Source organism: Bos taurus, chromosome 9, assembly GCF_002263795.3.
Source record: "Bos taurus isolate L1 Dominette 01449 registration number 42190680 breed Hereford chromosome 9, ARS-UCD2.0, whole genome shotgun sequence".
Taxonomy (NCBI): Eukaryota; Metazoa; Chordata; class Mammalia; order Artiodactyla; family Bovidae; genus Bos; species Bos taurus.
In genome coordinates this window covers 72,452,984-72,525,072 of record NC_037336.1, presented here as the reverse complement: position 1 = coordinate 72,525,072, position 72,089 = coordinate 72,452,984, and the positions used below count along the sequence as shown (strand labels likewise).

Here is a 72,089-nt window from a genome sequence, read left to right as displayed (position 1 = left end):
GGCTTCCCAGGTGGCTTAGAGGTAAAGAATCTTCCTGCCAATACAGGAGACTTCAGTTTCATCCCTGGGTAAGGAAGATCCCTTGGAGGAGAGCATGGCAATACACTCCAGTATTCTTGCCTGGAAAATCCCATGGACGGAGAAGCCTGGAGGGCTATAGTCCATAGGGTTGCAAAAGAGTCAGACATGATTTAGCACCTAAATAACAACAAAAAAGCTTTCTACTGTCTACACACAAAGGCATTCTTGTTTCCAGTTTGACTGCTGACCCCTGAATTTTGTGTCAAAGCATATAGCGTTGATGGGTTAGAATTTCCTTCCATAAAATGAGGGTTTTCACACATCTTAAGAATTCTCAAACAGGGGCTCTGTAACAACCTAGAGAGGTGGGAAGAGGAGGGAGATGGCAGGGAGGTTCAAGAGGGAGGGGACATAGGTACACCTATGACTGATTCATATTGATGTTTGGCAGAAAATAACAAAATTCTGTAAAGCAATTATCCTTCAATTAAAAAGTAAATCCATTTAAAAAAATTCTCTGAATGATTCATTCAATATTGCTCTAGCAATAAAATACAATGTGGCATTTTAAGTTTCCTTCTCAGTGCTTATAATGCACTAATCTTTATAACAGTCTTCTCCCTAAGATTACTGCCATATTATTTTATCTTTTACAATTCTTAGCATCAGAAGAAGGAAAAGAAGGTAAAATTACCCTCCAAAATATTAGCTGAACACAGGCTTCTGTAACCAACAGTGAAAAATTAAATTCAACAAGTTATTTTCTCCTGAAAAATAAAATTTTTTATAAAATTCATTCATTCAACAAATATTTGTTGAATGCTTACTACCTGCTACTGTTTTTCTAGGCTCCTGGAATACAGCAGGGAACAAGACACCATGATCCCAGCCCAAAGGAGTTGATAATCTCATGCAGAAAATAGAAAATAATTGGTACATAAAAACCTCAGATGATGATCTGAAAATAGTGAATGTTGTGAGGAAATGAGAATATAGAAAGGTGATCTGACAAAAGGGGTCAGGAAGATACACCCTCCTTGAGTGTTGTGTGGCTAAGATTCACTTGACTGCATTATAACAGTATTAATCTCATCTTGCCCAAGTTTTTGTTGATTCAGTTCAGTTCAGTCACTCAGTCGTGTCCGACTCTTTGCGACCCCATGAATCACAGCACGCCAGGCCTCCCTGTCCATCATCAACTCCCGGAGTTCGCCCAGACTCACGTCCATCGAGTCAGTGATGCCATTCAGCCATCTCATCCTCTGTCGTCCCCTTCTCCTCCTGCCCCCAATCCCTCCCAGCATCAGTCTTTTCCAATGAGTCAACCCTTCGCATGAGGTGGTCAAAGTACTGGAGTTTCAGCTTTAGCATCATTCCTTCCAAAGAAATCCCAGGGCTGATCTCCTTCAGAGTGGACTGGTTGGATCTCCTTGCAGTCCAAGGGACTCTCAAGAGTCTTCTCCAACACCACAGTTCAAAAGCATCGATTCTTCGGCGCTCAGCCTTCTTCACAGTCCAACTCTCACATCCATACATGACTACTGGAAAAACCATAGCCTTGACTAGACGAACCTTTGTTGGCAAAGTAATGTCTCTGCTTTTGAATATGCTATCTAGGTTGGTCATAACTTTCCTTCCAAGGAGTACGCATCTCTTAATTTCATGGCTGTAGTCACCATCTGCAGTGATTTTGGAGCCCAAAAAAATAAAGTCTGACACTGTTTCCACTGTTTCCCCATCTATCTCCCATGAAGTGATGGGACCAGATGCCATGATCTTCATTTTCTGAATGTTGAGCTTTAAGCCAACTTTTTCACTCTCCACTTTCACATTCATCAAGAGGCTTTTGAGTTCCTCTTCACTTTCATTTGCATATCTAGGGTTATTGATATTTCTCCCAGCAATCTTGATTCCAGCTTGTGCTTCTTCCAGTCCAGCGTTTCTCATGATCAATGCAAAGAAATAGAGGAAAACAACAGAATGGGAAAGACTAGCAATCTCATCAAGAAAATTAGAGATACCAGGGGAACATTTCATGCAAAGATGGGCTCAATAAAGGACAGAAATGGTATGGACCTAACAGAAGCAGAAGATATTAAGAAGAGATGGCAAGAATACACAGAAGAACTGTACAAAAAAGATCTTCACGACCCAGATAATCACGATGGTGTGATCACTGACCTAGAGCCAGACATCCTGGAATGTGAAGTCAAGTGGGCCTTAAAAAGCATCACTACAAACAAAGCTAGTGGAGGTGATGGAATTCCAGTTGAGCTATTTCAAATCCTGAAAGATGATGCTGTGAAAGGGCTGCACTCAATATGCCAGCAAATTTGGAAAACTCAGCAGTGGCCACAGGACTGGAAAAGGTCCATTTTCATTCCAATCCCAAAGAAAGGCAATGCCAAAGAATGCTCAAACTACCATACAATTGCACTCATCTCACACGCTAGTAAAGTAATGCTCAAAATTCTCCAAGCCAGGCTTCAGCAATATGTGAACTGTGAACTTCCTGATGTTCAAGCTGGTTTTAGAAAAGGCAGAGGAACCAGAGATCAAATGGCCAACATCCACTGGATCATGGAAAAAGCAAGAGAGTTCCAGAAAAACATGTATTTCTGCTTTATTGACTATGCCAAAGCCTTTGACTGTGTGCATCACAATAAACTGTGGAAAATTCTGAAAGAGATGGGAATACCAGACCACCTGACCTGCCTCTTGAGAAACCTGTATGCAGGTCAGGAAGCAACAGTTAGAACTGGACATGGAACAACAGACTGGTTCCAGATAGGAAAAGAAGTATGTCAAGGCTGTATATTGTCACCCTGCTTATTTAACTTATATGCTTATTTATTTGTTGATTGAGTAGTCATTTAATGAAAATTATAACTCTTCTACTCTTGCTGTTCCCTTGTTTCTTAGTTACATTATTTACTGTTTCTATTCTTTTTCAGTCACCTTTATGACCACATAAATGATTGGCAGAGGAAGAAAGCTCAGAAATATTTGGTGAAGATAATCTGTTCAGTTTTTCTTGGTTTAATCCCTTGACGCAAAAGTCATTTGATGGAAAGAGAAAGGAACATGAAGTCAGAAACTTGGCTTTGAACCTCTTCTTTTCTACTTATTAGCACTTATTTAACCTGAGTCATAGTTTTCTTGTCTCTGAATATGGGCAGGGGGAAAATGACATGATGCCACTGTGAGATGTTAATTAAGAAGTAATACGTGGAGGGCACCTGCCGAGTACTGACTTTCCAACAGGCAGCTGGTAACTCTGCCAAAAATGCAAGACCCACTCTGTTCTTTAAAAGATTATGACAAAATTCCTATTAATATAAACATTCAAGTTCTAGAGACAACACAAACATCATGCTTCACTGAAGCAATAACTCAGGAATAAAAAGTAAGCATTTAGATATGTGAGGTCTGTTCTTGTTCCATTGGCAAGAAGGGAAATGAAGAACAAATGCAAGTATAGGAAAAAAAAGAACCACCTTGACTCACTGGGATCTGGGAGTTACCCTTGACTTCTCTTACCTCTCATATCCTATGGATTACCAAATCTCATCAGTACTGCCTCCTTAATATCTCTTCTCTATTTCCATACTGTGCTTTCAGCTCACACTGGCAGCAGCATCTCACCTGGGCTACATAAGAGCTTCTTCCCTTTTCACCTACATCTTGCCTAACCCTTATAATATCTTTTGTGCTTGTGCTATGCTCAGTTTTGCTTCTGTCATGTCTGACTCTGCGACTCCGTGAACTGTAGCCTGCCAGGCTCCCTGTCCGTGGGATTTTTCAGGCAAGAATACAGAAGTGGGTTGCCATGCGCTCCTCCAGGGGATCTTCCCAACCCAGGGATTGAACCTGCAAGTCCTTTGTCTCCTGCAACACAGGTAGATTCTTTACTGCTGAGCCACCAGGGAAGCCCTTATAATGACTCTTGAAGTATCCATATTTCTATGACTTCCTTCCCATAGATAAGCAAACTGAAGCCCAGAGTGGTTACATTATTAGTAAGAAGTGAGTCTCAGATTCAAATTTGCCTGGGCTGTCTCCCAAGTCCATGCTCAAACCCCAGGACTCACCAGTTTGGATAATATTAATTCTATATATGTGAGTCCTCACTCTCTGAACTTCTGTTTCTGTTTTTGTTTTTTTAAATCTCTTTGTGTATCTTTTCTTTTTTGATGCTAGGTGATTTTCCTCAAATACTAGAATTATTTTTAAACATATCTTCCTTCCTAGACTTTGAAATAACTCATGATTTGCCCTGGATTTGATTCATCTTGAAGTCTGAAAAGTTCAGAATTGTGACTTATATATATCAGGACTTAAATAATCTTTTTGCATAAAAGGATGAATATAAGTAAATAAATAAAATAGTGGATTTCCCTGGTGGTCCAGTGGCTAAGATTCCATTTTCCCAATGCAGGGGTCCTGAGTTCAATCCCTGGTCAGAGAACTAGATTTCACAGGCCACAACTAAGACCTATTACAGCCAAATAAACAAATATTTTTTAAAAACTGGATAGCAAGTTCTAAACAGTCCATTTAAAAAGAGTATCACCACTTGGTGAGCTGGGAACTGTCTGTATTCATATTTAGTCAACAATATCTCACAAATCATTCGTCACAGATCAACTTCGCTCAAACCTGTCAGTATCTAAAATGTTGCCTCTTAAGAATTCCTTCTTGGATAAAACTATATTAGGAAATATTGTCAATATATTAACCATAGTAGAAGAAAAATTCCTCAAATTTTCATTTGGCAGACTCTTCAAACACATAAACAACTGGTGCCTATAACAATTGTCAGATTCATTTTCCTCATTCTACTTTGCAGTTTAATAAAAATAGTCATTTCATTCTGCAAAAGTTGTCTTCCGTGTCATCCCTCTTTCCCTTTGGGGATATTAAACATCAAATATTCATTCTTCATGACTTTTGCTCACACACTTGCCTACTCTTTCACCTGTATTTTATAGTCAGAAGAGGAGAGAACTTTAAATGAAGGAACAAGAGGACACAACCCAGCCCATCCCTTCCCCACCCACATCCACCAGCATCTCCCCTATCTTCTCTTCCTCAGACATGGCCATAAACCTGTCTAACCACTTTTTCTCATTTCCTTTTTCCTGGAGCCTCTCAATATTAAAGGTGGCCACTCTACCAGAAAAATGTCAACCCCGTTTCCATCTGAGAGGTTGGTGCAGACAACTAGGCAACCACCTTCCTGACTGACTCATATCACAGGTCACTCACTGACTCATGACCTTCATCGTCATGAAAGTCTAATCTAATTTACAGACCATGAAACATTCTGTACATCTGGTCAGAGAGCCAGAGAGGTGATTAATATGGGTTGTTGCTGTTGGTAGTGCTTTTTTTTTTTTTCCCCCACAAAAACAAGCACTCCATCTCTTTCATTTTGCAATGGAATGTGAGACCTCGGTTGCTGAGAACTTTCCCTACTGTGATTGAGGAATTTTCCATCTGGTAGGAAATTCAGGACGTGATGAAGAAGTGTTTAGTAATAGTTATTTTTGCTTCTTTTTATTTGACAGTACTTGGAGATTATACTGCCTCAGGGTTTATCTGTATTGAATTTTAAGCATAATTGGGAAATGATCTTAAACTCTCAAGTTCAGATCTGATTTTTCTTTGACCTATAAGGCAATGGAATGAGAAGGTGGAAGACAGAGGTGGAAAGAGAGTGGAAATACATTTTCCCTATGAAAAGTAGCTCTCTGATTCTATTAAAGTTTCAGAACAAATCTGATATGTTAAAAGTAGCCTGAGATGTTTCTTTAATCACAATGATATTGGACAAACTACTGTAACAATTCCCTTTGCTTTAGTGAAGAGCATTATCACACCAGTTTAATAAGTCAACTGCTCTATTTTCTCTGGGTTGAGTACTTGGATGTCTTTTAGACTGCTAATAGATAGGAAAAATGTATGTCTGCATCATACTATTATTTTCCTTCTTTCCAGATCCTTTTATTTATTTAAGAGAAGATAACTTGAATCTTGATGCATACAAGAATTTGAAGCACCATCATAAAAAATATATATCCCCACTTCATTGTCCAAGGGTTGTACTAGGTACACTGGAGGATAGAAAGATCCTGTCTTTTGAGACTACAAGGTAGTGTCAGTGACAGAACAGACACATGGAAAAAAAAAAAAAAACTGTAGATGAAAGATTGATGGTCTTCATTCCCATGACACACCCACTCATTAAGATGAGAGATGGCACAGGTGACATGAAGTCTGACTCTTCTACTTCATCCTCAAGTCTGTTTATTTACTGACTCTAGGAAAGATCAACTAAGATATCATTGTCATATCTATGCAATTCTCACTGCCAAAAGCAGATCCTGAGCCAAGAGGAAGATAAAAAATAGTTTTCTTCTTGAGAATTGAATCCTTCTGTCTTCACAGTTCTGCAAGTTTTTCCTGCTAAGGATGAAAAGATCAGGCCTGAGGATAGCTGATAGAAGAAAGTGTGGTGGTTTTAGTGGAGAGAGTGATGGAAAGTGAGGTTGAATCCAGATTCTTATGTCGGGCAGAGTCTGGGTCATCCCAAAAGTCAAGGAGAGCCATACATCTCTGAGCAGGTAAACTTTTGAGCTTGGAGACTAGTATACATGGGGAGGAACTCACTAGCTCTAACCTTAACTCAGTGACATTGTCTTAAATGAGTTGTTATGACCTGGCCTGGTCTGGAGATGTCTTCATCATTTACAGCATTGTTTCTATTGAAAAATATTTTAAAAATTTCAAACAGCCAGCAGGCAAACAAACTTTTGGAAAACAATTCGTTCATAAAATGAGGTATGAGGTTCTCTGGTAGCATATGGGGTCATGAGGCACTGGGGGAAAAAAGCCACAACAACATAATCTCTGAAGTATTGAGAAGAACAAATAAAGCAGCACTGTCTTATTTCTGAGGCGCTCAAAAGATCAATCAGAAACCTTGCCCTGAAGTCTTCTGTTATTTAGGTTCATTTCCATATGTCATCCTCAAACGATGAAATTAGCATGATACTGTCATTCATTCTGAGAGCTGTTCAGCCAACATATATAGATGAAGCTATGTGCCAAGCACTATGCTAAATTCTTAATGCATATTATTGAATTTAGCTTACAACCCTAAAAAATATGTATTACCATCTCCCTTTTCAGAGGAGGAAATTCTAGCTCAGAGTGTTAGCTGATTTTACCAGGGACACACAATTAGCAAGTAAGCAGAACCAGATGTGAACCCAAAACCAGGGCATTCAACACCTTCCCTGTATGCCTGTGTGGATCAATCTACCCTTAAAACATTTTTACTTGATCTCTAAAAACTTGGTCTCTTTAAAGCCTTTTAAAAACAAGTCCCTTTTAATAGAACAACTGGCTTGGCTAACAGGTGCATTTTTAAATCTGTGTTATTTATCCAAACTGTTCCCACCCCTTCCACTCAAACCCTATTGAAGTACTCAAACATAACAATATTGTCTGCTTGCTTCTTAAGTGTATTATTTTACATGTTCAAAAATCTCACAATACCATTCAGCAAGAAGTGAACATTAATGTCTATCCATCAAAGATTGGTCAGCTGAGCTAGGCAATGAAGGCAGATCCTGGGACATAGCAGAGGTGGAAGATGTCTCAGCAAACCAACAAAGTTCAGTGGACTCATGAAAACCCAGGAAGAAATCTCCTATCTGCAGGACGTGGAGACCTCAGGGTGCTTGTTTGGCTAATGAACTTGACTCCTCCTCCCTCCTTTTAAAACCAAATCATAAACACACAAATTATCTCGTTCATGAGCCAGCAGCTTTGAAATAACTGATTCACAATCTTTTCCTGGGACTCCTTTGGTAACACATACCAGAATCACCACCATCAAATGTGTTTTCTAGATCAGAACAATGCCCATATATCCAATTGGCCCCAGTTTGGTTCATTCTCTCAGTTGTGCCCAACTCTTTGTGACCTCCTGGACTGCAGCATGACAGTCATCCCTGTCCTTCACTATCAACTGGAGTTGACTCAAACTCATGTCCATTGAGTCAGTCATGTCACCCAGCCACCTCATCCTCTGTTGCCCCCTTCTCCTCTTGCTTTCAATCTTTCCCAGCACTGGGGTCTTTTCCAATGAGTTGGCTCTTTGCATCAGATGACCAAAGTATTGGAGCTTCAGTTTCAGCATCAGTCCTTCCAATGAATATTCAGGATTGATTTCCTTTAGAATTGACTGGTTTGATCTCCTTGCTGTCCAAGGGACTCTCAAGAGTCTTCTCCAACACCACAGTTCAAAAGCATCAATTCATTGGTACTTGGCCTTCTTTATGGGCCAACTCTCACATCTGTACATGACTACTGGAAAAACCAGACCTTTGACTAGATGGACCTTTGTTGGCAAAGTAATGTCTCTGCTTTTTAATATGCTATCTAGGTTTGTCATAGCTTTTCTTCCAAGGAGCAAACATCTTTTACTTTCATGGCTGCAGTCACTGTCCACAGTGATTTGGGAGCCCCAGTTGGAATTCCAACTCAGGACCATGCAGTGTAGCTACCCAGGCAAGTAGGGAGATTGCAGATAGAACAAATTAATGAGGTAGATATACTGAGTACTGGGTGCTTGCCTAGGTCCCTCTTCTGAAGTGCGGGTAAAAGGCAGCCCTTTTAGCAAATCTACATGAGGGCCCCAGGCTCTGGAGACTTCTGTCTTGAGGTGTTTTTGCTCTATTACAAGAAACAGCCTGTAAAATGCATAAAGAAACAACTAAATTCCATTGAACCAGAGATGCCTTGCTCTGTCGCATTTTTTACATGCATTTTAATACTTCAGTGACCTTGTGAACATTCCCTAGAGCAGCAGACTCCAACCTTTTTGGAGTCTGCTGGAGTTTGGTCCCTTTTTGGCACCAGGGACCGGTTTTGTGGAGGACAGTTTTTCCACAGACTGGGGAGAGGTGGATAGTTTCAAGATGATTCTAGTGCATTATATTTATTGTGTACTTTTCTCTGTTATTACTACATCATCTCCACCTCAGCTCATTAGGCATTAGATCCCAAACGTTAGGGGCTCCTGCTCTCAATGGCTTCAGATTGATGTTTAATTACAGAATCAACTTAAAAATGCACACATGTAAGTACATAAGTATAATGTGTACAAACATGGATTTCTTTATTTGTAGAATAATGGGTTTCTAGGCAATGGCAACCCACTCCAGTACTCTTATCTGGAAAATCCCATGGACGGAGGAGCCTGGGGGGCTGCAGTCCATGGGGTTGCTATGAGTCGGACACGACTGAGCGACTTCACTTTCATTTTTCACTTTCCTGCATTGGAGAAAGAAATGGCAACCCACTCCAGTGTTCTTGCCTGGAGAATCCCAGGGACGGGGGAGCCTGATGGGCTGCCATCTATGGGGTCGCACAGGGTCGGACACGACTGAAGTGACTTAGCAGCAGCAGCAGCAACATAGCATTTATCACTTGCCAGATGTTGTGCTAACTGCCATAAATGTGTTACTCTAGTTAAACCTCACAACACACTAGGATATAGGTGGTGTCCTTATTCCCATTTTGCACATAAGATAACTGAGGTAGAGGTGAGTTGTCAAGTGCAGCTCAGAACTACCAGGGTTTTAGTCTGACTCATTCTTAATCATCACACTCTACTGATAGCAGTCACTGTGAAGATGACTAACTCTTTGATAAAAATCTCTGTCACACACACAAAAAAAATGACCTGATTTCAGCTTTCTTACTAACCAAATTAGATTGCTTCTTTAGCTGATCTACTTGATCTTCCATGAGGAGCCTCATAAGGAGTGAAAGGTGAAAGCAAGGTAAGTGATTCCTGGAAAAGCACCCTTGACCAAATTATCTTCAATACATATCTCAGACTGATGTCCAGAATTCCACCTTTATAACCTGAGTTCTGTGTGATAATTCTTCTTCTTTCCTTTTTATTATTCCTTAACAATACAAAAGAACAAATACAATAAAACTGATGTCCAAGTAAGAGTTAACGAGTGATCACATGAAAAAGCAAAAGTATATTTCAACTATAATATTCATACTGATAATAATTGCATCTGATTAATGCCCAGGGTAAGCTTACACTTCAGTGGCAATAAGCATTTTTATTTTTGTATAATTCTTTCTCCTCCCCTTTCTACTGAAGATTCCACAACTATTTGTAATTCCTAACTCCCCCTGCTCCCCTCCTGCCTGTTCCTCTTCCAGTCCTCCAAGTAGACATAAAATTCTAAGGCCTCAGAGAGGAGCAGGCTTTGCTGTAGTCTTCCATGTTCTCGAAAGATCCACTGATGTGGAACTTGTTTTGGGGTTTTTTTCCCTGCACAGAATCTAAGAGAAAGAGGAACGAGAGAAGCAAGTAAGAAAGAAGCTTTTAGAATCCCTTTTCTATTCCCTTCTAGTGGCAGATATTAGACTTGTATGCGTGTGTGTGTGTGTATGTGTGTGTGTGTGTGTGTGTGTTACTCAGTTGTGTCTAACTCTTTGTGACCCCATGGTCTGTAGCCCACGAGGCCCCACTGTCCATGGGATTCTCCAGGCAAGAATGTTAGAGTGGGTAACCATTCGCTTCTCCAAAGGATCTTCCCAACCCAGGGGTGGAACCTGGGTCTCCTGCATTCTAGGCAGATTCTTTACTGTCTGAGCCATCAGGTAAACCCAGATAATAGTTTTAGAAGGGTTAAAATCACAGCTCCATCTCTTTCCAACTCTGTGTCCTTCATTTATCTCAGCCTGTGTGTTCTATGTTCAAAACAAAAAACAGTTCATCAAGCTGCATTCACTGAAATAATACATGTGAGTGCTTAATTCGTTATGTTTCTAGAAATGCCAACACTTCAAATGGATTGAACACTTGCTCAAAGGAAAGTCTTCGCTCAGAGAAGTTAAGCAAGAAGTTGAGGTTGGGTTCTCTCTGCAGACAAGAAGTAAAGACAGTGCTCCTAGTTGGACACAGTAGAGAGGAGAGAGAGTTCTACCACCAGGAAATACTGCACTTGACATGTTGTATCTAATGCTGTCTGATCTTTGAGTAGAGAATGACTGGCTTGAAGGTATTCACAGGTGAGCATTCACCTGGTGAGGAATCTGCCTTTCCCTCTGAGCTGGAAAAGGTAAGCAAAATGGGGTCAGATGCCCATATTTAATTACGAAGGAGACTCCATCCCAGATTGCCTCATTCTCTAGCAGTTAGTGGCTGAGCCAGCCCAGCAGGGAGATTCCTGATTCAGCTTAGCACAGGGACTTTGCTCCACATCACGGTGCAAGGCCCTGGGAAGCAGAGGTGGGATGAAAAATGGGGTCACAGCAAGCTGTATCCATCTGCTGTCTCCATGCAGCAGCAACCTTGCCAGGCAGCGGCAATATGAGGCTAAAGGTTATACCGGTAGCATCCTAGAAAATACAAACCTTACAGAGACAGCAGAAAGCAGGTGACAGCAGGTGCAGGGAAATCAAAGGCACTGCACAACCCCTGAACACATAATGATCATGTAGGCATCAGCTCTGTCTTTGCTATGGAACATTTTGATAAATTATTAATGAATGGTTTGTGCAAGTGGTGAGGAAAAGGGAGCTATTTTTGCCTAACAAACTTAAGAAAGTGGGAGGTAAGGGGCTTTTCAGTCTGAACTTTAAAAATACATTAAAAGCCAATGTGTAAGTGGTGTCTGTGCTCTTCACAAATAAAATGAGGGGAAGAACAAAGGTTAGATCTAAGCAAACATCTCTGAGTAAAGTAAGCTTAGAAGGGTGATGTTCTTAATATACATCCTATAAACCTATATCCCCAATAAACTGTAGCCCCAGTTGACTTCATTTCTGGAAGATAAATGTTACATTTTAAGACTAGAAATAGTTCATTCAATGCATCTATTTAGTTTTAGAATAATGGACTTTCAGTCTTAAGATTCCCTGACCTGGACTCACAGAGACAGATGATATTATATTTATTATAGTCAGTGATCTTTTAAGTGTTTTTATTTCATGTTATTTTATTTCAACTGTGTTTTATTTGGTCCTTTATTTTTTAATGATGAACAATGAAAAATTAAATTTTAGATCCTCAATTTTTTTATTAATTTATTTTTTATGGAAGGATAACTGCTTTACAGAATTTTGCTCTTTTCTGCCAAACCTCAACATGACTCAGCCATAGGTATATATATATATACCCCCTCTCTTTTGAACCTCCCTCCCATCTCCCTCCCCATCCCACCTCTCTAGGTTGATACAGAGCCCCTGTTTGAGTTTCCTGAGCCATACAGCAAATTCCCATTGGCTATCTATTTTACATATTATAGTGTAAGTTTCCATGTTACTTTTTCCATACATCTCACCTTCTCCTCCCCTCTCCCCATGTCCATAAGTCTATTCTCTATGTCTGTTTCTCCATTGTTTCCCTGTAAATAAATTCTTCAGAGTATGATATTTATCTTTCTCTTTCTGACTCACTTCACTCTGTATGATAGGTTCTAGGTTCATCCACCTCATTAGGACTGACTCAAATGTGTTCCTTTTTATGGCTGAGTAATATTCCATTGTGTATATGTACCACGGCTTCTTTATCCATTCATCTCTCAATGGACATCTAAGTTGCTGCCATCTTCTAGCTATTGCAAATAGTGCTGCAATGAACAATGGGATACATGTCTCTCTTCCAATTTTGGTTTCCTCAGTGTATATGCCTAGGAATGGGATAGCTGGGTCATATGGTGGTTTTAGTCCTAGTTTTTTAAGGAATCTCCATACCGTCTTCCATAGCAGCTATATTAATTTATATTCCCACCAACAGTGCAAGAGCATTCCCTCTTCTCCAGACCCTCTCCAGGATTTATTGTTTGTAGACTTTTTGATGATGGCCATTCTGACTGGTGTGAGGTAATATCTCATTGTAGTTTTGTTTTGCATTTTTCTAATAATGAGCAATGTTGGGCATCTTTTCATGTGTTTCTTAGCCATCTGTGTGTCTTCTTTGGAGAAATGTCTGTTTAGATCTTTTTCCCACTTTTTGATTGGGTTGTTTGTTTTTCTGGTCTTGAGTTGTATGAGCTGCTTGTATATTTCAGAAATTAATCCTTTGTCAGTTGTTTCATTTGCTAATATTTTCTCCCATTCTGAAGGCTGTCTTTTCACCTTGCTTATAGTTTTCTCTGCTGTCCAAAAACTTTTAAATTTAATTACGTCCCACTTGTTTACTTTTTTTTTTAAATTTCCATTACTCTAGGAGGTGGGTCATAGAGGATCTTGCTTTGATTTAAGTCATCGAATGTTCTGCCTATGTTTTCCTCTAAGAGTTTTATAGTTCCTGGTCTTACATGTAGATCTTTAATCCTTTTGAGTTTATCTTTGTGTATGGTGTTAGGAAGTATTCTAATTTCATCCTTTTTCATGTAGCTGTCCAGTTTTCCCAGCACCATTTACTGAAGAGGCTGTCTTTGCCCCATTGTATATTCTTGCCTCCTTTGTCAAAAATAAGGTACCCATACGTACATGAGTTTATTTCTGGGCTTTCTATCTTGTTCCATTGGTCTATATTTCTGTTTTTTGTGCCAGCACCATACTGTCTTGATGACTGTAGCTTTGTAATATAATCTGAAGTCAAGAAGGTTGATTCCTCTAGCTCCATTCTTCTTTCTCAAGACTGCTTTAGATATTTGGAGTCTTTTGTGTTTCCATATGAATTGTGAAATTTTTTGTTCTAGTTCTGTGAAAAAAGGCCATTGGTAATTTGATAGGGATTGCATTGAATCAAGATTGCATTTAGTAGTATAGTTGTTTTCACAATATTGATTTTTCCTACCCAGGAACATGGAATACCTCTCCATCTGTTTATGTCATTTTTTATTTCTTTCATTAACATCTTATAATTTTCTGTGTACAGTTCTTTTGTCTCCTTCAGTTCAGTTCAGTCGCTCAGTCATGTCTGACTCTTTGCGACCCCATGAATCGCAGCACGCCAGGCCTCCCTGTCCATCAGCAACTCCCGGAGTTCACTCAGACTCATGTCCATTGAGTCAGTGATGCCATCCAGCCATCTCATCCTCTGTCGTCCCCTTCTCCTCCTGCCCCCAATCCCTCCCAGCATCAGAGTCTTTTCCAATGAGTCAACTCTTTGCATGAGGTGGCCAAAGTACTGGAGTTTTAGCTTCAGCATCAGTCCTTCCAAAGAAATCCCAGGGCGGATCTCCTTCAGGATGGACTGGTTGGATCTCCTTGCAGTCCAAGGGACTCTCAAGAGTCTTCTCCAACACCACAGTTCAAAAACAACAAGTCTTCAGTGCTCAGCCTTCTTCACAGTCCAACTCTCACATCCATACATGACCACTGGAAAAACCATAGGCTTGACTAGATGGACCTTTGTTGGCAAAGTAATGTCTCTGCTTTTGAATATGCTATCTAGGTTGGTCATAACTTTTCTTCCAAGGGGTCAGCGTCTTTTAATTTCATGGCTGCAGTCACCATCTGCAGTGATTTTGGAGCCCAGAAAAATAAAATCTGACACTGTTTCCACTGTTTTCCCATCTATTTCCCATGAAGTGATGGGACCGGATGCCATGATCTTCGTTTTCTGGATGTTGAGCTTTAAGCCAACTTTTTCACTCTCCACTTTCACTTTCATCAAGAGACTTTTTAGTTCCTCTTCACTTTCTGCCATAAGGGTGGTGTCATCTGCATATCTGAGGTTATTGATACTTCTCCCAGCAATCTTGATTCCAGCTTGTGTTTCTTCCAGTCCAGCGTTTCTCATGATGTACTCTGCATAGAAGTTAAATAAGCAGGGTGATAATATACAGCCTTGATGTACTCCTTTTCCTATTTGGAACCAGTCTGTTGTTCCATGTCCAGTTCTAACTGTTGCTTCCTGACCTGCATATAGGTTTCTCAAGAGGCAGATCAGGTGGTCTGGTATTCCCATCTCTTTCAGAATTTTCCACAGTTTATTGTGATGCACACAGTCAAAGGCTTTGGCATAGTCAATAAAGCAGAAATAGATGTTTTTCTGGAACTCGCTTGGTTTTTCCATGATCCAGTGGATGTTGGCCATTTGATCTCTGGTTCCTCTGCCTTTTCTAAAACCAGCTTGAACATCAGGAAGTTCATGGTGCACATATTGCTGAAGCCTGGCTTGGAGAATTTTGAGCATTACTTTACTAGCGTGTGAGATGAGTGCAATTGTGTGGTAGTTTGAGCATTCTTTGGCATTGCCTTTCTTTGGGATTGGAATGAAAACGGACCTTTTCCAGTCCTGTGGCCACTGCTGAGTTTTCCAAATTTGCTGGCATATTGAGTGCAGCCCTTTCACAGCATCATCTTTCAGGATTTGAAATAGCTCAACTGGAATTCCATCACCTCCACTAGCTTTGTTTGTAGTGATGCTTTCTAAGGCCCACTTGACTTCACATTCCAGGATGTCTGGCTCTAGGTCAGTGATCACACCATCATGATTATCTGGATCGTGAAGATCTTTTTTGTACAGTTCTTCTGTGTATTCTTGCCATCTCTTCTTAATATCTTCTGCTTCTGTTAGGTCCATACCATTTCTGTCCTTTTGTCTCCTTAGGTAAGTTTATTCCTAGATATTTAATTCTTTTTGTTGCAATGGTGAATGGGATTGATTCCTTAATTTCTCTTTCTGATATTTCATTGTTAGTATATAGAAATGCAGGTGATTTTTGTACATTGATTTTGTATCCTGCAACTTTGGTAAATTCACTGATTAGCTCTAGTACTTTTCTGATACTATCTTTAGGGTTTTCTATGTACACTCTCATGTCATCTGCAAACAGTGAGAGCTTTACTTCTTTTGCAATCTGGATTCCTTTTATTTCTTTTCCTTCTCTGATTGCTGTTGCTAAGACTTTCAGAACTATGTTGAATAATAGTGGTGAAAGTGGACACCCTTGTCTTGTTCCTGATTTTAGGGGGATTGCTTTCAGTTTTTCACCTTTGAGAGTGATGTTTGCTGTAGGCTTATCATATATGACCTTTATTATGTTGAGGTAAGTTCCTTCTATGTCCATTTTCTGAAGAGTTTTCAACATAAATAGGTGCTGAATTTTGTCAAAGGCTTTTTCTGCATCTGTTGAGATTATCATATGGTTTTTATCTTTCAATTTGTCAATATGGTGTATCACATTGATTTGTGTATATTGAAGAATCCTTGCATCCCTGGAATAAACCCAACTTGACCATGGTATATGAGCATTTTGATGTTTTGTTGAATTTCTGTTCACTAAAATTTTGTTGAGGATTTTTGCATCTATGTTCATCAGTAATATTGGTCTGTAGTTTTCTTTTTTTGTGTTGTCTTTGTCTGATTTTGGTATCAGGTGATGGAAGCCTCATAGAATGACTTTGGAAGTGTTCCTTCCTCTGCAATTTTTTGAAAGAGTTTTAGAAGGATAGGCATTAATTCTTTTCTAAATGTTTGATAGAATTCTCCTGTGAAGCTATCTGGTCCTGGGCTTTTGTTTTTTGGGAGATTTTTTTTTTTTTTTTTTTAGCACAGCTTCAATTTCAATGCTTGTAATTGGGTTGTTCATAATTTCTGTTTCTTCCTGGTTCAGTCTTGGAAGATTGAATTTTACTAAGAATCTGTCCATTTCTTTCAGGTTATCCATTTTATTGCCATATAGTTGTTCATAATAGTCTCTAATAATCCTTTGTATTTCTGCATTGTCTGTTGTAACCTCTCCTTTTTCATTTCTAATTTTGTTGATTTGATTCCTCTTTCTTTTTTTCCTGATGAGCCTGGCCAAAAGTTTGTCAATTTTGTTTATCTTCTCAAAGAACCAGTTTTAGCTTTATTAATCTTCACTATTGTTTCTTTCATTTGTTTTTCATTTGTTTCTGCTCGGATCTTTAGCATTTCTTTCCTTCTACTAATTTTGGGGGGTTTTGTTCTTCTTTTTCCAGTTGTTTTATGTGTAAAGTTAGGTTGCTATTCAATGTTTTTCTTGTTTCTTGAGGTAGGATTGTATCGCTATAAACTTTCCTCTTAAGACCGCTTTTGCTGCATCCCATAGGTTTTGAGTTGTTGTGTTTTCATCGTCATTTGTTTCTAGAAATTTTTTGATTTCCCTTTTATTTCTTCAGTAAACTGTTAGTTATTTTGAAACATGTTATTTAATCTCCATATGCTTGTGTTATTACAGTTTTTTCTTGTAATTGATATCTAGTCTCATGGCATTGTGGTCAGAGAAGATGCTTGATATGATTTCAATTTTCTTAAATTTACTAAGGTTTGATTTGTGACCCAAGATGTGGTCTATCCTGGAGAATGTTCCATGTGGACTTGAGAAGAAGATGTATTCTGCATTTGGGTGGGATATCCTGAAGATATTAATGAGATCCATCTCATCTAATGTATCATTTAAGATGTGTTTCTTATTAATTTTCTGTTTTGATGATCTGTCCATTGGTGTGAGTGGGGTGTTAGAGTCTCCTACTATTATTTTGTTACTGTCAATTTCTACTTTTATGTCTGTTAGTGTTTGTCTTATGTATTGAGGTGCTTCAATTGAGTACATAAATATTTACAATTGTTATGTCTTTCTTTTGGATTGATCCCTTGATCATTATGTCGTGTCCTTCCTTATCTCTAGCAATCTTCTTTATTTCAAGGTCTATTTTGTCTGATATGAGGATTATTACTCCAGCTTTCTTTTGCTTTCCATTTGCATGGAATATATTTTTCCATCCTCTCACTTTCAGTCTATATGTGTCTTGAGGTCTGAAGTGGGTTTTTTATAGACAGCAAATATATGGGTCTTGTTTTTGTTTCCATTCAGCCAGTCTGTGTCTTTTGGTTGGAGCATTTAATCCATTTACATTTAAAGTAATTACTGATATATATGTTCCTATTGCCATATTCTTAATTGTTTGGGGTTGATTTTGTAGATTTTTTTTTCTTTTGTATTTATTGACTATATTAGTCCCTTTAACATTTGTTGTAAAGCTGGTTTGGTGGTACTGAAATCTTTTAACTTTTGCTTGTCTGAAAACCTTTTTATTTCTCCATCAATTTTGAATGAGATCCTTGCCAGGTACAGTAATCTTGGTTGTAGATTTTTCCCTTTCAGTACTTTAAATATATCCTGCCATTCCCTTCTGGCCTATAGAGTTTATGCTGAAAGATTAGCTGTTAATCATATAGGGTTTCCCTTGTATGTTACTTGCTGCTTCTCCCTTGCTGCTTTTAATATTCTTTCTTTGTGTTTAGTCTTTGTTAGTTTGATTAGTATGTGTCTTGGTGTGTTTCTCCTTGGGTTTATCCTGTATGGTACTCTTTGTGCCTCTTGGACTTGATTGACTGTTTCCTTTTCCATGTTGGGAAATTTTCAACTATAATCTCTTCAAAAATTTTCTCATATCCTTTCTTTTTCTCTTCTTCTTCTGGGACCCCTGTAATTTGAATGTTGGTGGGTTTGATATGGTCCCAGATGTCTCTGAGACTGTCCTCAGTTCTTTTCATTCTTTTTACTTTATGCTACCCTTCAGAAGTTATTTCCACCATTTGATCTTCCAGCTCACTGATTCATTCTTCTGCTTCAGATGTTCTGCTGTTGAATCCTTCTAGAGTATTTTTAATTTCAGTAATTGTGTTGTTTTGTCTCTGTATGTTTATTCTTTAATTCTTCTAGGTCTTTGTTAACTGATTCTTGCATTTTCTCCATTTTGTTTTCACGGTTTTTGATCATCTTTACTATCATTATTCTGAATTCTTTTTCAGGTAGTTTGCCTATTTCCTCTTCATTTATTTGGACTTCTGTGTTTCTAGTTTGTTCCTTCATTTGTGTAGTATTTCTCTGCCTTTTCATTTTTTTTTTTTAACTTATTGTGTTTGAGGTCTCCTTATGGGGCTTCCCCGGTGGCTCAGATGGTAAAGCGTCTGCCTGCAATGCAGGAGACCTGGGTTCGATCCCTGAGTTGGGAAGATCTCCTGGAGAAGGAAATGGCAATCCACTCCAGCACTCTTGCTTGGAAAATCCCATGGATGGAGGAGCCTGATAGGCTACAGTCCATGGGGTCGCAAAGAGTAGGACATGACTGAGCAAAAGCTGATACACATTTCCCAGGCTTCAAGGAAAGTTGAATCCTTTCCTTGAAGAAGGTTGAATTCTTCCTTCCTTTTGGTTTCTGCCCTCCTAAGGTTGGTCCAGTGGTTTGTGTAAGCTTCACATAGGACAAGATTTGTGCTGAGCTTTTGTTTGTTTGTTTTTCCTCTGATGGGCAAGCCTGAGTGTGGTGATAATCCTGTCTGCTAATGATTGGGTTTGTATTTTTGTTTTGTTTGTTGTTTAGATGAGGCATCTTGTACAGGGTGCTACTGGTGGTTGGGTGATGCCCAGTCTTGTATTCAGGTGGTTTTCTTTGTGTGAGTTCTCACTATTTGATACTCCATAGGATTAGTTCTCTGGTAGTCTAGGGTCTTGGAGTCAGTGCTTCCACTCCATAAGACTCAGGGCTTGATCTCTGGTCAGGAAAGAAGGTTTCACAAGTGGTTTGTTTTAGCATTAAGTGAGATTAAAACAAATATCCAAAAATGCAAGATCAAAGATGAAGCCCAGACAAATGGCAGTTACAAAATCAGGCAAATAATAATTAAAATATGGAATAAACACATATACATATACAGCCATGAGTAAAGTCAAAACAGCCCCCCCCAAAAAAAAGTACAGTAGATTGACCTAACAAACAATGGAAATCCAAATTACATTTACCAGTTAAGAACAAAACTAACTAAAGGACAAACTGGAAAACAAACTAAACCAAGGTGCCAGGGGGAATAAAAAAATGAAATCGAAACTAACAAATATGTTGAGAATAAAGGAAAGAAAGAAAGAATAGATATGCAAAGTTAAATAGAGTCAGATGAAGATTTATATGCATTAAGGATTAACTGCAAGGGGAAAAGGACAGTAGGAAAGGCAAACAAAGGAATAAATGTAGAAAAGATATAATAGGTTTAAAAAATTAAAAATTGAATTATAAAAAAGAGAAAAGAAAAGAAAAACGTAAAGAAAGAAAAAAGGGAAAAACAGGAAAACTCCACAGAACTACAGAAGCTCAACGTAGACGCAGAGGCTTATAACAATAAAAAGTGTGACTGAATATACACATATACATATACACCCATAAGCAAAATCAAAACAGTCCAACAAAAATAAAGTATAATAGATTGACATGGTGAATAAAGGAAACTAAAAATTATGTCTACCAGCACAAAGCTAACTTAAAGCACAAACTGGAAAAAAAATTAAAGAAAGGTGCCAATTGGAGGATAAAGTAATAAAAATAAACTAACAAATATGTTGAGAGGACAGGAGAGAAAGAGAAAAAGAAAGAATAGGTATGCAAAGTTAAACAGAGTTAAATGAAGAATAAATGTGTAAATAATAATAATAATAGGTTTAAAAATTAAAAATTAAAATTAAAAAAAAAAAGGAAGACTCCACAGAACTGCAAAAGCCCAACGTAGAAGCAGAGGTTTATAACAACAACAAAAAATGTGACTGAGGGGAAAAAAAAAACAACCTCTAAAGCTTAATTGGATTTCTTAGTGCCAATAAAATCAACAACTACAACAGAAGGAGTAGGGGAAGGGATAAAAATAAGTGGGGGGGGGGAATCCAAAAGAATCTACAGAACAAGTCAAAAAATAAGAATAATAAATGTTTTTCTTGAGTCACTGCTCTCAGTGTCTTTTCCCTCGCTGGGAGTCACAGTCCACCTCACCTCCCTAGGATGCCCACTAACACTGTGCTGATCTCTGGACCTGCTGTGAGGGCAGCTCAGATTCTAATCCAGTCCTACTCCTGTGTGTTCTTGCCTCCAATGTCCACAGCTATCAGAACTAGTGCATTTTCTTTTGTGGGAGCTCTCAATGACCTTTTATATATTCCATTGGCACAGAGTCCTAGTTGATTGTGTGAATTTAATCTGCAGCTTGTACAGCTGGTGGGAAAGTTTTGGGTCTTCTTCCTTAGCCACACTGCCCCTAGGTTTCAATTGTGGTTGTATTTCCACCTCTGCATGTGGGTCATCCACTGGGGTTTATTCCTGAGGCTGCCCTGGAGGACTTGGGTCTGCCCCCGTGAGGGCCAGGTGTGAAGGTGGTGCAGCCACTTGGGTTGCAGGGGTTCTGGCAGCACCAGGTACTCAGGGAAGCTGGCAGCTAGGGAAGCAGGAAATATAGCATGGCAACCAGTATTGGCCAATACAGTCCAGTATTCTTGCCTGGAGAACACCCCCCTCCCTGACAGAGAAGCCTGGCAGGCCACAGTCTAAAGGGTCGCAGAGTTGGACATGACCAAAGCGACCATGTGTGCATAGATGCAAGACTTTTTTTGCCTGTTGCAGCTCTGCCCCAGTGAGAGTTGAGTATTAAGGTGGTGCAGCTGCTTGCTTGCAGGGACCCTGGAGGTGCCTAGTGTGCAGGGACATGGACTGCCTCCACAGCAGGAGTTATGGCCCTATCAGAGTCTTTTTTTGAGCCTCTTGTACCTGGCGATCAGAAAGCCTCTTTGGCCAGTCTTTCTCCATAGCTCTGCCCATTCAGGCACTTAGAGGACTCCCTTGCCTGGGTTCCTTCTCTGTTGTTTGGCGTGTCAGGCACATAGAGGGGCACCCCCTGGCTGGGGGTCCTATTCTGTAGATTGGCACATCAGGCACTTACAGGGGCACCCTGGGTGGGGTCCTACTCTGTAGATGAGTGCATCAGGTGTTTGATGGGCCAGCCTTTCTACTGTTCAGCTGCCAATGCTGGCATGTGAGGAGAGAGAGGCTATGGTGATGGCTCCACCCCATATGCGTGACCCAGCAATATCTCCTTGCTATCATGGCTAACAGGTTTTCCTCCACTGGCATTTCCCACCATGATCTCCTCCCTCACATCCCCTCATTCCCTCTCTCCGCAGTCAGCAGCAGCCTTCACCCTGGGCTGCTCCTCACAACTCCTAAACTCCAGCTTCCAGCTGCTGAGCCTTCCAGGGGACCAGCATTCCAGTCCAGGGTATACATGGCTGCATCAAGGACTGTCTGATTCTCATTCCATTTAGGCTACCATCGATCAGCTGTTTCACTCTCAGCCGTAAATGTTTCTCCTCCGACTCAGAGGATTGCCCGGATGTGGGGATCGGACCCCTGCTTCAGTTCCCCCAGTCACCGAGGGTAGGTCCAGTCCTACTAGCAGTCATGTTTTTCTCCCTAGTTCCTTCATTCTACCAAGTTTTGCGAGGTTTATATATATATATTTTTCCACTGGTCAGGTACTCCTGTCCGCTCTCAGCTGGTGCTCTGCATGCACTGCTGTGTCTGAAAGTGTATTCCTGATGTACCTACCCATGGAGAGAGATGTCCTCCATGTCAACCTACTCCTCCACCATCTTGTTCTAACCTAGATCCTCAGTTTTTAAGAGAAACTAGAAAGATCGAGGTCCATACACCTAAACTGCAAAGAATCAGCTTCAGTCAAGAGCAGCTGCCCCTATGGATGTGGCAGGCGTTTTCCCACTACCCTTGGGTTCCTACACCCCTGTGGTCCTAAGTTCTCTTCCTACCCACCCTACTCTGTCTCTGGAGATATTTAAGGGTGTTTTAAATATTTCCTCTTCCTTCAAGAGAGTTTGGTTAAATCATTTTTCTCAACCCATCTGTGCTTGCTGACCTTAAAGCATGGCAGAAAGGTCACAGGCAGACAGAAGGCACATTGCTGAACAGCATGTTTTTGAACTTCTACAATTACATTCAATTTTTAAAAAGATGCTCATATCTTTAGCTGTTCACTGTTCAATGTTGTGAAGGAAAAATCATTTTGCAAGTTCTTCCTTCAGTTATGCATCTCTTCACTTCTATGCTTATCTCAGAAGTGGAAAATAAAAGATATATAGCATCTTTTATCTAAGAGTGTCAAAATAATTAGCAAGCATCAATTAATTTATTTTGAGATGTATTGGTGTCGTAAGTGTCACAAATGTTATTATTTACATGGATATTGGGAAGCCTACCTATAAGCCGTACACATAAAAGTGTTTGGTAAATAACGATGGACTGTTCATTAAGTTGAGACAAAGTTATACAATGATTGACAGCAAAGGTGGGAGTGCCTTCAGAAGAAGGCAGCATGTTTTAATAGATGCCTGTTCTGTTTGCTGTTTCTTATAGACCCCAAAGAATATATGTGTATTCTCAAGTCTGAACTGGTGAATTAGAGCACATGCTATGTATGAAAAGTGGATCTTTCCTGAACAAGTTTACACCCCTTATAACCACCACCACTTTCTGCCCCAGCATCTCAGAAGCATACCATGTGAAACTCCTCCTAGCTACTGGAGTCTCCCAGGATGAACAGATACATGAAATATGGAAGACTTCTTAGTTTTCCAGGGAAGTATCCTCCTTCTCTTCTGTCCCTTTCATCTAGTAGATGCAAACCCAACATGATTTTGAACCTCAACTCTGAAGTCCATTAGCCATGTTAATGCAGTGGAGGGTACCCAGTTCCTCAGAGTTGTAAGGTGAGAAGAATGGGGTTTCCTGAGAGGGCTGCTATGAGGCTCTGTGTGGCCCTTGAAAACTTATACAGGCCCCTCCAGATTCATGCATTGCTTGAGCAGTGCCCTGGGAGGCTGGTCCACATGCACTGTATCCGCAAGCTCCGTGGTCACTTGATTTCCTGGGGGTTGGGCCCTGGAGACACTAGCTCAGGACCACATGAGGGAGGAGAGGGAAAGACAGATATCACCTCCCCCAGCTCCGTCCCTGTTGGGTAGTTTTGGGTCGACTATTTCCCATATCGGAGAACACAATGGCACCCCTCTCCAGTACTCTTGCCTGGAAAATCCCATGGACGGAGGAGCCTGGTAGGCTGCAGTCCATGGGGTCGCTAAGAGTTAAACACGACTGAGTGACTTCACTTTCACTTTTCACTTTCATGCATTGGAGAAGGAAATGGCAACCCACTCCAGTGTTCTTGCCTGGAGAATCCCAGGGATGGGGGAGCCTGGTGGGCTGCCGTCTATGGGGTCACACAGAGTCGGACACGACTGAAGTGACTTAGCAGCAGCAGCATTTCCCATACAGAAGTCACAGCTGCTATTAGACAGCCTTCTCCAAACAGCTATCCTGTGAGTTCCAGCAGTGGGTCCTACTCTTCCCTATCTCAGGGAACTACACCATCCTCCGTGGTTTCCTTAAACTCCACCCACACCTAATAAGTCATTTGTTCATTAAACTCTCCTCAAACTACCCAGTGGCACTGTGGCATCCCTTTCCTACCAGGACTCACAGTAATGGTCATGTGAATGCCTGGCTATAGACTAGAGACTCAGTAGTGGTGATGATGTTCCCTGACTGTTATATAAAAATATTCTGTGAAAATATGATTCTGCATCTATAACTACAGAATGGTTCAGAAATGAGATGCATGAGTGGATTCATTTAAATATCCACCCTATAAAAATGGCTTCCATTGGGCTAGATATGACCTCATAATCTGAAACAGATCCTGGAAAAGTCAGAGGCCCTGGGATCACAAATCAGTCTTGCTTCCTGGAGGAATGGGACAGCTTGATGTCTAAAATAGCCATAAGCCCAATTACCAGAACTGGAAATCAAGACCAAGACCTGAGAAGCATGTTGAATGACTCAGTGGGTGGGACATGTGTGTCTGAGCAAGGCTTTCTAAGTACCTTGTGTCTTAAATAGGACCAACCACCTCTAAAAGCGAAGGTAATTGTTTCTTCTGGTGACCACTGAAAGCTTGGCTGCAGGGAGGGGGTGAATCCAATGGCCTGATCTTTAGGGGGGCCTGACCGCCACCATCCACACCAGCCACTTGCTGGCCAGCTGGCTTTCTGATTCAGCTGATCATCTTTCACACTGATGCCACACTGTGGTTTTCAGGCTTTGGTGTATGACTGGATAATTTGCTGAGATGTTACTCTGTGTTTTGTTCTCTGTGTTTGCTCCTTGCCTTGTTCCTAGAAGTTAGCCAGGCTCCTGGTATGTTCTTGCCTCGATTACTTTTGTAGGGCTGAGAGCAAAAGACAGCATCTTGACACCTGGGGAAGCTGACACTTATTGAAGGGCAGAGAGAGAGGGCAGAGAAGATGGAAAGTGGGGATGGTGGGCAGTGGGCAGGGCCTTCATAGGCAACAAGAAGGGAGGGACAGAATGTGGCAGAGTTAGGCAGTCATCAGCAGAGCTCCCGCTGGCAGTGCCAGAAAGGAGGCAGGACCCCAAGGGGAAGGCCTGAAATGCATTCAGTGATCACTACCCCTTCAGGCTTTGGGGTTCTCAGCCTCTGGAGAGAGTCTTGTGTCCTATAGTCTGCCCAAGAAGCAAAACCCTGGCCTTTTTATTCTGGGGCATTAGAAGCCTCAAGTGATCTTCAAGCTTCTCTCAGGCATAATAAAATCTTCTCACATGCTGAAAGTTAGAATCCTGGGATCCACCCCAAACCTGCTGATTTAATAGGGTTTCTGAGGAGGGGCTCAGGCATCCGTACTATAACAGATGCTTCTGATGAGATGTTTGTGCATGCTCAATTGTGTCTGACTCTGCGATACCATGGACTGGAGACCTCTTCTGTCCATGGGATTTTCCAGGCAAGAATACTGGAGTGGGTTGCCATTTCCTCCTCCAGGGGATCTTCCCAACCCAGGGACCACACCCATGTCTCTTGCATCTCCTGCATTGTCAGGCAGGTTCTTTACCACTGTGCCAACAGGGAAGTCCTTCTGATGAAGGTCTCCATTCAGAAACATTGGAAAAGAAAAAACAAAATCTGCAGCATTTTGCACGTAACTACAGGAGAGTCTTATCCTTGCAAAGAAGCCCAATAGGCACTATCTTCCTAAAGATAAGTAATCCTAGTTCTTTGCATCTTTAAGGCTTAGCAACTCAAGTCCTAAGAGAAAATCTGAGAAATTTTGTTCTGTTGCTCTCAGAGCCTGCAATATCTCTCTCCACTCTTCACTATGAAAAAATGTATAACTGGTGAAGTTTTAAGTAGATCTAACAATTTCACAGTTCATGCAAACCATCAGTCAATGGCATAACATCTTAATGAATAATGCTACTACCCTCTCCATGTTAGAAATATTTTTAAAGTGAGTTTTCATTGTGTCCTCTTGTACATGTAACTATTAAACGGGATAGTATTTGGGTGAGTCAGCTGTGGACACACCACTTTGCTTACCAGATGTGAATCCACACAGCATTCCTACCGTGGACACTTGGTCTGCAATCTAAACACCGTCACCATCCAACTTTGTGGTTGCATCATCTATATGTAACATTTGTTGGCATAGAAGAGAACAGAATAACAAACACACCACAACCCCAGAGGTTCCCTCTCTAGTTTGTCAGGATCCATGAACCTTCAGCCTAAGTGGGTGGAAACGCTAATGATTTCTAACAGAGTTTGACAAATGAGGGCCTGAGGATCAAGTCTGGTCCACCACTTGTGTGTGTTCAATGAGCTAAGAATGGTTTTTATTTTTTTAATTGTTGGGGGGAAAAAATCAAAAGAAGACTATCTCCTGAACATCAACATTATATGAAGTTGAAATGTCAGTATTTCAGAGAAGGAGAAATATTGTATGACATCCCTTATATGTGGAACCTAAATAAAACAGAAAGACTCACAGACATAGAGGATGACTTTATGGCTGGCTGCACACACTGCTATATTTAAAATAGATAACAAGGACCTACTGTAAAGCACGTGGGACCCTACTCAGTGTTGTGTGCCAGGCTGGACGGGAGGGGAGTTTGGGAGAGAATCGATGCATGTATATGTACAGCTGAAACTATCACCTAAGACTATCACCACATTGTTAATCAGCTGTATTCTAACACAAAATAAAAATTTCAAAGCATAAGAAAAAAAGAAATGTCAGTGTCCATTAAAAGCATTATTAGCACCCACCTACCCTTATTCTCTGGCTTTAATTTGTTTTGTTTTAATTTGATCTACACACACACAACACACAGAGTTTATTGTTTTTAAACTTATGATGAACAATTGGCTTTGTTTTGCTTTTTCTTTTTTACACTCTTCTTAGCAGCTTTCATTTCTGGTAAACAGACCAGGATGTTGATGGATTTGGTTTGGTCACATGTGTCAGACTCCATTTCTCAATTCATTTCATCAGTTTCACATGCCAGTCACATTGACTAGCCACTGGCAAAACCAAGAGTGAAACTATGGTACACCAAGAAACTAACACCAGACAACACTGATATCATTCTCCTAATAAATAACCTGTCCCAGGTTAGTCATTTAAAAGAATTATAAGATCTTAACATCTACTCTGTTATAGGTTGAGCTGAATTAGTGTACTAAATGGTTAAAAAGGGTGGCCCCACAGGCATGCAGACGATGAAGTGGTTGGAAATAGAATCCACTCTTCTTATAAAGAGATACTCTTTTTCAGTTGATGCTCATGCCTCTGCCAAACACTTTCATATAGTGGATCACCTCACTGTATATCCACCCCCAGGTCTTTCAGGGCTTTCCTGGTGGCTCAGACGATAAAAGACCTGCCTGCAATGCAGGAGACCCAGGTTCAATCCCTGGGTCAGGAAAATCCCCTAGAGAAGGGAATGGCTATCCACTCCAGTATTCTTGCCTGGGAGATCTTATGAGCAGAGGAGCCTAGTGGGTAGTCCATGGGGTCTCAAAGAGTCAGACACAATGGAGCTACTAACACTTTCAGGCCCCTTTAAGGGTACTGAAGCTAAAAAAGCTAAACACACATTTTCCAAATATGGTTTACAGTGCCGTTCTATATGAGATGTAGGTGCCCCCAATTAGATGCACTCACACAAGACTTTGATTTAGAACTGAGTGACATGAGAGGAAAGACAGAGTACAGAGGGCTCATTTTGTGGGTATGGGGAAGTCTGGATCTGCCCCTGGCAGCTGAGGTGGCAACTTCTTGACTTGATAGCTTCCTGATCAGTGGAGAGGGGACAGCCACACTTAATGGCCTGGTTCAATAATGTGGCGTGGGTCTCATTCCTTTTAACTCAGCCTAGATTGTGTCTTTGAATCTTCCAACAATTTGGGAATTAGTATCAATATTCTGCAGTAAATATCATTCTGCTTCACTAGCCAGAGTTGATTCTGTGAGTGCTTAGTCTCTTGGTTGTGTCCAACTCTTTGTAACCCCAGGGGCTGTAGTCCAGACTGCTCTGTCCATGGGATTTTCTAGGCAAAATTACTGGAGTGGGTTGCCATTTCCTCCTTCAGGGGATATTCCCAATCCAGGGATCAAACCCAAGTCTCCTGAATTGGTAGGTGGATTTTTACCACTGAGCCACCTGGGAAGCCCAGAAATAGATTCTGTTCTTTGCAATAAAAATAGTGGTTAATACATTGAATCGCCTACTTTAAACTTTCTTAAAGTCCATGGCTTTAAAAATTATTAATGCTAGAGAAGTGGATAATAATACATTTCTTCTGAAATTCCCTACAGCCCATGCTTAAACAAAGGGGCCAAGGAAAGGAAAGGGTTGAAAATTGTTCAAAATAATAAAGCTTGGATTGTTGGTTAACCCATAATAAAGTTTCATTTTCTGATTTTTCTTCTTAGGGATTACTGGTTTAATGTCCCTCTTTCCTCCTGGACTGTAAACTCCATGAGAACAGGGGGCCATGTATGTCTAATCAACACTGTATGCGTGATACCTAGCACACTTCTGGCTTATAGTAGCTGCACAATAAATATTGCGGGATTGTCTGAAGAAGTAGAGCAGATAAGGAACATTTCAAGGTAGGATATGTATCTGTTCAATAATGTCGATGGTTACGCTTATCAACCAAATACCAAGAGAACGGTATTGTGCTGATCATTTTACATGTATTATTTCACCTTTCTATAGAGTAGATTTTATTACCTTCACTTTACACATGAAGGAAATTGAGGCTCAAATAGATCAAGTAAAAGTTATAACCAGTGATTGTGTTTTTATTCAAACCCCAAAATTCTGATTTTAAAGCCCATGATGTGGTTTTTATTACACCTTATGTGTTTGATTTAGAAATTCAGTGCCTTTTCAAGCAGCTATGATTCCTTACAGTGGCCCAATCATATAGGAAACCAGAGCTTTTATGACGCTTTCGTCCATCCATAGGAAATCCTTTTAAAAGGATTCCTGGCATTTGAACTGCTTCTGTGGAAGAAAATGCTCCTTCATATAAGGGGCTTTTTTCCACTCGTAGAGTCATATCTGGAAATGAGGAGACACATCCACACATGATTATCTAGAGGCTAAGACATGGGTTGTCTTTATTCTCAGGATTCTTTAGTGGTTCTGCCAACCAAATTCTAAAGCCACAGACTCTAATTCTCTATGCAGGAATTCTCTCCGAGAAAACTTACTTTGCCCGAGGATTGTTTCTGTAATACAGTCATATTCACCCTGAGAATGCTTTTTAAACTCAATTTAAAAATTCCTTTTACAAAGACATAGAAAATAATCAGGGTTACCAAAGGGGAAAGGGGAGAGGGATAAACTGGGAATTTAGGATTAAGAGAGATACACTACTATATATAAAATAGATAACCAGCAAGGACATGTAGGGCAGGAAACTATATTCAATATCTTGTAATAAAATATAGTGAAAAAGAAGTCCCTGGTGGTCCAGTGATTAGGACTTGGTGCCCCAGTAGTTAGGACTCGGGGCCTATTTGCCAGGGGCCTGGGTCTGATTCTGGGTCAGGAGAATTAAAATCCCATAAGCTGCCTGTGGTGGCCAATGAAAAAAGAATCTGAAAAAGATATAAATACATGTATACACCTCTCAACATATGTATATACACACACATATATATATAATTGAATCATTTTGCTGTACACCTGAAGCATTGTAAATCAACTATATTTCAATTTTAAAAAAGAAGAAAAATCCCCATTTAAAAGCCGGTATGACACAGAAGGAACTTGATTGATTCTGTCACACTTTATTATTCATTTATATTTTCATTCTTTAACTCAGCAAATATTTACATAGCTTTGACTACATGTAAGACATGGAGCTTCATTTAAATGTAGTAGTTTTATCTCTCCAATCACCACAGTAAAACTAGAAAGATTAAAACATGTTGTTTTGAAGTAAATATTTTGGGTGGTTACATCTTTGTACCAAGATGTACTATAAGAAAGCAGTTTCTTCCTTGTAGAAACATTTGGATGAAGCTTAGTCATAGGAATACATATTCCTTGAACTTGGACATGACTCATCACCATCCTAATTGATATGTAAGTGTCCCTTGGCTATATATCAAATCATACTAGTTCAAACACATGCCCACGGTATCTGACATAAAATCTAATATTTCAAATGTAATAGACTTCCTCTTTGCTTTCTGAGGTTTCTTAGATCCTAATGCCCAATTATATTAACAAAACTTTGCTTCTCTTCTGCTCTGCTCATCAGAGTGCAGGCACTGAGATAAAGGTGAAAAAATGAAAGTGCCAACTTCCAGCAGATTTTAAATGAGATATTTTTGCTGGCACCACTTTAAACAAAGACCAGTTCTCCCTGACCTTTTCACCCAGCTGTCCTCCTGAGACGGCAGCTTGGAAATCAGCTCATGATTCATTATAGATTCGAATTCAGGTGGAAAATGCACTCAAACAAGAGCTGAAAGCTCATTACAGTTATACCTGCAAGGATCAGTCACTGCAGTTCAAAGTCTATTAGAAAGGTTATAACTTGCCTATAAAAATTCAGCTTTGGGCTCAAATATAGCATATGAGTTTCTAGCCCATAAGTACCTTAAAATCAGAAAACTCAATTAGGTACTCCTAAATTAAAAGGCTGGTAATTGGCAGAGGATTGAATTTTGATGTTTTAAAACTTCTTGCCAAAAGCTTGAGAGACATTTTAATGTTTGAAAATATAGTGTAGTAATTAGAGTAAGAAATCTGAGAAGTCAGTTTAAACCTGGCTTCCATCTACCCCTCACTCCCACCTCTCTGACAATGGGAGAAATTTCTTCAATATTTCTGCACTAGTGTTTCTCTAAATGAAAAAACTATAATGATATTTACCTTTTCCCAGAGGTGTCAAGGAGCTAATTTAATGACTGTAATCCTCTTTTCAAGTTCAACAATGCACTTTTCTAAGGAAATTCTTTCACTTCTCAGGTCCTCCGGGATAATTGACCACAGACCCATCCGATGCCTCAGAAAGGTAGGGTTTCATTTGCTTCCGAGTTACTCTTCATTCCCATCTGTCTGGAGCAAGAAAAGGATTTTTCTTTTTGCTAATTCCCAGCAGAGAAGGGTGAGTATCTCAGAGAGGAGAAAGGATTTAATAGTTTTGCCCACCCAGGCTTGAAAACATAGCTCCCACTTTCTAGATGTGTGGGTTTTTTCTTGTTTGTGAAGTGAGGATTGCTCTTTGTGAGGCATGAACAAGGTAACAGATGAAAAGTGCCCAGTACACAGGGAATGTCCTTCCCCAGTGGTGCAGTGGTAAGGAATCCACCTGCCAATACAGAAGCCACAGGACACTCGGGTTCCATCTCTGGGTTGGGAAGATCCCTTGGAGTAGGAAACGGCAACCCACTCCAGTATTCTTGCCTGGAAAATTCCATGAACAGAGGAGCCTGGCGAGCTACAGTCCATGGGGTCGTCAAGAGTCAGACAGCTGAACACACGCACACACACAGTGGACAATCCAATCCACAGTAGCTACAACTTGGAGCACTCAGAGTTCAACTCTATACCGACTTCCCTCCCAGCCCTGTGGGCCCCTCCCAAGCCAGGCAGATCAAGTCTATGCAGGCAGAGGCTTCTTCTCACCCTCATGCAGAAAAGCAAAAGAGAAGACGTGGATTAGGGAAACACAGTCAGACATTGCTCGGGGAAAGATGCTCCAGGAAGGAAGGGTATTTTCATATTTTGGAATATAATGTCAGGATTTCCCAGCCAGTAGCATGGCTTTGCTTTTCCTTGATAATTAGTTTTCATAATGATTCCTAATATGAATTTACTTATTCAATGGGAATACAATATGCAATTCTGTGTTTCTTATTAATACTCTAAGGAGCAATAATGATCAAAGCTCAGAAAGCTTATTAATGCGGTTAAATGCATTAAAAAGCCTTAGTAAAGACTATGCACTATTGATCCCGCTTATAGTCTTGGCTTTTGCAGAGGGTCCATTAAGGCACAGCGTGTTATCAATGCAAATTAGTCCCCAGCGAGCTGTTCTCCTCTGTCTTAAAATGAGGTGGCATGAAACTGAAGCTGAAATATTCTGAAAATTACTGAATAATTATAGCCCTTTTCCCCATGTTTTATATAATCTACTTGTACAGCATTTTTAATATTTAGTGTCTCATGCAAATAGCAGTTTCCAAATTGGATAATAGGGTATAATAAAAGAGACTTTTCCATAATATCTCAAAATATTATTTTATCTTCCTCCCCAGGGTCCCAATGAAGATAAATAATAGACACCGGGCCATGTTTCATACAAATAAAGTTTATATTATTGAACCCTTGTGATCCAACATTTTGTTGATCAAAATTCTTCTAAACTATTCACCTATATAAAGACCCCCCTCATAATTATTATAATTTTTTCCCTGATGAGCAGCCCATCAAAAATATTTTAAGTATTTTCTGGTTGAGAGGATTAAATAAGGTTTGTTTTTTCTTTTCTCAGTAAGTGTTTTAAATTGCGGTGAAATTTACATAATATAAAATTAGCATTGTAAAACTTACAATTCCATGGTATTTAGTGCATTCACAATGTTATGCAATTGCCACCTCTGGTTCCAAAATAGTCTCATCATTTCTCAAAAGAAAACTTCCATACACTTTAAGCAGTTATCCCCTATTCCGCCCAACCCCTACCCTGTCCCCAGCCCCTCGTGACCACCAACGTTTGACGACTTTAAAGCTGCTTGCAACCCATTAGAGAAAGGAATTTCTGTTTTTACCCTGGGAGCTGGGAGTGACCTGGAGTACTCACTGAATATGGAGATTCCTGAGCCTCTATACAAAGATTCCAACACAAGCAGTCCTCTGGCCATTTCTTTAGTCCTCTCAACCCACTAGGGAGCTTTCTCTACTCCTAATAAATACAGTCAGCCTAACAGGGTGATGGAAGTGTGAAGAGCCCTTTGACAACTGTCTTCTGATGGAAATGCCACAGCAGGGTGCAGGGGGTGCAGGCCAGGGCAGGGGAGGGTTTGGAGAGCAATGCAGGATGTCTACACAGCTGTCCTTCAGTATCCAAGAGAACCAGTTCCTGGAACCCATGGAGACCATCCATGGATGCCCAGATCTCTCAAATAAAATGATGTAGTGCAGCCAGCCCTCTGTATTCATGGATACCCAGAGTCAACTGTGTGCTGGAGTAGAGACTTGTGTAGTGAGGAAGCTTCTACTGGACTGTCCTACTGAGAAGAAAAGTTATTTGGAAGAGGGAGGAGGAGAAGAAGGAAGGAAGGAAGGGAACAAAGAGGCAGGTAAGGAGGTAGCTATGGCCTTCAGGATACCTGTGATCAATTTTTGACACAAGATGAGCTGTTGCTCCCTTTTCATCAGGGAGGAAGTTTATACCGGTTTGTCTTCAGGTGTAAACACAGGCAGTGTGTGCATTTGGTGGTGGGGGTCAACAGTGCTTCTTCACTGATGTTTTCAGCTTTCTCGCCACAGCGTTATACATGATTCATCACTGAGAGTGGGTGGAGGGTGTGTGGGAGTGTGCGTCTCCTCCTTAGAGAAGGGAAAAGGCATGAAGTTGCAGAGAATGAGAGCAAGCTTTCTGGAGAAGCTGAGCAGGTTTGCAGGGCTGTGCTGAGGGCTGTGATTATGAATGTGCAGTGATTCCAGTTCTGCTGGTTGCTGCATTTTCTCAGCAGGGCCATCTCCCCAGTGTCGTCAGGCAAAGCCAGCGTGGAAGTTTATCTGCGGTTCAGGTTTGCCTGGAAGAGAGGGGGGTGAGGGCATGAAGGTATTTGCAGGGGAAAACAATTCCAACTATCTCAAGAATACAGAGAACTTAAAAGAAAATGATTTCATCATGGGTGATAATGCTAGGAACTGATAAAATATTTTCCCTGTCCTCACCTGTGGCTCTTTCTCTACTCTGTACCCTGCCCAGACATATCACAAATATTCCTTTCCCAGACGGTAAAATCTTGATGACCTTTAAAAAATATACTTATCATGAAAAGACAATTTATGTAAGAGCTAAAGCAATTTGATAACATGAAAAATGCTTCAAACTCACTAGTAAAGAAATGACAATTTATTTGCAACTAGCTTTGTGTCTTACAACAGAGATGTATTTGTTTTTCAATGTCCAGCCTCCCGATCACACATTTTACAATGTGTGAACCCTCCTTCCTTCCCGGTAGGCAGGAAGAATTTCCATTTCCCTTGATTCAGGTTTCCACAGGGAGAGAGTGCCACCAGGACTATTTCTGATTTTTCTTCCTACTTCCTCCTTCTCCTCCCTAAGCAGGCGGATCAAGTGACTTATTTGACAAAACTGAACTTTCTCACCTTCAGACTCTTTTTTTTCTCTTGCCTGCTTTTTTGTGAGACAACCTAGCTGAAAAATACATATGTCCTCATCTGTTCTATGTCTTATGGCAATAGGTCTGCCCCTGGTGGGGACCAGGAGTAGCCTAGCTGTATCCTGTGGTCAAGTCAATGTATCTGTGTAACTCGGGTCTCATGAATCAGCAGATCCAGTTGGCCACTGATGTAAAATCATATTTTCTAAATGTATTCAAAATAAAGTAAATAATGGGTTAAATAAAAAAATTAAAAAAGGAAACACCTCAAGTACTTTAGCTTGTTGCCAAGAATAGAGGTTCCCAAGTATCTGTTCATGGAGCTTGTTAGTGTCTCAGTAATTTCTTCCTGACATGCCTGAGCCCAGAAAAATACCTTATTAAGTTCTATTTATTAAGTAGGTAGGTCCAAACAACTGAGTAAGTCCTTATGTCCTAACAATGCACTAGATGTTTAGGGGGAAAAAAGCATTATTTGAGAGGAGAAATAATCACTATTTCCTTCTTAAACAGTCACAACTACTTACTGATAGGATGTGTGTGCCTACTTGTTGGGTCCTACACAGCTTCTGAAACCTTAGAATCAGATAAAATTCCTTTTAGCTTAACAATTTTTTAAAAAGAGCTTTGCACAGATACGTCATCAAAAGAAGTGTAATGTGATCTCATTTTGAAGCCGTGAACTCCCTTGAGCCATTGGTTCACGTGCTATTTGGTAGATGTTGAGTGTCACTGTTTTCCTCAGAAGTTTGCATCATTCCTTGGCGTCTCTGTGAATTTCTTGGGGTGACCCAGGGAGCTGTCGCATAGAGTTTGGAACCACAGACCTGGAGATGAGAATCTTGTTTCAAGTTTGGCACTCACACTATTGTGCCCTCCTGCTCCCCCACCCTCATCATCATGGGGAAAAATGATGCTGATATTGAACACAGACAAAGGTCACAGGAAGTAAAACAGGCCCAGCATCTCAGTCAGAAAGACAGAGAACTTCAACCTTATGAAGATGATAAGCAAGGTCTAGCATCACATCCCAGACCAGACCATGAGGGCCAAGAATGATGTGGGACGAACAAAAAGAGAGTCACACTGAGTTAGAATTATTGGTTCAAGGTCCCCGATTACAAGTGTTGTCCAGTTCCTTAGAGAGAGGCTAAGAAGACTCTGTTCCCTTGGATACCTTTGTACACCCATCTGATCTAAATCTGAAGGGCAAGACCATTGAAAGGAAAGAACATGAGTGTTGGGGATAAATGGACCAGGTTTCAAAAGTTTCCTCACTTACAAGTTTGTGGTCCTGAGCAAGTAGTTGTTGTTGAGTTTGGTAAGAAAGTTATGATACCATCCGCCTCAATAGAAGTTGAGGATTGAATGCAGTAATATATAAAGTCTGTCTCACACATTCAACTCTTATTGCATGGTGATTATTCTGATATTATTGTTATTGCTTTTCTGAAGGAAACATAAAAGAAAATTCTTCTTGGACAAAGTTAACTATTAAGAGAAATAAAAATGACCACTAATTTTCATGAGAAAAAGAATATAGGCATATAGGTATAATATGTATGTGTACGTATAACTGAATCACTTTGCTGTACACCTGAAACATTGTAAATCAGCTATACTTTAAAAAAAATTTTTTTTAAACGATGGGGCCCAGGAGTTGTATCAGTATATGAATGTTTCCTATGGCACTTAGCATCACAGTGTACCAACAATGCAGGAGAAAAGGTTTTTGAAACATGTGAAACCAAAAATTAGTCGATGGAAAATTCTCCAATCAGCAAGACATTTAAAATCGTAAGTGGAATATTTATTTCTCATGACATCTAATCAAATTGGAAATTCTCTCCTGTCAAGAACATGCTTGAAACTCAGCCATATGTATGACTGAGCCGCTTCACTGTTCACCTGAAACTATCACAATATTTGTTAATAAATTATACCCCAATTCAAAAAAATAAGAAATTTAAAGCTTAAAAAAAGAGGAAAAAAAAAATAAAATTCATATGAAAATGTAAAAAAAGAACATGCATAAAAAAGTAAATGAAACATATTTCTTTGCTTTTTTTGTAATAGTTATGAGAATAGAATTAATCAGAATTCCTTCTATAAAACACAAATATTTAACAATATTACAGAAAATTTCTGTGAGAAGTTGAGTGTCTGATTCATCCCAATCATCAATAATAAGAAATAAATTTCAATCAAACATAGTAGCAGACTGAATTACTTTCTATTTTCTTCATGAAAAATTATTTTTAAAAGCTATTATCACATGAAGAGAAAAGTCAGGAGTACATAGCCATAATATAAGATAATATTAAAGAGGTGTGCCAAAGCAATTCATTAATTGTAAATATTACATTGTTTTTCTGGATTATGTGATGTTTATGGTATATGATATATTTTTAAAGTGCAATTTGTTGAGATTTTTTAAAAATTCAAAATAAATATTTAATTCATAACCACCATTGTATACTTTTTCTTAAAGGTGATATACTAAATTTGTACAATCTAATTACTTACCAAAACGTTGATCCATCCCCAAGGTGAAAAATTTCCTTAGAAAAACATCTTTACTACAAAGTCTCCTCCTAGAAGGGTAAATACAATGGAAACCAACACCTCAGTCTCTGGCAACCTTTACTCCAAAACAATGTGCAAACATGTTATGAAATAACTTTCCAGAGAAGTCACCACCCATGGCCCACCAGTGAACCAGACCCAAGAAGAGGCCTCAGGGACACTAGGAGGAGGTGACATAGCCCAGATTCAGGGCGGGTGCTTGCCCCAAGGACCCAGCATTCCACAAGCAACACCGATTTTTACTCTCCCTACACTAAGCAACTCAGAAGGTAATTTTAAGACTGTTTCTTAAAAAAAGAAACAAGTTCACTTCCTTGAAATTTGCTCTCTATGTAAAAACAAAGAACTGCAGTTGTCTAGCAGCTGTTACCTAGTGATACGTAAGTACGTAGGTGTGACTAACAAATGTATAAATGTAATAAGTAGGTAGGTTGGGGATGGATGGGTGGTTGGATGGATAGATGGATGGCTAGATGAAAGAAAGAAAGAGGGAGGGAGGAAGTAAGAGGAGAAGGGAAGAAGGGAGGAAGAAAGGAAGCAAGGGAGAAAAGGAAAGAAAAGAAAGAAATGGAATGAGAGAGAACTTGGGCAGATGTTAAATGTCTTTGTCTTTAAATGTGGAATTCAATATTTTCCCCAAATACATCCTAATTCCCTAGGTCTTCTGATAGGCCTTCCAACTGTACCATGTACCTCAAATACTTCCTCCTTCATTAGCTGACTTTGGGGTTAGAGAAATTCACTTAGATGCTCTCAGAACACAAGTGAAAGTCACTCAGTCATGTCCAACTCTTTGAGACCCCATGGACTACAGATTGCAAGGCTCCTCTGTCCATGGAACTGTCCAGGCAAGAATACTGGAGTGGGTAGCCTTTCCCTTCTCCAGGGAACTTCTCAACTCAGGGATTGAACCCAGGTGTCCTGTACTGAAGGCAGCTTCTTTACCATCCGAGCCACCAGAGAAGGCCCTCAGAACACAAACAACTGCTCTAAACCTTTGCCTACTTCACAAAATGATATAAAGCCTGTAGGACGGCGTCACAGTCCCAGAAGTTACTGTGACTGTCACTCAACTGACACAAGTAAAAGCTTTGGAAAGAGGAAGGAGAAAAGGTTCATGGGAGAGGGTGGAGAGATGTGAAGAACAAGGAGGTGTGACAGTGGCAGAGAAGGACAAAGATAGTGAGCACAGTCAAAGCAGCCATGGCTGAGTTTGGAAAAGTCCAGGGGAGATGCTGGTGAAATAACTGGGATGAGTGGCCACTGTCAACCTAACCTCCGAGGCCAGGGCCCCAGGGAATTCCATCTTGACTTCAAAACCCATACCATCATCAAGAGAATTTCTAGAAGCTGAAGCCGGAGGCAGTATGGAACAATCTGTCTCAGTGCTCTTTGATTTAGGGTATTTTAATTACCTGGGTGAAAGAATGTGATTAGTACACGTTGACCTCACAGATAAGTAAGCAAATACCTCAGTTTCATTCTCTATGTTCAGTTTCCTGAAGGGTCTTTCAACTGGTGGAATCCAGGCAGAAGTCAGCAGATAAGGGTGCCCGCTCATGTAATCCATACAGCTGGGTCTTGCAGGGCCCAGGGCAGACAGAGAAAGGCAGAGGGTAGATCTGACGGAATAACTGAAAATGTCTAACACACCAACTTTATTAAGCCGGCAAGGAAGGCAGCCTAAGATTGAAGACGGCACTGTAGAAGTCAGATCAGAGACAAAGACAGATCAGACCTGGCGACTGATGACAAGCAGCTCTGAAGTCCTCCCTGTCTCTGGGATTTCTGCTCTGTAAGACAAGTTTCCACATTGCTCAAACCTGTTGAACTCATACGAGCCGTAACTTGCTACAGAAACTATCTTGACTCAGTGCTTTTACAAACTGCAAGTGGTAACCCGTTAGCAGGTGGTGAAATCAGTTTAGTAGGTTAAAAACACCCCTTTTAAAAAATGGAAAGGAAAACAGAATGACTAGACTGGAATATCTGAGAAGACATCACACAATAAAAGAACAAGTATCTTTTCATGAAACTTATTTCAGTCATGGTGCTGGAAAAGATTCTTGAAAGTCTCTTGGACTGCAAGGAGATCCAGCCAGTCCATCCTAAATCAGTCCTGAATATTCATTGGAAGGACTGATGCTGAAGCTGAAGCTCCAATACTTTGGCCACCTGATGTAAATAACTGACTCATTGGAAGACCCTGATGCTGGGAAAGATTGAAGGCCGAAGGAGAAGGGGATGACAGAGGATGAGATGGTGGGATGGCATCACCGACTCAATGGACATGAGTTTGAGTAAGCTCTGGGAGTTGGTGATGGACGTGCTGTAGTCCATGGGGTCGCAAAGAGTCAGACATAACTGAGTGACTGAACTGATTTCAGTCGGGTATGTGTTCATACACATATATGCTTTATACTAGACATGTAAAATGTATATCTCTGTCGTGTCCAACTCTTTGTGATCCCATGGACTGTAGCCCACCGGGCTTCCTCTGTCCATGGGATTCTCCAGGCAAGAATACTGGAGTGGGTTGCATTTCCTCCTCCAGAGGATCCTCCCAACCCAGAGATCAGATCCGTATCTCCTGCATCTCCTGCTTCGCAGACAGATTCTTAACTACTGAGCCACCTGGGAAGCTCATATCTTATTGTGAGTCATGGTTTAAAAAAACATTTGAAAGTCACTCTGCTAACTGAAAAAACAAGTTTTTTCCTTCAGAAGTTTCTTCTCAGGCACATTATCCATTCAGGAAATTGCCTTAACATTGAAAACCTGCAGGGCATCTTCAAGAGCACAGCAGTCTTTGTGATGACAGCTTCTAGAATTCTCTATCTGTGAAAAATAGGCCATGGGGTTCAAGAGGCTACAGTTGTCCCTATAGTAATACAACATTGCTCTCTTATTTTTATTTTTTAATATCCGACATGTTTTCAAAGTTTTGCTACTTTCTATGCAAACGAATACCCCACTCATAATTTCTGTAGATACTGAAGAATGCTTTGCATTCCAGGTTATCAGTAACTGATTTCTTTTATCCTGATTCTAAAATTCTCTCCAAGACAGGACAACTGAGAATTTTCCTTACAGGTCCCATTCATAATCCTTTATTGTAAGATTGTCTAGCAAACTAAACTTGCTATACTGGAAGGTACTTACTCTGACAGTTGTAGCAAATACAAAAACCCCCCACTCTCCTTTACTCCCCCCCACTCCCGAGATATCTGCTAGTAAAACACTGAACAGAATTTCTAGCTCATTTTTGAGAGATAAAAATGCAGGAATTTCCAGGGTCTTTTCTCTCTATTGTCAGACAATGATCCTTTTGTCTGGTGATATAAAGCGTTTAAAACTAAGGGGTTTAGAAAAGGTATATAAGTGTGAATGCCCTTAGAAATGCTTTCAGCTACAAGTAAGAGAAAAGTAAGGAAGACATTCAATGATCTCAGTTAACAAGTTGTCCAGGGGTACACAGTTCTGGGTTCCATTTTAGGAGCAGAGGCTAAAAATGACATCAAGTGTTCAGGCTCTTTTTATATTCCCACTCTGCCATTTTTAGTATATTGGCTTTTTACCCAGTTATCTCATCACTTCATGGTTACAGGAAAATGGATATAGCTACAAGGAAGTCATCCTCACTTAGCTACTTTCAAGACAAGAAGAAAGGTTTAAAGGTCAAAAGGCTTTTCACAAGTCTCTACATTTTTTAACCAGGAAAAAACTCTTTTCTAGAAGCTCCTTCTCTCAACAGATTCCCTTACACCTTTTCAGCCAGAAGTTGGTCACATGCAAAACACTAGACCAACTACGGGCAAACAGGAACCAAATTACCATGATGGCTAAGATGCATGAGATTCATTTGCTGGAGATCACCACCTGCCTTGAGATTTAGGAATCTGAATGAAATTAGGATTCTGTTGGCTATCAAAGAGGAATGGTTGTTGGATAAGTGCCTTTCACAACACCTTCCTCCTCTCATTCTGCTAGCAGAATTGGACTGCCTCATCAGAGCAGGCTAAATGGCTTTTGTAATGTCAGTTCATTGGCAAGGCTCTTGGGAAAAGCAGTTGCTGGTGTGCTTTCCCCATAATGAGTAAAATTTTGAAAACTGTGGAAACATAAAAAAATGACCTGACACTCTTAAACTTCAGCTTCAGCAGAAGAAGCTTTAACTAAAAGATTTTCTATGCCAAATGCCAACTAGAATGAGATTAATGTTGTATAAGCCTAAATGTTCAGGTACATGAGTCTATTAGAATGAATAGCTGAGGATATCCTGGATTTGGTTTTAATTCTCTGTACATCTATATTCTACAAAATCTTAAGAACAAGTCAAGTTGGCTCTATTATGTAACCAAATACACATCTATGTTAACATACATATACAGCGAAGACTAAATTAGTTATTCCCTCAGTTGACATACATCTGAAAATACCTCCTTACTAGATCGCCTCATTATTTAAAGCAAAATTGGTAAAGAATCCAACTGCAATGCAGAAGACCGCTTGCAGTGCAGGAGACCTGAGTTCGATCCCTGGGTCAGGAAAATTCCTGGAGAAGGAAATGGCAACCCACTCCAGTATTCCTGCTTGAAAATCCCATGAACAGAGGAGGCTGGCAGGCTACAGTCCATGGGGTCGCAAGAGAAGGACACGACTTAGCTACTTCACCACCACCACCACAATAAATTTCTAAGGGAAATTAAAACTGCTCACTTGCACGGTGAAAATATTGATTAGATGCTTTTATAGAAACTGGGTCCTTTTTTTTTCAGATAAAATCTATTTATTAAAACTGAATAACAGATCAGTATTCCACTAAGCCAATAGATAGAGATCACTTACTCTAAGAGGTGCTGTGCTAGACATTTTCCAGGCATGTTCTCGTTTAATCTTCACAAGTCCTACATACAGGCATTCTTTTCTTCTCTCTATCTTTTTTTTCTTTCTTTCTTTTTTTTTCCCTGGCTGAGCCACCAGGCATGTGGGATCTTAGTCCCCGAACCAGAGATCAAACACAAATCCCCTGCATTGGAAGCACAGAGTTTTAACCACTGAACTTGCAAGGAAGTCCCAGTTTTCAAAATTTTACATACGAAGTAAGTTCTAAGAAGATGATGTAAATATTCCACAGTTATCAAAATATTTTTTAGTATTGTCAAGTATGTTGAGGTCATTATTATAAATCTGTAGTAATAGATTTAGCTTTGGGTTGAACTAGATATTTTACATTTGCTGAAGTGTATGGAGATTAAAGTTATGACTTACTTAATTTGTTTAGACTATTGAAGTTCTTTGTTGAATCCAAGAAAAACAGATTCTGGTTAACTTAAGTAAAACTGAAACATACTGGAAGAGCATGCAGTACCTCACAGAACCAAGGGAGAACAAATAACTGGCTCGTTGGAAGAATAAGAAACATAAAAATTTCCAACATCTAGGTAGCAGGAACTAACAGATCACTTCCTTCAGGAAAACCACCATAGAGATGATCTATTCTGCTCACCTCCTTTGGACATGGCCTAATTTCTGGGAAGTTGAATCCGATTGGTAACATGCCTTGGGTAAGGCTTGGGTAACATGCCTTACCATTTTTCAAGAGGAGGGTAGAGATCTTGATTATTGACACAACATAAGAAAAGAGGAGTTCCCTAAGGGAAAAAGAAGGTGATTTTTCCAGAAGATGAAGGTAGGGATCCAGAGTTGGCAAAAAAAACCAAGTACATTGCAGAGCTGGGATTCAAACCATGCCAAATCTTTTGCTCTTTACCATTTTCTTGTTTTTATTTTTTCAATCATTCATTAGTAAAATAGTCTCAGTGAAGCAAAGTGAGATAAATTTATGGTAATTATGGCATTCCTGTGTATAAGTTCAGTGATTAATACCAGCACTCACAGAAAAGATTCAAAGGAATCCAATGGCAGGTCCTGCTGATGATTTTGGCATCTTGTCTGTTGATCTCCTTTTGGCCATGGCCTGCTTGTAAGGAAACTCTGTTAGTGGCCAGACTCATCATTTCAACCAAAGCCGGCATCATTGAATTGCTTTAGTTCAATTCAATTGCAGAAGTGTGTACTTCCTTTTTCCATCTTTCTGACATCAGGAAATGAACATTATTACTACTCTTAGTGTCATCCAGCAGTTTCACTTGTGGTTTACAGTTCCTGTATTAGCTCTGGGAAACAAAATAACAACTCATATTTTAAAATTTCCAAGTTCTCCTTTCATATAAAGATTTGCTTTTCCACAAAATTTCATAAATGTGTAAAGAGACAACTCAGATTATACAATTTTGCTTTTTAAGTTTCCAAGTTTTGTTTTTTAAAGTTTCAGATTATAAAATTGCCATCTGAAAGTCCCTTCGATATTTTTAAATTCTCACCATTCAATATCTTTATTCTTCAAAGCTGTAACATGTATTACTTGAAATGCCCGAAGGTTTCATTTGGAATGATGAAAGCAGGCTTCTTTTTTCTCATAAAATACTGTATGTATTTAAGGGTAGCTTGGTCCTGGTGAATAAAACCAAATAACTAAAACCTAGCAAAGAAATAAAGAATGGGGGAAAGAGAGGAAGAAAGGAAGGAGAAGAGGAGAGAAGAGGAGGAGAGAAGAGGGGAAAGAAGGGGAGAAAATTAAAAGATATATGTATATAACAATTATTTTTCTCTACCATTTATTGAATTTGTCAGGATGTGGGATAGGGCACACATCTACACACAGTCTCAATTGATGACAAAGATAATTACTACTATAAACAAATATAAGCTGTGAAGGAGATGAAAGGATAAAGCAAAAAAAACGAACCATGACACTGGTCCATAAAAATGGACTGTGGCTGTGCTACATTGAAGAATTTAATGAAAATCTATCTGCTATTCTTAAAAGGACTCCTGAAGCTCCAGTGAGACTTACTGAGTAAAGGGACTACGGATGTTGCTCTAAATCTAGACTCTGAGAGTTCCAGTCCTAACCCTGTCATTGAAAGACATGGAATCCAAATCAAATAACACCACACTATTTCTGTGGGCCCCCCATTTCTCATATAAAGTGAAGATAATAAAACCACTTACTAAATTTTGTGTGAGATAACATTGCCAAGGTACTTAGAATGTGGCCTTCACTTTACATTGTTATATCTATGTGTAGGATATTAGGGAACCTTGCAAAGTATATTGTAGAAATAATATCCATTGACATGAGGAAACATTTGTTATAAAATAGTTACATAGCATGAGTCTATTTTTAATGAGCTATATATATTCATTGTCAATGGAAGCATATAATATGTGAATAGTGGTTATCTCTGAGTGGTAGGGTTATCTTTGAGTGATAGGATTATGAGTGGTATTCATTTGTTCACTGTGTTCTTCCATATTTTCCAAATTTTACCAAATGAACCTGACTGATTCTATAATCAAGAAAAAAAAATCACTAGAAATACAGCTAGTATTTCTGTTTGTTTTAACGGTTGTAACTGTGTGTGTGCAGTCCCTAAGTTGTGTCTGACTCTTTGCAACCCCATGGACTATAGCCTGTCAGGCTCCTCTGTCCATGGGATTTCCCAGGCAAGAATACTAGAGTGGGTTGCCATTTCCTTCTCCAGGGGATCTTCCGGACTCAGGACTAGAACCCATATCTCCCGTATTTGCAGGCAGGTTCTTTACCACTGATGCACCAGGGAAGACCAATGGTTGGAAATAGGAAAGATGAAATCAAGTTAAGGAAAAAAAAAGAAAAAAGTTTTTCCATTCTGATGGTCAAGATCAAAGGAAAACTTGCTAGGTAAGAGAGAAGTAAAAAAATCTTCAGTTCAGTCCAGGGTACCTTGGAGGGAAAGGAAAATAATGCAGGACTCAGATTCAAGTGTGTGTTTAGATCTTAACTGCAAAACAATAATCCTCTGACCTTACATAAGCAACTTAATGTTTATGATCTTCAGTTTCTCATTTATAAATTAAGGCTGGTTCATGCCTGTTGTGGAGACTTTATGAACTATGTGAAGGGCTAGACATATAGTGTGCATTCAATAATGATACCTTTATCTCACATAGAGGCCAATCTATCATCTCCAGTACTCATTAAATGAAAAAAAGTAAGAATATTTTTATATAGCTTACTGCCATAAACTGGAATTTAAGTAAGCTCATGAATGTAATAAATAACTCAATAATCTGTATTCCTTTTATTAGTATTTGAGTCCAAAGAGCAAGACTGGGATTCATTGTTTTAAAGAGACTATTTATTTCTACCGATCTTGGTTATATCTACTATCTACATGATTTTAAAAAATGATGAGCTAACTGAATCTCAATTTATTTAGGAAAAAAAAATAGCTTCTTAAAAATGAAATAATAGTAATTCTACTATTTATTCTGGGCCTCCATACCACCCATCTTGACATATTGAGCATTATTTCCATTGTTTTGAGGTTTCAAGTGTATTTAGCTTCATGGCCAGATGAGCTCTAAAGCAAAGGAGGGGGAAAAAAGAAAGAAAAATCCCTCTATTATTATCTGGTCCCAAACTTCATTACTCTCGTAAGACATGTTTTTCAAATTTTAGTGTGTATGTGAATCTTCTGGGCACCTGACTCAGTGGCTCCAGAATAGTTTCTGGAATACTGTTACTAACAAGCTCCTGGGTAATGACGCCACTGGTCCATGGACCAGTCTTTGAGTAGCAGGCTCTAAAAGGGCTCTAGTCAACAGTGTAACGGGCATAAATGCTCCTGTATTACAGGGGACACAATTGAGGAAAATGGAAATTTCTCATGATTCCTCCAACACCCAATATTATTATTAATGTTTCTAAGCTTGTGCTCACTTTGTTCCTGCTGACTTGCTTGCTTCTAAAGTCCTTATTCATTTGGTGAGTTGTGACTTATCCTTTAAGTTTCATGTTCTAAGCTATGTCTGCTGGCATAAGACCCGCCTGGTGGCCAGGTCCCTAACAAGTCCCTGTGGGCTGAAGGGGACACTTCTGCGTGTCTGTCTAACCTCATAGACAAAATGAGAACGTCTATCCTCACTGACTCACCTTCTCAGAGTCCTTCAAAAGCCTACGGAGAGACTCTTGGTGTGAAGAGGGTGCCTTTTAGGTGCAGTCCTTCTGCAGCCCTTCCAACCAGGTATTTTCCTAAACTCAGCCGTCTTTCAGGACATCTAGTCCACTTGACCAGGAATGGTCCATGGGTTTTTAACTCTTCAACTTTTGGAGAGTCTTTTGAGTTCTTTGAGGGGAAGATACTTATAAAAACACAAAGTGATATACAAATATCCAAGTAACACAGTGGGATTAATAACAGCTGTTTTCTTTAAAACATCAAAATATTTCTATGCCCCTGAGCCTATTTTCCATCTGGCAAGGGAAAACACAAACTTCTTGTGGCATGAGTGAATGAAGGTGGTCAGTCAGGGACAGGGTCTTGGCAAGTCCATGACTCTTCTGAGCCTCACAGCATCCAGCCACCCTCCCACATGGGAATACCACCCAGAGTTGCCAGATTTCCCAGATGCCAGAAATCTAGATTTTTATACGAAATCTCCCATATCAACAAATCCAGTTTGGGGTTTTATTTAAACACTATGAAAGCCAAACCAAACAAATCTATGGACCAGATGCAGCTGGTTGAGGGGGAGACGAGGAGGAACACGTGATTTTTTGTATTTGATTTAAAGTGACTCGGCTTTGAAAACAACTTTCACTTCTAGCCTGCTGAAATCCATCAGAGCCAGGCGTAAAGCTTACCAGTGCCTGACCTAGTCTGTGCTTGGCAACAGCTTCCCTCTTAAACTGAAGTATGAGCAATAATGTCAAGTCTTGCTCAAGATATTCTTAGCCTCTTTCCATATAAACTTATACACGTAGTCAGCAACACCCAGAATCATCTGGAAAGTCTAGTTTCTATGTCTGCATTCACTGATACAGTATTTTCTTTTCTCTGGGTCTTCTTTGCAGAAAAGAGCTACCATGTAACATAAGGAATCAAGAGGGCTGGATGAACCCATCTGTTTCTGACCAAAGTTGATGTGGGCAGTGTGGTACCCGATTCCAATTCTGTTGGCGCAGCAGCTTCTCAAGTCTGACAGGTAGTCTCTAGATATTTTAGGCTTAGAAAGCCAAAAAGAAAACTACAAAACTTGCCCAGGTTGACCAGCACATGGAAAGGAGAAAATTAGTGGTTGGGTCGGCAGTACATTCAATATTCAACGAATAGCATCCCAGGTGGCTCACTGGTAAAGAATCCTTTGCCGATGCAAGAGACACAAGTTCGATTCCTGGGTTGGAAAGATCCCCTGGAGAAGGAAATGGCAACTCACTCCAATATTCTTGCTGGGAGCATCCCATGGACAGAGGAGCCTGGTGGGCTACAGTCCATGGGATCGCAAAAGAGTCGGATATGACTTAGCAGGTAAACAACAACAATCCTGCAAATCAAATGACTACACCTGTAAGACTATTATACTCAAGGTGCCAAAAGCACTACTTTTAAAAAATATTTATTTATTTATTTTGGCTGCACAGGGTCTTAGCTGCAGCATGTGGGATCTATTTCCCCAACCAGGCACCAAACCTGGGCTCCTGCATTAGGAGTATGGAGTTTTTAGCCACTGGACCACCAGGGAAATCCCCCAAAAGCACTATTTTTATTGCTTTCAGTTTTGAGGATTTCATTTTTATTTTTCAGATAGGAAAACAACCATCCCCATAACCAAAGTAATGACTTCATGTCTTACATACCTTGGAATTCTCCTTGCAATTTGTCAGCTCAACAAATGGGTGAATATATTATCTTAAATCACAGAGGCTAGAACAATGACCTTTTTTACTCTGTCTTATGTACAAGGTGACAAATCACAGGTGCTCATTTATTACACATAACAATGAGTGAATAGCAGTGAATGAATAATGATGAATAAGCAAGAGGCTTGTAAACTCCTTCTGACCACTAATGGGCAGTGTAGTATTTCCAGTGTAATAAGTATCATAAAGGTATTAATATATGGAATTATGAGACCATATAATAGGAGGTTTTGACTTAGGGGTATCAGTGAAGTTTCACTTGGGGAAGAGATAAAGGGTATTTAGGGCTGTTCATTAGGAAAAAGGGTAGAAAGAACATTCTGGGCCAAGGGTCAGCAAATTAAAGGCCATGGGGCAAATCCAGTTCATCACATATATTTATAAATATATATTTGATCAGCTGATAGCCATGCCCACTCATTTACTCAGTGTCTGCAGCTGCCTTTGGATAAGATGGCAGATTTCAGTAGTTGGGAAAGAAATTATATGATTTGCAAAGTCTAAAATATTTATTATCTGTATCTTCACAGGCAACATGTTATCGACCTATATTCTAGGCAGAAGGAATAGGATATGCAAAAGCCCTGTGGCCAGAGAGAGAATGAGTAGAAACAAGTGAGAAAAGGCCTATGTAATCAAAATGAGGAGAGTAAGGGGAGAGATGATAAGAGATGATAAACAAGGTGAGAGATGAAACCAGAAAGATAGGTGGGCCAAAACCAGATAAAGTCTTGAGGGCCACATTAAGGAGTTTGGGCTTTATCCTGAAGGCAATCTGAAGCCGTTGGAATCTCTTAGGCATGAGGCAGACAGACTTGACATGATTCGTTTATATGGGAAGGCCACTGAAGCTACACTATGACAAATGGATTGAAGGAAGATGAAGTGGAGGCAAATACAACACAACAGACTTTTGAAGGAGACTAACCAGTCCATTCTAAAGGAGATCAGTCCTGGGTGTTCTTTGGAAGGAATGATGCTAAAGCTGAAACTCCAGTACTTTGGCCACCTCATGCGAAGAGTGGACTCATTGGAAAAGACTCTGATGCTGGGAGGGATTGGGGGCAGGAGGAGAAGGGGACGACAGAGGATGAGATGGCTGGATGGCATCACCGACTCGATGGACGTGAGTTTAAGTGAACTCCAGGAGTTGGTGATGGACAGGAAGGCCTGGCATGCTGCGATTCATGGGGTTGCAAAGAGTCGGACATGACTGAGCGACTGACCTGAACTGAACTGAACTGAACAATTTGCTCAGGATAAGCAAACTACTATAAAACTTTGAAATTTAATTGATTTATCATAACAAAGAATTGCTTACTTACATCGCAGCACAAATGGACTGGAGGTGGACTCTCCCTCCTGAGAATCACCAGAGTTCTCTACTCAGCCAGCAGCATGCGTGGGAAGAGGGCCAGGGATTTTTGTGGGGAGGTTTGTAAAGGCAGGACTAGAAAAAACACAATCACCTCCACTCATATCCCTGGCAAAAATTCAGTCATATGATCACACCTGACTGCCTGAGAAACAGAGAAACATGGATACTGATGGGTCTTTGCAGGAAGCAACTAGTAGCTCCTGGCCTAAGCCTCCATCAATAGCTATGAAAAGCGATCCATATTGTTGCTAATTTTAAGCAAATATTCACTGTAGAGCTGCTTCATTATAACATGGCTTGTTGATATTTGTTATATATATATAGTATATATTGATAGTATATTAGCTTCAAACACTTTTTCAAACTATAAGTCACTACCCATTAGTGGATCATGAATCAATTTAGTGAATTATAGCCATAATTTAAAAAAATAATAAAAGAGACTGTTTAAAATATCTGAGCACATCACACATAGTAAGAAAAATATGTTAGTAAAACTTTTCTTCAGATGCACACATATATACTGGTGCTGCTGCTGCTAAGTCGCTTCAGTCATGTCTAGAGAAGGCAACGGCACCCCACTCCAGTACTCTTGCCTGGAAAATCCCATGGAAGGAGGAGCCTGAAAGGCTGCAGTCCATGGGGTCACTGAGGGTCGGACACGACTGAGTGACTTCACTTTCACTTTTCATTTTCATGCATTGGAGAAGGAAATGGCAACCCACTCCAGTGTTCTTGCCTGGAGAATCCCAGGGACGGGGGAGCCTGGTGGGCTGCCGTCTATGGGGTCGCACAGAGTCGGACATATATACTGGATCATAGTAAAAAATACATATTGTGGATCATGGTCAAAAATTTTGAAAAAACACTGACCCATAAGATAAATGGATAGTCCTATTTAATGCCAGTCTTAGAGTTCCAAGATAGTTTTTTTAATCAATAGATAATCTATGCATTCCCTCAGTTGATGTATTCTAATGTTTATGTTCATTAGGATCAATATTGTGCTTTTGAAGATGAATGTTTAGGGGCATTCACTGGTTATTCACTCAGAGAATTTTTTTAAAAACATATTCAGTGCATAATCTACAACTATATTTAGTGAATGATAACTCCTAAATTTAAAAACAGAACACAACAAAAAAACACCTCAAAAGAAAATCAATTAGAAGAAGAAATTCAGCAATGGGACACAAACCAGTAGACAAAGCCAATCTGTCACTAAACTCACTTTTCTCTTCTGTGCATAGTGACCAGGGGCACTGAGAGAAATTAAAAGACCCGACCTGACATTTTTGTACTGAAAAAATAGTTTCCAATAATACCCTGATGATAGTCAGTTTGATTTGGGGTAAAGAATACAGTCTATTCAGCAAACAGTTTTGTTCCTACACATCGTTTATTCCCTATTTAAGTGACTCTCTAAACACACATACAGACTACAGGTGCCTATGAATGTTTAAAAGCAAGCAACCAGAGACTTGATCTTGCCAGCCCTCCCTGGGATCCAATTCACTTAACAGTCTACCAAGGTCACAAGAGTTATCAAAGATTTTTCTTATTTAATTAGAATACTAAGTAGTTAGTTAACCAAGTTGTCATCAGGGGTAATTTCTCACTGTTATTTCATGATTATTCCATCATGGCAGAGTGAAAAAGTGTGAGCTGTGTTGTTTGAAGCCAGCAGTTTGTAAAGCCACAGCTGAGATGAGCCTGATATGTATATTTCAAGAATGTTATAGGCAATACATTGCAGAGTTTTATTAATAGGTCTGGAAGGGACCTATATATGGGTCATGTACATCTCATCATATTGATGAGAAAAATATGTGTTGAAGTGATCCACTGGGATTCAACCCAGGTTTTCATCTGTCAATTCATCTTACTTTACTGCTTCCCTTTGAAAACACCCATGTTTGCATGGGGTGAGACCCTGAGTTCCAAAGGGTCTACCGCTCTGATTCTCTGACAGATGGAGGGAAGACATCTGAACAGCTGGGGCTCTGCATTGCACCAGGTCTGCTTTTCTGGGATGGACTGAGCAGCTGCTTTAGGCAACACACTCTGTATTTCAGAAGCAACACTGAAGGCAGCGAGGCAGGTGAACCGAACAGATGGTCTCTGATTGACACACTTAACATCCTACACTCCTCAAAGGGCAGTCGGACTCTCCACGCCTGCATCGCAAGGAGATGCTGTCCATGCATTGTATCACTGTGTGTTCCTCTACAAGCCTGTGTGTCTTCATTTACTTCTGAAACATTTATGATATGCTGAGGACACGTTATGTGGCAGGTCCATAACAAGAAAACAATAGCAATGAAAAACAGGGTGAAATATTTTAAGTGACACCCTAAAAGTATATATGCTTCCCAGGTGGCTCAGTGGTAAAGAATTCTTCTGACAATGCAGGAGACGCAGATTTGATCCCTGGGTCAGAAGATCACCTGGACGAGAAAATGGCCAACGCGCTCCAGTATTCTTGCCTAGGAAATACCACGGATAAAGGAGTCTGGCGGCCGATAGCCCATGGGATCACAAAGAGTAGGACACGACTTAGTGATGGAATCGCAACAACAAAAGTACACAAATAGAGTTAAAACTAAGTTATATTTATTGCATCCATGCATATAGGACTTGAAGTTAGATTTAAAGACGTCAGCTTCACAGACAAATCATTGCCTTGGCTTTCACGTTTTCTGGTGATCAGCACTATTCTGACTTAGTTTTCCTGGGAACACGAGTGTCTGTTGTGCAATATTGATGAACTTGAGTTTGGAGCTCCTAGCACTGTATCTCTCTCTATGAATAATAGGGAACACATAAATATTAAAACAAGGCAACCAGAAACCTGATCTTACCAGTCCTCCTTGGTATCAGATTCATTTATCAGCCCACCAAGGTTACCGACCTCAATTCCCTAGAGCCTAGCAACTAAAATGATTAACTGTTCCATTCTCTTATTTCATTCATTTAATTTGAAGGAGAAAAAAGTGAAAATATTTTTAATGAATTGACCTGTACACAATTACATTTAGCTTGCTGCATCCTCTAAAATATGTACTAATGGTACATATACCCCAACAGAGATAAGAGTGAACAAAGAAATATAGCTTTTAGTACATATCTTCTTCATATTAATTAACCTGTTATCCCAGGTTTAGTCCTCTCTCTACAATTCTCCAGACTATTCTAACCACAAATGCATATGAATTGAAAGAATACGCTGGTAGATATAAAGATCTAATTGGATTTCTCTAGAAGAAATAAACATTTAAGGGAATTTTTAAACTGTATTTACATTTGTAGTGATTAATGGAGAATCCTAATGCTGAGTAAAGCATCAGTTTAGTTCAGTTCAGTTCAGTCGCTCAGTCATGTCCGACTCTTTGCAACCCCATGAATCACAGCACGCCAGGCCTCCCTGTTCCATCACCAGCTCCCGGAGTTCACCCAGACTCACATCCATCGAGTCGGTGATGCCATCCAGCCATCTCATCCTCTGTCGTCCCCTTCTCCTCCTGCCCCCAATCCCTCCCAGCATCAGAGTCTTTTCCAATGAATCAACTCTTCGCATGAGGTGGCCAAAGTACTGGAGTTTCAGCTTTAGCATCATTCCCTCCAAAGAACACCCAGGGCTGATCTCCTTTAGGATGGACTGGTTGGATCTCCTTGCAGTCCAAGGGACTCTCAAGAGTCATCTCCAACACCACAGTTCAAAAGTGTCAATTCTTCGGCACTCAGCCTTCTTCACAGTCCAACTCTCACATCCATACACGACCACAGGAAAAACCATAGCCTTGACTAGACGAACCTTTGTTGGCAAAGTAATGTCTCTGCTTTTGAATATGCCATCTAGGTTGGTCATAACTTTCCTTCCAAGGAGTAAGCATAGTTTCCCTCAAACCTCAAGGCAAAATTATTCTGTTAGACGTTTCATGAAAATGATATCACTTTCTTCATGCAATAATAAGCACAGAGAAAATAATAACAGCATATGTGTAGATTTATTTATTTTCATTGCAATGACCAAATAATCAAAGGATCAATTCTTTCTAAGCACCTGTACAGCACTATGTAGTATTTTAATATGATTAAGGTGGATTATACTCAGCAGTGTATTGGTCAATATTTAACAACTGGTTAGGGTGTGGGAGCCCTGATTTGCAGTGTGTTGGTATCTATGTGATAAGTACACATACCATGACTGATGTCAAGCCTTCAATATAAATTCACTGGACAGGGAGTAAAGAAGAAATGTGTTGTAATGCATCATTATACAGTATTTTCTCCATACAGAATCTGCCATATTTAGTAAATAAAAAGCCAAATATCCAGTTAAATCTGAATTTCAGATAACCAATACATAATTGTTTTAGTGTAAGAATTTCTATGTGATATTTGAGACATGCTTAGAAATTTATTCACTTTTTTTTCTGAAATTTAAATTTAACTGGGCATCCTGGATTTTATCTGGCATTCCTAATGTCAAGGCCATAGGCATAACCTAAAGGGCATAAATAATAGTAAAATGGAATGAGTTTTGAGGATTTTTTTTACCTTTCTTTTGAAAATAATTTACATTTTAAGTTTATATAATTTGATTTTTTAATAAGGGCTGTGTTTGAAAACTGGCTCACAAAATTCCTAACAATTTAACCATTTGCTGTTGCAAGTCAGTGCTAGCACACCTCTGATGTTATATTTAAGTATAATACATCTAAGCCAGAGAGTTAGACTTTGAAAATGCAATGATAGTACAAATCTTAAAGTGTAGCTTTATTATTCATAATATCACTGTGAATTTAAAACAGCTCATAAACATGGCTTCATTCACTTTCCACTGAAATAAATTTCAGTGGAATTGACCTCTCCCAACCCCCATACCACCCCTTAACTCCCACTCCTGGAAAAACTTCTCTGTAGCAAGGAAAAATGCACTTTCAGATTTCTTCCTTTCCATTTTTAGAGATTTGTGTCATGACCAGCCATCTTTTGAATTGGGTGATCTTATGAAAAAGCTCTAACTTCAAATCTTCTGCCACTTTTCCATGGGCTGAAGGATGGAGATCCAGAGTAGGTGGTCATTTTGTTTCCATCTTTAGCTGAGCACTTTGATCAGATACTGGTAACTTAAAGATAAGCCTGGAATTCTGTTTGGGGTACAGGTGAAAAATCTGTACCAGTTCACAGAGTAATTGGATTAGGAGTGTGTAGGCTTGCAGATAAAGAGAAGAAAATGGGATTAAGATGAGCTCTAGAGAACTGGGTATGGAGGAGGCCTCAACAACTGTTTACCTGATTTTGAAAGTAATAAAAAAACAAGATAAAATAAATAAAGCAAGTATCCTTCACTTTAGTCAAACTTAACACTCAGAACATTTTCTCTTTTTGACATGAGGGTATTTCTATTTCATGGTAAAAGCTTGCATTGTGAATTCTTTCTCTGTGTGTGTGTGTATACACACACACACACACACACACACACACACACAGTTGTTGTTGTTGTTGTTTTTTGGATTAAGCTTTATTTTAGGTTTTCTCCAAGTGATGAATACCCAGCACACATTCTATTTCATATTACAAGTTTAATTTTAATTTAAAATTAAATTAAGTTTCAGTCAACATTTGCCCTATATGTTGATTTCAGAACACCAGATGCAGCATTAAAACAGTAGTTTGTATTTTATGTCAGAACCTGTACCTGACAAAGACATCTAGGTGAAAAATACCAAATTTTGATATCAACACTAGTTCTGTAATCTAGCTTATTTTCTTAATTTTCTCATTTCTTGTATTAGAAAATTGTGTCACAAATAGACCCTAATGTTGGGAATGATTAACGGCAAAAGAAGAAGGCAGCAGATGATAAGATGGTTAGAGAGTATGATTGATTCGGACATGAATTTGAGCAAACTTCAGAAGATAGTGAAGGACAGGGAAGCCTGGTGTGCTGCAGTCCATGGGGTCGCAAAGAGTCAGCAGCAACTTAGCGACTGAATACCAGCAACATCACAAATAGGATGGTTGAAGTCGTTTCCATTTGAAGTCTTCAACATGTTTGAAATCTTTTCTATTAATTCAAATATTAACTCAGCAAAATACTCTTCTAGGTTCCTCATAGATATTTATAGACTTTAGTTACCAAACTTGAGTTTTCATTATACCAGAAATCTATATTATTGGTAGCAATTGACCAAGACAGAATTGAACCATTTTACTAGTATAACAAGGTCTTAAAATCTTCTGGACTTCCCTGGTGGAGCAGTGGATAGGAGTTCACTTGCCAGTGCAGCAGACACGGGTTCGATCCCTGGTCAGGGAAGATTCTACCTGCTGTGGGGGCAACTAAGCTTGTGTAAGCCACAGCTACTGAAGCTCATTCACCTAGAGCCTGCACTCCTCAACAAGAGAAGCCACTGCAAGGAGTGCCCTGGCACTGCAATGAAGAGTAGCCGCCAGGAGCAACTAGAGAAAGCCCTTGTGCAGCAACAAAGACCCAGCACGGCCAAAAATTAATGAATGAATTTTAAAAAGCTACATATTCCTCTAAAATAGCTTATCTAGGGAATTCCCTGGAGGGCCAGTGGTTAGTGCTCCATTTCCACTGCAGGAGGCCTGGGTTCAATCCCAGGATTTGATGTGTGGTCGGGGAACTAAGATCCCACATGCTGTGGCCCTAAAGTAAATTAATTAATTAATTTTTAAAATAAATTAGCTTATCAATATTCCAACCATAACCAGCTAAAAAGTAGAATGGACAAAATATAAGTGAATGAGAATAATATTTCTGACTTCCTTTTTCCACTACTCGTTTCATTTTTGTTGCTGTTGTTATTCTTATCCAGGAACTCAAGGTGTCTTTACCCAGTGGAATGGTCCAATTCCATTCCTAAAGCTTATGAATCCTGTGGTTCTGACTTGTTTGGCTGCTGTAATTTTCTATCAGCTTTACTTTTGGACCTGAAAATACTGAAAGACAGCCCAGAGAATCCCCTGGCTTTCACATATAGGCCTCCAGTTGTTTAGCAGCAACCCAATTTCCTCTTGGTAATTAGAATGAATCATGTTACCTGGTGGATTAATCCCCTTCTTTTCCTCTCTGCTCAGTAGCACAAGGATTCCAAAATGGCAAGGTGGTAGTGTCATCTTCCAATTCAACAGAACTACTATTGTATTCCCAGTGGAGTATTCCACTCTTGGGAAATAAAAACTCTAAGCCAAAAGATGGGTGGGCTTCCCTGGTGGCGCTACAGTTCAAGAATCTGCTTGCAAAACAGGAGACACCTGAGATGCAGTTTCGATCCCTGCATTGGGAAGATCCCTTGGAGGAGGAAATGACAACCCACCCCAGTACTCTTGCCTGAAAACTCCCATGGACAGAAGAGCCTAATACAGTTCAAAAGGTCTCAAAGAGTCAGACACAACTGAACGACCTGACACACACAAGCCAGCAGATCACACAGTATAGGGACAGAAAGCAAAAATTCCGCAAGTAAGTTAAAAACTGAGAAACTATAACTTAAAAACTGGCACAATTGTTAAATGAACAAAAATAATAAAGTATACATACATCTTAATGGGCTTCCCTGGTGGCTCAGCCTGAAATGCAGGATACCCTGTTTCGATCCCTGGCTCAGGAAGGTTCCCTAGAGGAGGAAATGTCAACCCATCCTGTACTCTTGCCTGGAGAATTTCATGGACAGAGGAGCCTGGAGGGCTATAGTCCCTGGGGTCACAGAGTTGAACGTGACTAGGTGACTAACACACACACACACACACACACACACCTTAATTAACATACTAGAGAAGGCAATGGCACCCCACTCCAGTACTCTTGCCTGGAAAATCCCATGGAAGGAGGAGCCTGGTGGGCTGCAGTCCATGGGGTCGATGAGGGTCGGACACAACTGAGCGACTTCACTTTCACTTTTCACTTTCATGCATTGGAGAAGGAAATGGCAACCCACTCCAGTGTTCTTGCCTGGAGAATCCCAGGGACGGGGGAGCCTGGTGGGCTGCCGTCTATGGGGCCACACAGAGTCGGACACAACTGAAGTGACTTAGCCATAGCAGTAGCAGCAGAGAAACAAAATTACAACCATGAAATGAAATCAGAATATTATATAAAAGGAATACTCAAAGAATACTTAGGAAAGAGATCTTAGAAATTAAAAATGTAATAGCAGAACTTTTTAATTTAATATAAGAGGATGAGAATAAAGCTCTGGGAATGTCACAGAAATTTTTAAAATTAATTAAAAGAAAATAAAAGAGAAAAGATACAAAAGTTAGAGGACCAGTCCAAAAAGTTCATCATCCAATTGATAATATTTCAGAAAAAGAGGAAAAAATAGACAACGGAAGATATTTAACAAAAAACTGAGAGAAAGTCTTCCAGAATTCAAGAATGTGAGTTTTTTAATAAAAATGTCCATAACAGTAGACTGAACATAGACCCACACTAAGGTTCATTGTCACTGATCACATACACTTAGAACAGAGAAAAGACCTTACAAGTTTCTAGAGAGAGAGAAAAAAGTTACATACAAAGGATCAGGTAAAAGGATCCCACTAGCAATACTAGAAGGAGCTGTTGCTACTACAGTCTACATGGCAGACCTTGTTCCCTTGAGGAAAGCTTTGCTCAGTCAGACCTTGTGCAGGAGTGCATTATATTTACATAAAAGACAGAAGATGAATAAAGATAAGGGTAGAGATGCTCTAGTTTAATCAGGTATAGGGAGCCTGGCGCCCTCTCTGCATCTTCTGTTCTTTGAACACAGGACATTGGTACAAAACTGCTGTCCTGACAAACTTACCACTGTATTATCATCTCAGGGTTAGGGGATGGTAGTGTCTCAGCAGTGAAAGGATTCAGCTTCAGTAAATCCCAGGAAGATGTCTGCCTATCATTCTGGTTTTAAGCTTTCAGAGAATTATCTATATTATTAAGTTTGGAATAGTTTAGCTTTATCATCCATTCAATAAAAGCACTGAGGATACAGTGTGAAGAGTCCTTACCAGGAAGATGGGCTTTTAACACCTAATTACACCATCAATTATTTAATTACAATTGTGTTGAGTGCTATGAAGAGAAAGTACAGGATGCTTTGACAGTGTGGGGCTGAGAAGACTTCCTTGAGGAAATGACATTTACAAAGATCACTGGTTGATTAGTGGGAATTAATTAGTCCAAGAGATTGCAAATCCAAACTCCTTCTGGGTGGCAAGCAGCTAACGCCAATGTGTACCTGGCAGGGGTAAGACTGAAAGAAAAACAAAAGGTCCTAAGGCAGATTGGAGGAAGTCTACTGGCCTTAAGGCATTCAAATTCAAGCTTTAAAAATCTCTGGACTGGCCAAACAAAAGAGGTCTGCAGCCAAAGACAGCAGAAGGCCTGGCATGCTGCTCAGGCTCTCAGATGCAGGCAGGAGGAAAAGCAGAAACAATGGCCCTGAGGCGGGAAGAGCTGTCTGTTTTGATGAACCAGAAAACAGCAACCTTAATGGATGAAGGAGAGAATGGGTCCACCCTGGCAGATGATGGACAGGAGCCATGTCACTCAAGGCCTCATCAGCAGGAGAGGGCTAAGGTCTTCATCCCAAGTATCCTTGGATGCACTGAGGGTTTTAAGCAGAGAAGTGAACTAATTCAAGTTGTATTTTTAAAATCTCACTGGGCAACAATTTTAAAATCTCACTGGGAATCAGCAGTTCGGAAGCCATTGTGGTGGTTCCATCTCTCCCTTAGTTTTTCATCTACATTATGTAAATAACTGTGTGTGTCTTCAAGCAGCCTTACACCTGTATTCCTCACCCTAGGTGACCAAATTTGATGTTTCCTTCTTAGCCCCAATGCTGACAAAAAAGAAAAAATTGCCATTATCAGCGCTCTGGAGTGGAATCTTCCATGTGCTGGCTGATATGGCAGTTGGTTCACTTTCTGAAACCAGGATTGCTGAGAGAGTCAAGCCTCAAGAAATTCATGTGACTGGGGAAAGGGATACTTAAGCCAATAAATATTAAGTGCTATGGTGCTAGCAGTGCTAATGTAAATCTGAAGTATTACAAAAGCAAGCGAACATGTGCCTAACGTACCAGAGGAGGGGCAAATCAAGCAAACGTAAAAACTGTTGCTGGATTGATCATTTGCTCTAGGATTCTAAAAACAATTCTTCTTTCAAGATGATCTCATGCAGACTTTGCCAATTAACAGATATAAACGTATATGATTATCTGATTTGGTGTATGAATAACTTGCATCATTTGTTTGTCCACTCTCTTGGTGACGCCATTCTTGGTTCTTAAAGAGCCAAGAAGAAAGGAAGTGCTGTGAGTCAGCAAGTCTCCATAATGTTTATTTAAAGATGAAAACTTGAAGTTGGGGGAAAAATGAGTAAGCCAGACACATTTGCTTCCTCTTTTAAAAATGGAAATGACAAACTCTTGCAACTTTCATACTCTGACCGACATGATGTATTTGTGTTTTTGTTGTTCTTGTACAAGACAAATTGGGTGAGCCTTCTGATATTAAATCGTCTTTTTTCAGCTTGTTTATTCATTGGTATATTTGGGCTCAAAATTAATTTCTTCTCTCTTTTTCTCTGCCTACCACTTTGCATAAAACATACTCATATGATATTAATGCTACAAATAAAAACACTGGGATTAAACATCATTTCCTTAGTAAAATATACCTTCCTTGATGTAGTAATCTTTCCTTTTTATGATGTCTGTAAATCTAGATTCAGAACTCTCTAGGCTTGTGTTAAGACTTCACTTTATAGCTATTTTGTCCTTGGATAACTCACACAAAATCTTGTGGTGTTGGAAAATCAATTTTTATGCCAAGACCATTTATTTCTGCTCTTGATCAAGGCAAAGGCTCTATGCTAGAATCTCTAGGGTGGAGGGAGATTTCCATTGCTCTGAATAGGGAACAGAAGACTTGGGAGTTTCTTTAACACAAGGATTTTCACCCACATTCCCATGACTAGCATGGCAGTACAGCTGTGGGGCTGGCAGATCGTCCAGAAGTGAGCCACACACAGTTGGCATCATCATGCTGATTGATTCCTTTTCAGAGTGTTGTTCCAATGCCTCAGACATACGCCCACACATCTCCTAAACCTGGTTTTCCCTCCAAATGACCAAACTAAAGGTGAATAAAACGATCGTTGTCACATCTCTCTCTTTTTACTTTGATTCATACAGTCCTTAGCAACCAGAGTGGAGAAGGCAATGGCACCCCACTCCAGTACTCTTGCCTGGAAAATCCCATGGACGGAGGAGCCTGGTGGGCTGCCGTCCATGGGGTCACTAAGGGTCAGACACGACTGAGCACCTTCACTTTCCTTTTTCATTTTCACACATTGGAGAAGGAAATGGCAACCCACTCCAGTGTTCTTGCCTGGAGAATCCCAGGGACGGGGGAGCCTCGTGGGCTGCCGTCTATGGGGTTGCACAGGGTCGGACACAACTGATGTGACTTAGCAGCAGCAGCAATAGCAACCAGAGTACCTACATTAGGGCACATTGCAATGGTTGTCATAACTCAAGAAACCAAATTTCTGATCTTTTCAAGAAATGTGTGTCAATCTTTTGATGGTTAAAAGATTTAAAACCTGAAACTGAGAGACAAAATACATCACCTTCCACTAAAAACTTTTTGAGCTGGATAGTTCACATGGAATAGAGTTAATAATGGTAATAATAAATAGGTAATGACTACTGTGTGCCATGTGTTAATACTATATTATATTATAGTCTTACTATATTATAGTAAGTCTATACTATATTATTTCATTTACTCTTACAACTATAAATGGTAATATAAGGAGACTGTGTTTTATTTTGATGTAAAACATATTTTTTTGCTTCACTTATACTTTGCTTCACTTTACCTAAAAGTTGTTATTTAGTTTAGCACAGTATCTATCATATAGGAAGCATTCATTGTATTCACTTATTCAAACAAGTATTCTTGAGTGAATGCCTTAAAATGGCTATTTAGATGTCTCTAAACCAAAAAGCAATTTTTGAGAAGCACTACCAAGATGAAAGTTACCCTTCCTTCTCTTAGAGGCGTACACATTTATATGACAAACACTTCATTAGTAAAGTAAAACATGGGAGGCAGATGTGGTAGAGTGGAAAGAACCAGAAGCACTGGCTTTGAACGCCCCACCTACGTTCTGCTCTAGAGTCCCAGGCAGTCTAGCCCTCCCCAGCTTGCAGCTGGTATTGGGCACAGGAGAGTGGACAAGACATCCCCCCGCCAACCCCTGGGAGATGTAAACAGATGCTTAGGGTCACATTCCCATGAACTGAGGGTGAGGGCAGGGCTGCAGACTAGACAGTGACTGTGGGTGTCCGTGCAGATATGACTCAGGACAGCCAGGTGTTCGGAGCTCACCACAGACACACCAGGTGCAAGCTGGGGAGGGCCCAGGCTGCCAGGATAATCCTTCCTCTGGGAGGACTCAGATTTGCGTCTCTCTGGACCCAGGCAACTGAACTGGAAAAGTTCCAACTCCTTAGCTTGCCACCAAAGTGTTCTCAGGATCTCGCTCTAGTAGAATTTACTTCTCACCACCTTCAGCCTGTTCTGTGTCACAACCCAACAGCTAGTTTATGGGGCTGGAAAGTGCTCAGTATTTTCCTAGGGCTAGGCATCGCCCCCGCTATTTCCACTACCTGGGGCACCGCATCTCCACCCACCACGACTTGTCCAAACCCCTGTCTCCTTCAGAACCCAGCACCAAAAGCCTCCCCTGGATAGAATACTCTCTGACTCTCCCGCTCTCTCCAGACCCGTCAAACATTAACTTATTCTCTTCAGCAGACTTACAGCACTTTCTCAGTATTTCCCAGTTGCCACTTTCTTCTTTGAGTCAGTCATTTGTGTCTGTGGCTTAATTGCCTTTATGAAAATAGAAGCCCCTGGGAGAGGATTTAAGTCAAACATTTTTGTACTTACCCCAAGACCTGGGCTCAGTGCCTTATATGAAGCTGTCACCCAATAAATACTTATTGAGTTAATAATTGTCTATATTGCTGCCTTGCCTGGTATGCTGAGTGAATAAATAATCATAGTTTAATGGTTCATATATGTACACAAGTTATGGAGAAGAATGGCAACATGGAGAAAGCAGATCACATTATACAACAAAACATAAATGGTGACGTGTGTGTTCAAATGGACACAAAAACATATATCCTCAAATAATACTGCTCTTAGTGAGAGGTAACAATAAATCAATTTGGTATTAACTACTAACAGCACAGGCTTTCTGACAATCTCAAAGGAATAAGAGGAATGAGGTGAACAGAGGGTTTGAAGACACTAATTTCAGATTTGCCCTGGGAGTGGGCACGCAGAGAGGCAAGAGAGCCTGACTCCCACCTGCAGTGGAAATGCGTCTGTGTTAACTATCCAATCATGAAATACACTGTTTTATGACTTCAGTCATTCCTGCTTTACTGAGAGCAAATGAGTGAGCGATAATGAGGAGGCCTGCTGCCTATCTCCCCCTCTCCTGGGGCCTCCACCTGCCACAGCAGGACTACCCCTCCTACCCGCGCCTCCCTCTGTGTTTCCTTACCAGCTCAGAAGGCTCTGCTGCACTTCCTTCTTCCAAGGGAAACACCAAGGCCAAGGGATGCTCCAATGTAAGTCCTGAGGAATTCATGCCATGTCATCAGCCTAGCTAGTCATGAGCTTTAATTAGCTGGTTCCATTTGTCTGGGTTTGGGAGATAAAAGTATCATGTTGAACTGCAAGACTGATTTTCATTCTGGAAATGAACGTATAGTTCTTACCTGATCTGTTGCAAAGTCCCCATGGCTTTTGCCCTTGGGAATGATTAGGTGCCCTTGAGAGGCTGTGTCCTTGAGCAGAGGTAGTGCCGGCTCCCATAGCTACCAAAACCCCCAGAGGATCAGAATGTGGAGGCTTCACTGCAACTGGAGAGAGACCTAGGCAATGTTAGAGCATTTCAGGAGCTCACATTCTATGACTCAACCAACACTGCATTGAAAGGGATTGTCTTTACAAGGACCTGGGTCCTGACCTTCAGTCCTGGCTGAAAGGAATGGTACAGCACGGCCTTGAAGGAGAAGTGAACAGACTTCCATTATTTTATATTGGGAAAACTTTGCCTTCTTGGTAAAGGCCAGGGATTTGACATATAAATGGAAACACAGGCAATTTAAATGAGATGATCTAAAGTTTTAACTGAATTAGATGAATCAAATCATTCACTTTCATTCTAAAACTCTATTTCCACTCAATCCAATTACTTCTCTCTACGACTTTGGCTTTAAAGGGATGTCAGCAGCGATTGCACTGGATTCCCGCTCCCCGACCTCCGCCTCCCCAGTTTTCATGGTAAAGGTGCAGGGATTAAGTGATTGCAGCAGCCAGACGCACGTGCCTCCCAGGGGCAGACACTAGCTAAGGACACCATCTAAACGGATGCGCTTTAAAATACTGGTTTCCTAGAGATTGTTATACTAAGTGCAGTAAGTCAGAGAGAGAACGACAAATATTATACGATATTGCTTATACATGGAATCTAAAACATAATAAATAAATGGAATAAATGAACCTATTTACAAAAAAGAAAGAGAGTCACAGATGGAAAAAGCAAACTTATGTTTATCAAAGTGGAGGAGGGATAAACTGAGATATTGGGATTGACAGATATACATAACTATATATTAAATAGATAACTAATAAGAATGCTACTGTATAGCACAGTGAACTCTATTCAATACTCAGTAATAACCTCTACAAGTGGATAGATGTATATTATACATATATAAACTGATTCACTTTGCTGTACAGCAGAAACTAACACAATATCATAAAGCAACTATACTCCAATAAAAATTAATTTTAAAAAATACTAGTTTCTTTTGTTTTTTGTACCCTCTTGTTCTCTTTGCCCCCTCACCCTCCATAGAAAGTTAAGATATGTGTGCTCCTCTTCAAGGGCTTAGCAACTTAGCTCTCATAAATCCTCTACATTTATCTTTCACCAACATTAAAGGCCAGCAGTTCAGTTCACAGATTGAGGGGTGTGTACTTCCCTCAGGGCACAGTGGATGAGAATATGCCTGCAAGTGCATGAGACACGGGTTCAATCCCTGGTCCAGGAAGATTCCACAGGCTGCAGAGCAACTAAGCCCATGTGCCACAACTAATGAGCCCACGTGCTGCAGCCATGGAAGCTCGCGCACCTGGAGCCTGGGCTTTGCAAAAGTGAAGCCACCACAATGAGAAGCCCTTGCTTGGCCACGAGAGAGTAGCCCCTACTCTGCAATTAGAGAGAGCCGGCGCAGCAATGAAGACCCAGCTCAGCTGAAAATACATAAATAAATATAGCAGTGTGTACATGTCAAATCGAGGGGTGTGACATCAGGTAGAAAGGGCACACAACGGCTTCTTCAGCTGTTGGGAAGGTGTCCAGGGACCTCCCCTCATCTAGTGGACTTGGTGGAAGCATTATCTCAGGTAATTACTGTCCTCAAAACCCAAACCAACCTTGTCCTAGCCCACTCTCACTCTCATGAAAGTTATTAACCTGGCTTATGGGTGGACATAACCATATGTGGCAAAATGAAGGTTTCACAGCTTTGACTGGCTCCGTGAATACAGATTAGCTCTAGACTAAAGTCCCCCAAATCAATTAAATGTAAGCTAACTGCAAAACCATTCCAGTTGATTTTGTTACACATATTGGGCTTCACAGAAGTTAAATTCTCTCAAGTTTTGAGGTTGGAAATTTTATGGACAAATTGAGAAAACAAGCATTTGTTAGCAATGTTACTGACTGAATTTCTTGCTGAATTCTGCTCCCAAACAGTACACAAATATGAATATTGTTGTTTTTAATCACTAAGTTGTGTCTGACTCTTTTGCAACCCCATGGACTGTAGCCTGCCAGGTGCCTCTGTCCATGGGATTTCCCTGGCAAAAATACTGGAGTGACTTGTCATTTCCTTCTCCAGAGGATATTCCTGACCCAAGGATCAAACTCATGTTTCTTGCATTGGCAGGTTTCTTTACCACTGAGCCACCAGGGAAGCCCCACAAATATGAATAGAGGATTTGCTATTACTGCTTCATCATTGTGTGATGGAATATTTCTGTCTGTATTTTTGGAGTTCTGAATCCTGGAATTAAACTCCTGCCACTTAAATTGTGAAAGGTAGTCAAATTCCCAGAAAAATGTCAAACTAAGAATAATGTCTCCATAAACTATTGAACCATTAGGGTGTGGTCAAATCAAAAGTTTTGCTCTTGATGGTGGCTGATTTCATATAATTGACTTTTGTAAGTATCATGTCATAAAACTAGCAATGGTGCTACACTTAGAATCACCTGGAAGCTTTGAAAAATGTGGTGCTCTGAACCTCCCTTAGATGGAATCAAACTCTTTCCTGTAATGGGGCCTGAGTGTTAGAATTCATTCAGTTCAGTTCAGTTCAGTCACTCAGTCATGTCTGACTCTTTGTGACCCCATGAATCGCAGCACACCAGGCCTCCCTGTCTATCACCAACTCCTGGAGTTTACCCAAACTCACGTCCATCGAGTCAGTGATGCCATCCAACCATCTCATCCTCTGTCGTCCCCTTCTCCTCCTGCCCCCAATCCCTCCCAGCATCGGGGTCTTTTCCAGTGAGTCAACTCTTCACATGAGGTGGCCAAAGTATTGGAGTTTCAGCTTCAGCATCAGTCCTTCCAATGAACACCCAGGACTGATCTCCTTTAGGATGGACTGGTTGGATCTCCTTGCAGTCCAAGGGATTCTCAAGAGTCTTCTCCAACACCACAGTTCAAAAGCATCAATTCTTTGGCGCTCAGCTTTTTTCACAGTCCAACTCTCATATCCATACATGACCACTGGAAAAACCGTAGCCTTGACTAGACTAGACTTGACCAGATTAGAATTCATTAAAGCCCCCTAAATGAATCTAATATGCAGTAAGAATTGAAAATCACCAAGCTCTAGCCTAAAATGCAAATTTAAGAGGTATTATGTCTGGAAAACAAACCAAAACAATACTGTAATAATTATAATTGTTAATAACAGAATAACAAAATTAACAGAACTAATTTCCTGATTAACTAAACTGCCCATTACTCTAGGTACTTAAATTCCTAGAAGTCCAAATCTCCATCCATATTGCCATTTGAGGGACAAATAACATTTTATTTGTGCAGACTACATGGTGTAGCATGGTAGACCTTGCAGCAAAGGGACTTAAGATCACTTTCCCAAGGGCAGCTTGGACTCAAAGCTAGGGAAGCCTGGCAGGAAATGAGGTGGGGAATGTTGATCAAGGTGGTTCCAATAGGAGGGCTGCCCTTCCCCCTCATCCACACTCAGGACAGGTGGGGGTCTCTGGGCACATGTTCCATGAAAGTTCTTCACTAGCTGCCAGGGAAGGAATGGGCCTTCCCCTAGCCCTGCAGGAGTAAATTCTTTACAGAACTAAATTGGGCCTTCTATACCAAGAAGACCCTATTCCTTTATCCATCATTTTCTTTCCATTGTTTGCAGGGCTCAACTAATCAACAGGAATTATAACACTTTCCTGACAAGACCAAGGCTGCCCCTTCACCTGGGATGACTCCACTTTTGGAAGCTACTGTGTCCAGCTGGGTTACAGTCCCTGATGAGAGCTTCATCTGCTTCCAAGAAATGATTGAAATTACCTTCGTAAGATTAAGCTGAGCAGTTCGTGTTATTTTTTCATTTCCAAGGAATTCTTTTTAAAGTTAACCTTTATTGCCACAACTATAAACACTGATTTTGAGAAATGATAAGCTTTCTGAAAGTTAACTAATATTAGTGATGTGCGTATGTGCATGTAATGTTTCATTATTAAGGCATTTTCTTGAGTAATTCAAACTTTACTGTGTAGTCCTGCCAGATGGGAAATGGGCCCTATTCACGCCCAAGGTCCAGAAGACAGCGGTTCTCAAACTAAGACATATTGTAGTTATTTGTGGGATTTGAATCTGCATTTGAAAGCCACACTCCAGGTGCCTCTGATGTGTTACTAGTAGACAGTCCTCAGACTTCAGACATAGGAGATGAGTATAGAGATCCTACTTATGTGTTTTGAACACAGAACAGTATCAGTTACCTCTGACCATGATCTTCTGAAAATGAAGAAGATTCTTTTAGTTATACATGTTAACAATACGAATTTGTTTTGTTTCTGAGGCATTACAGCCCAGCTTATATCTCTAAAGAAAACAGTAAGAAAATCATTATCTAACTAAGGGATACCCAGGAGGCCCTTTCATCACCACTGTAAATTCCCTTCTCTGTGTTCCAACTCTTTGCCTTCCCCCAAACGGGTTCTATGTCAGCCTCCTGGGAGGCATAGCAATGTCTGGTGCTGCTGATGTTTGAATCACTCTTTCATGAGCCTACATACATGCCACAAACCCATTGTTTAGACATTCTGTAATATGCATTTTAAAAACCTGTGTCTAGGGACTTCATGGTGGTCCAGTGGTTAAGAATCTGCCCTGCAATGCAGGGGAGCTGGGTTCAATTTCTTGTTGGGGAACTAAGATCCCACATGTGCCTGACTCTTTGCCGCCCCATGGACTATAACTCGCCAGGCTCCTCTGTCCATGGAATTATCCAGGCAAGAATCCTGGGGTGAGTAGCCATTCCCTTCTCTAGGGGATCTTCCCAACCCAGAGATGGAACTCAGGTCTCCTACACTGGAGGCGGATTTTTTTATAATCAGAGCCACCTGGGAAGCCCCATGCTGCAACTATTGAAGCCCAAGCCCTCTGGTGCCAGTATGCCAAAACTAGAGAGCCTGTGGGTTGCAACAAAGATCCCTCATGCCAGAACTAAGATCCGACTAATAAATTAATTAACTAATTAAATTTAAAAAACCTGTGTCTACACATAAACCAGCTCAACTTACTGGAGATCATTATTGTTATTGTTATCATCATGGCTGACTTTATTTCTTTATTATTATTTATTTTGGTTGTGCTGGGTTTTCATTGCTATGCAGAGGCTTACCCTAGTTGCAACGAGTGGGGAATACTCTCTCACTGCGGTGTTTGGGCTTCTGATTGCATTGGCTTCTCTTGTTGCAGAGCATGGGCTCTAGAGTGCATGGTGGGCTCAGTAGTTGTGGCTCTTGGGCTTAGTTGCTCAGAGGCATGTGGGATGTTCCTAGACAAGGGATTGAACCCATATCCCCTTCATTGGCAGGCAGAGTTCTAACCATTGGACTATCAAGGAATCCCCATAGCTGATTTTAAATGCTGGTTTTATAAAGAAGAGAAGAGTACAGGTTTTGGTGGCTGGATCCTACGGACACTAAAATAAATATTTGTGGATTGATTGCTTGTCAAGAGAGCGATTTGACTAAATGTTTCGCCTGGCTTCTGAAGAAACCGGATATAGACCAGAGGACTGCAGATGAAGTTCAGGAGCCTATTGTATAAAAGGTTAGAGAGGGCAAGAAAAAATATAGTGCTGGTGAAGAAATTGTTCATAAAGGAAGCAGTTATCTGTGACGTAGGGAGATGCAAACTGGATGCCAAGGGTGTTCCATAAACAAAGAAGGCTGCTTTTCATAATAGAGAGGAAACAGAATGAGGTTGATGAAAGCCACCCAAGATCACTGTCAGGACAGGAGAAAGACCTCTTTTCTCAGCACATCCCTGGTCTGAGGGAAATAGATTTGGATAGATAAAGAAATAGAGAATTGAGGCAGAGAGAGAGAGAGAAAGAAGGATGGCAGATAAAATAAAGTTTCTAGAGAGATATAGCTAAATTTATTGATCTCTTACTATGGGCACTAACAGAATATGATGCAAAAACTAATTCTGTCTGCACTTTAAGATAAGGTATAAAAAGGTTAAGTAATCTGCTTGAAGACCTACTGAGCTGAGATTCTAATGCACAAGGAAATTTGACTCTAGACACTGTATGCTTCACAACTCTGCTTTAGAACTGAAGAAAGGATAGCTCACAACATAGGAAGGCCCTATTTTATGTACATGTTGCTGTACCCTTGCTATCAAATTCATAATCATACCTAGGGCACAAATAAACGGAGAAGATTGAGAAGCAGTGATAGGCTAGTTTTTAAAGTGTGTAGATTGGTAGAATCTGGCAGCTAAAAATCACATACAACAAAGTAAAACAAGATAAGAAGGCTGCTTACCACATCCTAATAATTTAAAATAAGAAAACTGAGATCAAAACCAGGAATGATGAGTCTTTGTTTAACCAGCCATCACCAAGAGAGTTAAAACTGGCCCTGAACTCTCTGCGCTTGAATGTTCTCTACATTGACAACAAATGGATACTAACAGACCTTGCTCTTTCACTCTAAAGAAGTTATCCACAGTGCTTGATTTATGTGACTTTTTTCTAAATATTTTATTGTAGAAGTTTTCTAACACACAGCAAAGTTGAAATTTTTCAGTGAACACACAGTATACTCGGCACCTAGATTTCAGTACCGATTTATTCAACATTTACCTTAGAAACAGCCTTCTTGATTGATATTTAGCTTCATCTCTGAGTCATCTCACCATGCCCAGCAAGATGCTTGTTATTAGTTGAGTCATTTGGATGGATGCTATCATCCACTGTGCCTTAGGCAGGGATAAGTGATGAGCAACTAATGAAGGGCACAATCCAAGAAGCAAAACACAGTCCTTTGTATGCTGTGCATGTTATTACTGGTAGATTCTCCATGCATAGTTGTGGTCAACAATTACTCAGTGGTAAAAGTGTTGAAAAGATATCAGGGTTATAACACTTGCACATCAAGTTAAGATTTCTTAGAATTCTTTTTCTCCCTTAATTTCACTCTTTCCCTTGCTTTTCACCCATATGAGTAACAGAATGTGATGGGACTCATATGATACATAAGGGAGCATTTACTCTCACAGGCAGTGGCCTGGTAATCCCAAATGCACTTGAACTTCTATTTCAGCAATACTCTCCCCTGCAGCAACCCTTTGAAATGGAGGCCACATTTATCGACACCTCAACCTTTCTCTCTTTAGAAAACCAGCATCACCAATCTCATTGAAATACCTAGACATATGACAAGGAAGACACACACCATGAACAAGAGCTGTGAAAGCATTGCTGGCCCTTCATAGTGATTATTGACTGGGTATAAATAAGGATTGTTAAGGGTTAAACTATGTGCCCCCCACTCCCCAACCACAAACAAAAAATTGTGTTAAAGTCCTAACTTCCAGCATCTCAGAATGTACCTTATTGGAAAATAAGATATTTTTAGATTTAAACAGTTAAGTGAGGTCATTAAAGGAAGCCTACTCCAATATGGCATCTTTATTAAAATAAAAAAAGGTGGGGGAGGGAATTTAGACATAAAGACAGGGAGAATGCCGTTGAAGATGAAGGCAGAAATCAGGTGATGCATCAACTCTGAATATTCTTCGGAAGGACAGATGTTGAAGCTGAAACTCCAATACTCTGGCCACCTGATTCAAAGAGCCGATTCATTGGAAAAGAGCTTGATGCTGGAAAAGACTGAGGGCAGGAGGAGAGGGGACGACAGAGGATGAGATGATTGGAGGGCATCACCGACTCAATGGACATGAGTTTAAGCAAACCCCGGGAAATGGTGAAGGACAGGGAAGCCTGGTGTGCTGCAGACCGTGGGGTCACAAAGAGGTGGACACGACCGAGTGACTGAACAACAATCAACAGACTTATCTGAAGCTAGGCAAGAGACCTGGAACAGATCGTTCTCACAGATTTTGGAAGGAACCAGCATGCCAACACCTTGATTTTGAACTTCTAACCTCCAGAACTGTAAGAAGATAAATTTTGAGTCACCCCATTTGTAATACTTTGTTACTGTAGTAGGAACTTGAAGACCATTGCCTTTGAGGATATCATACACAAGGCTAGAAGCAGTGGTGAGGAAAAGAATTGATTGGAGAAAATCTGATTATACAAATTTCCTTTGAATCAATACAGCAACATTCCAAAGATCTCCTTTAAAAGGTAAAATGTTTAAAAATATATTTTAAAGTGAGTTTTACAGTCCATATCTGATCATTGTTTTGTTACCACTTTGGCATTTGATTATGACTTATTTCCATCTTATTGTGAATGTACAATGTCTTTCAGGATAAAAGAGCATGTTCCACAAAATACAAATATATAATAGGTGAGTAGATCTGGGTGAGAAATTATGCATTCTTTCTGGTCAACTCAGCAATGTCAGTATTCCGTCCTTCCTACAGTTATGCGTAGGAGCATGTAGGAAGTAAGAGGGTAGGAAGTGCTTGGTGGTCCAGTGGTTAAGACTTGGCGCTTTCACACTGCCATGAGCATGAGTTTGATCCCTGGTCAAGGAACTAAGATCTCACAAGTGATGTGGGGGGAGGAAATAAGAAATATTTTTTAACAGATAATTTTTCACCCAAATTTTCAGAGAACAGCAGAATTTAATTTCTTAAGTCTGGAAATCAAGTAAAAGGGAACAATTCCAATTCTCCCAGAACTGCAATGGCCAATTCTTCAGAATTGGAAGGCCTCTTGGGTTTGAATTACTGCCAACCATTTCAGAGGAAACACTCCCTCAAGGATGGCCCAGATACTTTGGGTTCATCCTTCATTCCTTCCACCAAAACTAATTG

General features: G+C 40.2%; 1 long non-coding RNA gene across 9 annotated transcripts; it reads right to left on the bottom strand.

Moving 5' to 3' along the window:
- Positions 1-23,694: 23,694 nt before the first annotated feature.
- On the bottom strand, positions 23,695-43,407 carry LOC101905172 (uncharacterized). 9 transcript variants are annotated; one of them, XR_009495848.1, is made up of 9 exons: positions 43,111-43,389; positions 42,060-42,240; positions 38,683-39,004; positions 37,152-37,219; positions 35,908-36,074; positions 35,153-35,452; positions 33,600-34,028; positions 31,138-31,323; positions 23,695-29,310 (listed from the first exon to the last, which is right to left on the bottom strand). It is a non-coding gene; the product is annotated as an uncharacterized lncRNA (long non-coding RNA). The 9 variants fall into 9 exon arrangements; XR_009495849.1 differs by lacking the exon at positions 23,695-29,310 and adding an exon at positions 29,317-30,166; XR_009495846.1 differs by lacking the exon at positions 23,695-29,310 and having other exon boundaries at positions 29,317-31,323; positions 34,174-35,452; positions 43,111-43,407.
- Positions 43,408-72,089: the final 28,682 nt, after the last annotated feature.